Below are 71,634 nucleotides of genomic sequence, written 5' to 3'. Positions count from 1 at the left end.
ATGCAGAGGGAACCAGAACCCTTTCTTTCACCTCTGGCATTGCCACAATGAAATGAATGTATATTATAAATGCCTTTATTTACATAGTCTGAATGTGCAGATTAATTCACAGGGACATTCAGCAGCTGTGACCAGTTCATGGCTGCCAAGGGCAGGGACAGCCCCCTGGGCCTCCCAGGGGGGGCTTGATCTTTGAGCCTCACTGCTGTCAGAGATGTCACCTTGTGCTATCCTGTGGAAACCCAGCCAAACTGGAAGAACACAGAAGATTTTCAGAAACTGCAGTTCACACATGCTTTTTGCAAATTTGTTCAGGTGCTCCAACTATCTAGAGACAATCCACAACTTTCACTCTCATCAGAAGGTACAGGCCTCCTCCCCACAAAGTGACAGAGTCAGGGCCTAGGTTGGGACATGATTCCCCATTCAAACCTTTCTGCCAGTGCAGGGCTGGGAATAAATGTCATCAAAAATTTCCTTAGCATGTACTCCTAGGGGAAGGAGGTAGGCAGAAAAATTTAGAATAGAATAGAACAGAATAGAATAGAATGGAATTAGAATAGAATAGAATAGAATAGAATTAGAGTAGAATAGAACAGAACAGAACAGAACAGAATAGAATAGAATAGAATAGAATAGAATAGAATAGAATAGAATAGAATAGAATAGAATAGAATAGAATAGAATAGAATAGAATAGAATAGAATAGAATAGAATAGAATAGAATAGAATAGAATAGAATAGGGTAGAATAGAGTAGGAATAGAATAGAATAGAGTAGGAATAGAATAGAATAGAGTAGGAATAGAATAGAATAGAGTAGGAATAGAATAGAATAGAGTAGGAATAGAACAGAATAGAATAGAATAGAACAGAATAGAATAGGGTAGAATAGAATAGAATAGAATAGAATAGAATAGAATAGAATAGAATAGAATAGGGTAGAATAGAATAGAATAGAATAGAATAGAATAGAATAGAATAGAATAGAATAGAATAGAATAGAATAGAATAGAATAGAATAGAATAGAATAGGGTAGAATAGAGTAGGAATAGAATAGAATAGAGTAGGAATAGAATAGAATAGAGTAGGAATAGAACAGAATAGAGTAGGAATAGGATAGAACAGAATAGAATAGAATAGAGTTGAGTAGAGTAAAATAGAGTAGAATAGGATAGGGTAGGATAGGATCGGAATAGTTCAGTTGGAAGACACCTACAACGATCATCAAGTCCAGCTGCCTGATCACTGCAGGAGGGCCAGCCAAAAGTTAAAGCATGATATTAAGGGTATTCTCTAAATGCCTCTTAAACACTGACAGGCATGGGGCATCCTTCACCTCTCTAGGAAGCCTGTTCCAGTGGTTGACCAGACTCTTGGTAAAGAAATGCTTCCTAATGTCTAGTCTAAACCTCTCCCAGTGCAGCTTTGAACCATTCTCATGTGTCCTATCTCTGGATCCCAGGGAGAAGGGATCAGCACCTCCCTCTCCACTTCCCCTCCTCAGGAAGCTGTAGGAGCCATGAGGTCACCCCTCATAGGACATTCCTCCCAGCCCTTTCACCAGCTTGGTTGCCCTCCTCTGGACACATTCGAGGACCTTCACATCCTTCTTAAACTGTGGGGCCCAGAACCGCACACAAGACCCCAGGTGAGGCCGCACCAGCGCTGAATACAGCAGGATAGTCACCTCTCTGGACCGGCTGGTTCTGCGGTGTTTGATGCCCCCCAGGGCGCGGGTTGCCCCCCTGGCTGCCAGGGCACGCTGCTGGCTCACACTGAGCCTGCTGCAACCAGCACCCACCCATCCCGCTCTGCAGGGCTGCTCTCCAGCCGCTCCTCTCCCCAGTTATACTTGTGCCCAGTGTTACTCCATCCCAGGTGCAGAATTCAGCATTTCTTCTTGTTAAATTTCATGCCACTGATGATTGCCCAGTGCTTCAATCTATCTAGATCCCTCTGCAAGGCCTCTTGTCCTTTGAAAGAGTCAACAACAACGCCCAGTTTGGTATCATCAGCAAACTTGCAAATGGTGCATTCAACTCCTGCATCCAGATCATTGATAAAAAAGATTGAACAGAGCTGGCCCTAGAACTGAGCCCTGAGGAGCACCGCTGGTGGCTGGTTGCCAGCCAGATGTAGCCCCATTCACTACAACCCTTTGAGCTCTGCCATTCAGCTAGTTCCTCAACCAGCACAACATCTACCTGCTCGCCTCAGAGCTGGACAACAAGTCCAGAAGGATGCTGTGAGGAACAGTACCAAAAGACTTACTAGAACCCAGAAAAACTATATCCACCACCATCCATCCCTTTACTTACTAGGTGGGTGACCGTATCACAGAAAGCTATCAAATCAGTTAAACAGGACTTTCCCTTTGTGAACCCATGTTGACTGTGCCTGATGATCACGGTCTTTAGATGTCTTTCAATAGCACGCAGCATGATCTTCTCCATAGTTTTTCCAGGTACTCAATCAGTTTTGCAGATAGACTTGCACATCAGGTCTACACCTCCATAGTAAAGGAGCTATTATAATGAATTATGTGAGGTCTAATGATCCTACCAGACCCCGCAGATCACTGCACTGTAATTCAGGACTTCGTGTTCAGTAAATTGTTTGCCATCGTTTGAAACAATTGGCCTGAGACTGGGAAACTCTGCAGATAAGCAACCAGCCCATTGTTCTAACTGCAGTATAAAATCCAGCAAAGAAATAGGTCAGTGCAACTCTACAGATGAGGAAATAAAAGGAAAAAGGTACTGCAAAGATACGCCTCAGACACATGTAAAGGTGAATAAAGAGGACTTGCTTCTTTGAGAAATTAGGAATTACAAATTTTAATTTTCAGTATCATTCTTAAGTGATGTCTGTCCTAATAGACTAAGCTGCGAATTCCCAAGTATTCTGTAACTGATGCCAGAAAGTCAGTGCTTTTCTCTTCACTTTATGACATAAAAAAGCTAGTTTAAACTAGATAACTACAGTTAAATCCAAATAAACCAGAGGAAAATACTGAGAAATACATAAATGCACTTCTCAGCTACAGACCACACTAGCACTTACTATTACAGTATTGATTTGTATTATCTTTTGCTGTCCCATGGGGAATAAGAATTTCTCCTTAGTGTACACATGCTATGGTCAGCATCTAAAAACATATCTCATTTTTGTGGACAATCCATTTCAGAAGAAGCTCAGAGAATTATACCAATCAAGATAAACACAGTTATGGAGGCTACTATAAAGGAACCAATAAGTTTTCACAACTTGGACAACATGAGACTGCTAAATGTATATTTTTTTTCTTCCACTGTGTAAAATTCAAAGGCTGCTTGAACTTCTTTCCCCACCTTTCAAAACACCAATCAAAAAGCAGGCAATGAATTCTGACTTTGGTTTTCCCAGAACTGCAAAAGGCTGTGCTAAATGTATTGGGAAGGTTAAGAACTGAAAAGCCATTTGCTCTTTCTGTCATCAAGCACCATGAGTAGCCTGGACAAGATGCAACATTTCTGTTGGACAAAAGTCAGCCGAAACTGTGTGCAGGGAGCACGCTTCCCATCACCGGAGAAATGTTTGTGTCTTTCCAGTGTTAATAATAATAGTATTAATGATCCAGGTGAAGGTGCTTTTGCTTTTATAGAATAATACCTGGTAGTCCTTAGATAAAAAGCAGAACTCGTGGGCTTCCCTTTGAAAGTCTGTTGTTTCTCTTAATTGCCACTGACTCACAGGTGCCATGCCTGTCAGTATTCTGTGCATCACTGCTTAGAAAATGTACGTTACCCCCTCAATTTAGAAAAAAACCTAGTTCAATCTATCTTTTTGAACGAGTTGTTGAGCTGGTTTTACTCCTTCAGGGGTAGCTGAAGATACAGTTGCTAGGTTTAAGCATTTAAACATGTTGTTAGATGTAACACGTAATTAAGATATCTCGTGTGCAGTGGCTTTTATTTCAAATGCTGTGGCTAAACCTACAAGCTCGAAACAAATCGCCGTAGGCAACAGCGGTGGTGATTCAGTAGGTGGCACCCCAGCCTGGGAGTCACGGAGCTGCCTGCACCCAACCCGCCAGCGCACTGGCTGGTGCCTGGGGGGTGATGTTTGTGTTCTCCCACGTAACTGCAAATAGTTCATAGCCAGTGTGCAATGCTGCAATGACGTACCTTCGGACTGCCCCTTTGGGTGCAGTTTACAACCTATCCGAATACAAAGGATCGGGGTCAAATTAACAATGTACTGTTTTTCCACGGTCAGTGCTCCGCAGTGACTTTGCTGCTAACACTCTAGGTGCTGTTTACACAGCACTGTGCACCATCGTTCTGAAATGACCACTATCCTAACCACTAATACTGAATAGATCTTCAGTTACATTGGCCCTCATCTTGGTGGATGACCTTGAAGAGTTGGAAGATGCCACCAGCCTGGCCACTGCGACTTAATGTGGTCAGCGTTGGAGAAGAGCAATCATGAATGCAGCACTTTCCGTACGGCTGTCTCCTTGTGATGCTGTGCTTGGGATGAGCTGGTCCCGAGAACGGAAAGGTGAGCAGCGGCCAAAGAATTTCAGAGGTGAACAGCGGCTTCCCTCGAGATGGCTCCAGGCATTGGCAACTTCCTTGAGGAATCTAATTGTGCTTATTGCTTTCTGGTGACTAATCTATTTGCTGCCAGTAGATCAGCAGTCGGAGCTGCTGTCGTGAAGAACAGAGGATGTTGTGTTCGTTTAGAGGGAATGTGGGCCTGGGGAATAAAGGTTGTAATACAAATCTGTAACATTAACTGCTTAAGTATGGTTCAAGGTTTGAGTAGAGTCTTTGCTTTTCTTTATCCCATGGCAGACATGCAAGATGTATGTTGAGGTTTGCAAATGTATTTTTAGGATGAACAAGGATAAAGTTCAAAAAGTTTAAACTTCAAGTGAATAGATATGTCAGATAACATTAATTAGAATATTAAAATGCCTTACCAAAGATGTGGTAAAGGACTCTCAACCTGCCAATGGTTCTGATGAAAAAGAATAGCTTCTCAGGCTGATTTGGGGACTGTCATGGTTACCTTCCTGCTTGTGATTTCGTGGCTGCTAGTCACACTGGTGATGACATGATGTCCTAAAGATCTGACTTACTGTTTGCTTCCTTGGCTTCCAAATGGTTTTACTGAACACTTGGACAGGAGGCAGAAGCTGTTTAACTTCATACAGGACAGTTGTGGAGTAGCAGTATGGAACAGATGTGGATGACTGGAGACTACCTGTACGTAGCCATGTGGACAGTTTTCTTGTTGTGCACATGTGCAAGAGCAACAGAAGAACCACAGCAAATCCTGGTAAATATACATTTGGGAAACTTCCTCACCAGTTGGAAGTGTTGCCTCTGAAAAATGTGAATATTTCAGATCAGTTAAAAGATTATGCATTGATAAATCGCTGTCTTTCCAAGAAAGTTGTGCTAAAATAGCCCTTGAAGCAGCGCCTGCTGAAATGTTCCTGTTCCTTTTGCAATAACATCGGTAAATGCTGGGCTAGACTCACAGAGCTGACCTGCTGAGGCAAGGCTGAGGATGCACCACTGTGGCTGAAGAAAAACAATGCAAATAAATGAAAGCACTTTATTCATGTGGATAGAATGATTCTAGTGGGGATGTCACGTGGAAAGAACAGACATGGAACAGTTGCATTTCTTTACAAAATTGCAAGAAATGTACATCAATATCATCGCAGGCTTGATTCCTAGTTCCTCATGCTTTCTCATGATGAATATTAAGTGCTTTCAAAATAACAGATGCTGTGTTTTGAAAAAGAGGCGATTTGATTTGATCGGCAGTGTTTGCAAAGGCAAAACTGAAGTTTAAGGCAATACTAAACCTTCAGTTAGTAGAGGACAGTGTACATAAAGCCAACACCACTGGAGCAGATCTCAAAGACACAATTACAAACTTAAGAGGTACTCTCTTTAGTGGAGAACTGAAGTTCAAACAATTGAAGGCCTCCTGCTCTTCCTTCTCATCCTCCTCGTTACTTGCCATCTGAAGCTGCTCAATTACAGCTGCTACAGACTGCTCACTGCCTGTGTCTATTTTGACTATGCACAAAAATGGAACCAATGTCATCTTTTTGTGTCTGACCCAGTCATATCTCACTATTAAGACAACTCAGCAGGCTCTCGCTTAAAATTTGCATGCCTTTTTCCTGTACCTAGTGAGAAATGAAGTTGCTGAGACTGGTCTGAGTGGAGTTCAGAATATCAAGGCCCAGACTGCTGAAGAGATGAAGAACATGTTCTGAAAAGGCAGGTGAGAGTTACAGGTAAGGGGGAGTTGCTTATGTACTCCCTTGAAACCTCAGTTCTAACTGTTCCCCTGATATCACACAACAGATACGTAATCAGTGTAATCAGTCTAACTGCACCAGCAAGCCCAGCTACCACGCTGTCAGTGCACAGGGGCAAAATGCTTTTTAAAATGGTTTTATTTCATTTAAGTAATAAAAAAACTTTCTGAGAAAGTAAATAAATTACTGCAAAAAGGCTTTTGGTGTCTTGCTTAACTGTGCTAATGAAGTGAGGGAGGGCAGCACAGTACAGCATGGAAATACTATTTGAAATCACAGCAAGTGCATGGTAGAGTCCCACGTCACAAACCGAGCTAAGGCAGGTGGCATTACAAACATCCCTATCAATATTGCTATACCAACAAATCCTGAGGTCAGACCAGTGAGTTTTGTCACAATTTAATGACAAAATTCTTAATACTCCTGCCACCGTGGAAGTTACACTAGTATCCGACACCGGTGATGACAAGGTAATTAAAAAATGCACCCAAATGTTTTAGAATTTGTAGTCAGAAAGAGGGAATCAAGCCACAGGAGGAAACTAAAGAGTCACTCAAATGCCTGAAAGCGTGTCTAATTAAGTAACACACATTTCAGATAGTCCCTAGCCTTAGCTTTTTTAGCCATGTAATATAATGAATAAACCTCATATGAAGTCATTAAAGGCAGGCAAAGCAATGAGCTACGCCATAGGGCTTGTCTACCCAGGAAAGAGCTCAGCACAGCCATTGCAGAGTATCTCTTCTGCAACAGCTCCCCCAGGGAATGCTTTTTTGCAATAAATATGAATTTGTGTGGTTTAGCTTAATACACGGGAGAAGTGAACTATGTTAAAAGCAAAGGCATCCATCATGGAGAATAAGAACATCTGCTTGAGGAACTGGTACACCATAGCTGCTGGGCTTTGAATTTTGCACTTCAGATTGTTTCACAGTAACCACCTTCTATAGATCAATCCACTGCTCCTTCATTGTAAATGTACACAATGAAGGAAATGGAACAATAGACTGCATGGTTTCATGATGAGGTAATAGTTAGCCAGAAGCTGCTTGTGGTGCTGAGCTGCAACTCACACATGTAGGCTCACAAAGTCCAGGCAGCCAACTGCAAAGAAGCAACAATGCTCCAGTACCACTCACACCCTACAACGTATTTCTGTGGCCATAAATGGCCTTGCAGATGTTTATGAGACAATGAAGAAGCTGTTTCAAATATACTAGTGCACAGAACCTAACTTACATTGTAACTTCAGATATTACACAGGTGTGACTGCTTATTCCATGTAGACTTCGGAAGGAGTCTGAAAAAAATAGCAGCGTTTCTCTGCTGTAATGCCTTTAAGGTCACAGGTAGGTTCCTCTAAGAGGGACAGAATACATGGGCAACAGGGAGGGCAAAGCCTGTCTGGTGTAGCTGGGCCAGGCAGCAGGAGGTACCTAATCCACTTGACTTAGTGTGGAAAGAACTAAGCAAGTTGCCCTAAAACACAGTGTCAAGAGCGGATTCTGAACACCAGATGGTTTTGCTTGCCCATCTCCTCCATATAACAAGCCAGCTGGTTCAGTAGATTTCATCCACATGTACTTGTAAACTTTATTCACAACAACGAGGTATTGATATAATTAAAAGTGACAGCCGTTGGCATGTTACATGCTGCACTAGAGGTTGTCTGTGTATGGCAGTCATACCGCCGCATGAGAGGAGCACCATTCGAACTACACAGGTGTGTCTTAAAATAATAAAACTTTGTCAAGGAGCTCATTAAATTGGCATTAGAAGGGTATATAGACAGGCTTGTGCCTGTGCTAGGGAAGAGAGTAGGTTATGCTAATGTATGATAGCTTTACATCAGCCTAATACATTAGTACTAGGAATTGTACCAGTATGTTTATGCTGGTAAAAGCATTACCCGCCCTAAACGGCACCTACACCGGCACAAACCCTGGATGTAACCAGGTCACAGGGACAAGGAGGGGATGGCAGGCAAAGCCCTGCAAGGGACCAAGCTCCCTCGTGGGAGCCACCCACCGGCACGACCTCGGAGTGCTGGGAAAGCAAGGTGGTAGCATTTAACTTTGATCGTTCTTGTTTCCTGCTAAATGAGATTGTACGATGTGCCATTTACTGAACCAACAGCAGTGTCGGTGAAACTTGGGTGATGCACGGTAACTTGTTCAGCTGCCACATCTTCGGCACAGGCATGAACCCTAACCCTTTGCTATCAAAGTACTGAGGGGAAATGTTCGTTCAGTGTGGAATTAGAACAAATGCATGCTCTCCAGCTGTTTTAGGCAAAAGGGTCCCTTCCCCAGTAACACCACCCACTGCCAGTAATGCCAGACCCTGTAAATCTTGGTCTTTCCAAAACTGCTTCTCCTAATTGCATCTCTGCTCTTCTTGAGCTTCTAACTCCATTGGTAGCTCACCCTGACGCAGCTTCACTTTTAATACTCACCACCAGTTCGACCCCTCCCATCCAAGCTCATCTCAGACAAAGAGTACAGATCCAAACGCCTTTCAAAATGACTGATTCCTCCCAGCCTCTCCACTGTCCCCACCTGGTTCCCATTGCTGGTACCCTTGTTTCTGCCTGAGGGCGACCAGAAGTTACCTTAGCAGGCTGTTGCACAGTCACTGTCTACAAGTCAACTGCAGAAGTCACCTCATGGGGTCAGACCCACCGGCCCCTTAGGCGTGGGGTACTGTCAGCAGTAGCAGCAAGTGTCTGAGGCTTCGGGAGTGTGAGAACAGCGGGGTCATCTGCCAAAGGGAACAGATGCTCATTTGGAAACACACATGTACAACTTGCTGAAAGCGGTGCTCCCTCTAAAGTGTATAAAGAATGGCTAATTTTTTCATGGTTTGGTTTTTTTTTTCCCAGATGTGGAATAAATGGCACATGAGAATTTATCGTGGGTTTCTTTGCATCAAAAGAAAAAAAAACCAGAAGAGAAATACAGGAAAAGGTATTTACTAATGAGAGTATTTGGACTGAGACTATCACAAACCTCTTCTTATGCCACCTCTTTTTATGAACGTCTCAGGACAGCGGTGGGGAGTAGACAGCAGACTGCCTAGGCACGGCCTTTTGCATGACACGCACATTTTCTGTGCTAACAGAATCACAGCTCACGGCCAAGCCTCTGCAAGAAAAACCTACCATTTCATTGCCAGCCTGACCCGCCTCCTACTTGAAGGTACAGAATTACCCTCGGCCGCCTTCCCAGACACTGGAGGCACAGGTGTGTTCAGAGGACAAATTATATCCTAGGCAATCTGAATTATCTGAAGGAGATGTTTGTTTCTGCGTCGACTACAGAGAGCTGAGGGACAAGTAAGTCTGCCGTGTAGGTAGGGAAAATCGGGCACAGCCAGCTCCCTGGCCTTTGTGCCTTGCGTCCCAGTACAAAGGGCGAGAAATAGGAAGGCAACCAGGAGATACAGAAATAAACACTCAGCTGGAATCTCTTTCAAGAACAATATTGTTCTGGTATAATATTTTACAGAAATCAGCACACGAACAGTAAGAATTGCAGGTGGAAAAACAGTGTCTCAGGCTTTTCCGCTCAACCACTGCTTTATGCTATTATTATCTTCTCAAATTTGAGGGCTGTGTATTTCATTACTTTAACATTTGCCCTGGATGCTGATTCTAATTTGTCAGTCTGGTGGGTCTGTGCAAATAAACATGTTACTCTATGTCATTTTATTAAACCTGACTGAAAGAAACAAAACTAAACGGAACAAGCTGTCTAGGAAAAAAGGAAACAACAAGGACCTTTGAAGAAGCAACATTAGAGGAGAGAAGGGAGAAGAAACTCTGTATTTCTTTGCTTCTACCAAACATGTAAAGGAGGAGTCCCTTTAAAAATATTCCTGTTTGTTTCATCCTTGTTTATTTTTACTGCAGAAAATCATGCAAGTCTTGCAGGTTGGCCAGACAACTCTTTGCAGCGCTGAGTGTGTGGCAGTGGATCATAGCTCCTTCTGATGGTTTTCAGTTTTCAATAAGGCATTGGGCTTCTGCTTGAGTTGAAAAGATGGCATAGAGATTTCATTAATAGTTCTTTTCTTCTTAATTGATCGTTTTCTTCTTTTTCACACTGAAAAAACTGAGGCCTTCCATTTTAGCTTGTCTTCAGATCAGATGTAATACGGGAAACTGGAATTACTTACAGGGAGAAAAGTAAAAAAAAGAAACAAAATAAACAGTCTTTTTTTATATTACATGCAAATCCAAATAATCCTCTCCCTCCCACAGTGTGACCCCATTTTGCTTAGGCAGACTTTGTTTTTCTAAGCCAGGCAACTTTGAGACTGTAGACTTAGGAGATACTACTGAATACGGGAGCACAGCACTTGCAAAATAAAGTTTTAAAGCTACTGTGTTCACAGTGCTACGATGGCAGTGTACTGACAACTCGCCTGTTCTAACCAAATCTCCTCCCTTAGCCACGCTCACACAAACAAATAAACCAAAGCCAAGTTGCATTCCTCCAGCAATTTTAGATAACAGAACATCAATCTGTCCCAGCTGCTTCAGGGAATGCCCTGCTCACAGGTAAGAGAATTTAAATATGTTCAACCCCTTATTGTTACACATACCTGGAAAAGGGATAAAAATTGTTGGCAGGACAGCAGCAAATGCGTTGATTTTGTGCTTTATTGCAAACAAGCTACAACAAAATCACTGCTTGCCAAACGTAATGTGACATCATGGATGAGGGACAACCGTTTTCCACCACAGAGCACAAACCAGCAAGGGGAAATCTTTGCAGTGTTCCTTCCTTTCTTCTCCTTTCTTAATCCTTACACCTTCCACATGAAAGGACCGAGCAACTTTTAGAACTGCAACCAGTGACACGACTCCTGTCACTACTTATTGGTGCTTCCTAAGAGTAATGCCTAAGAATCCCACCACAGCCTAATGCTGCACGATTCCCTCCCCTCTTTAGCTACAAAACCAAACTATAGGAGAGTCTTAAAAAACATATTTCTTTTTATTTGTGTCCATAATATGCCATGTATGATGTTCTTTAACTCTAGTTCTCCCGGTTTGAAGAAGCGTAGCTTGCAAATTTAAGGATCTTCCTTTGTAGCTACAATTTTTCATAATTGTGATCAAGCAATCAGGATCCAGATAGTTGCATTTTCTGGATGCAGAGTTTTATTTCAGTCTAATGAACTAGTTGAAGGATTATAAAAATGTGGTAACAGAACCGGTACTTTAATCACTGTGCGACTTAGGCTATGTCTGTGTTAGCAGGCAGCGGGATGCAACAGGAAAAGCTCTGCAGTGCAAACCAGCTTGCATGGAGGACCCAGCCTTGACCCTCCGCGTGCTCTGGGGGGTTTTGTTCCAGGCTGGCTCCATCAGTGGTTGGAATGCAGCTTTTGGTTACGTTGCAGGTAACTACTAAATTTCTTCTGTGTCTTCTGGAGCTGCTCCACAAACCGAACCGAAGAGCAGGAAGGGAGGGCAACCAGAGGTCTGCTTCAAAAAATACAGATATACATCATCTGAAACAAAAATGCTAAAGTAAATGAAGGCACACTTAAGTTTGCGTTTCTGAGTCAATGGACAGCGACAGGTGTGGGAGATTTGATCTGAACTAGGTCAAACCGATGTCAAGATAGCAGAATAATAATTTATTTCAGTGGAAATTTGAAGAGCGTGTGGAATAGTTGTGTGTCATCCCTGCCCCCCCCCCCTTTTTTTTTTTTGCTAAAACATGGAGAAAATATTTTATAGAGAGTCAATAGCTCCCTGAAATGCAATTAGTTTAACACACCACTGAGATGTAAACTCCTGGAGCAGAGAAAGAAGCTCCCTTAGACCAGCAGGTCAGCTGGTGCCAGCAGCGGGCCCCATCATTCACACCAGCACTACAGCTGCACCCCGAGAAAGGGCCACAAAAAAACCTTCATGCAGAAGCATTCCTGGACATCACGTGTCCTGGTTTTAGCTGGGATAGAGTTAATTTTCTTCTTAGTAGCTGGTGCAGTGCTGTGGTTTGGATTTGGCGTGAGAGCACACTGATGGTGCTGGTTGTTGCCTGCAAATGTTTGTGCCAAGCCAAGGACCTGCCAGCGAATGGGCTGGGGGGGATGACACAACCAGAACAGGTGACCTGAACTAGCCAAAGGGATATTCCATACCACGTGATGTCGTGCTGAGCATATATAAGCTGGGGGAAGAAGCAGCAAGGTGGGGGATGTTCAAAGTTTTTCCTGAGTAACTGCTACATATGATGGAGCCCGGCTTTCCTGGGGGGGGGCTGAGCACCTGCCTGCTGTGGGAAACAGTGAATGAATTCCTTGTCTTGCTTTGCTTGCATGGGTGGCTTTTGCTTTACCTATTAAACTGTCTTTATCTCAACCCCACAGGTTTTCTCACTTTTACTCTTCTATCTCCCCCATCCCACTGTGGGGGGAGCGAGAGAGCGGCTGCGTGGGGCTTAGTCGCCCGCCAGGGTTAAACCACATCATCATGTCAGGACACAATGCTGCTGGTGTGAAAAAAGCTGGACAGAAATAGTATGAGAATTTCACAGAAAATGCACAGGAATTTCCTTTATGCAAATTCTCAACTGGCAACAGAACTGAACTGGCAACACCAGTTTTGTAAAACTCCTTCTCACCTCTGATTTCTAGCGCTTTCCTCAGGATATTAATCCCCTTTTTCCAGTCCTTCGGTCTTTTTTCCCCTCCCTGTTTTTCTTCTGCTTCCTCAGTTTTTTCGGTTGTTTTCCTAGGATGCCATATTTTACATTTTATCATTTAGCAGTGGCAATAATCCTGGATTTTGCTGTTGAGCTGACAGCTATTCCCCCTGCAGCAGGTCTGGTGGTAGATGCTCTGAGCAGTAACCAACAGGTCCCTCTGGATCTCTCACTGAGCAGCGTTATATAGCTCAAGGCAAACCGAGAGTCTGGTTTGCTGGCAAAAGGAAGAAGGAAACAGAGTTAGAGCATACAGTTCCCGTCATCCGTGAATAAATGGAGAGCAGAACATGAAATGGAAAACACCAGTGAAGATGACTGAGACTAGGAAAATTTTGTCTAGGCTAGCAAAAACTGGGTGCATTGACCAAACTAGGCTCCAGAAACAGAAAACCACTCTTTTGAGGAAATTCATCAAGGAGGTCTGGGACAGATCTTCCACTTGTACCGGAAAATGTGGATATTGTGGTGATTGGCCTCTGTTCCTTTTGATGTACGCTTTCGTGTAAAAGTAGGAAGGAAGAAAATTTCTGTAGGAGCATCATTCACATTCTGCTGCTCACCGCAGACAGTCATCTTAGTAAGGTCTGATGTCTTCCAATTTCCATTCTTTCCTGGAATATACCTGCACACCGTGTCCTTACGAAAGGTGGTAATTCAGTATGACACTGAAGTGGGACAGAGCAAAAGAGGTCTGGTAAACGAATTAAGGATTGAAATCCTACAAATAAGCAGTTTGGAAGTTTGAACAGACCTTCTCCAAAAGAAAAACTTGTTCCCTGTTGTAATTGTTCTTTCCTTTTTCATTTAAGAACACTGCCTGTACAGCCTGTTTGTTGAATTTAACTGTATCTAATTATGGTTTTTTGCTGGCAACACTGTGTGGCTTAGAGGTTTGCACTGTTTCACATTGAGCAGAGATAACTAAGATTCACAGATCTCATTGATAACAATTTTTATTATGCTAGATTATAAAAACAAAAATCTGATTTCTGAAATGAGTTTATACTGGCAGTCCCACAGAGAGCTACTTAATTGCCAGTTAGCTTCACTCTTCCTTTCCACTCCCATCTTCTCCTACGCCGGCCTGCCATTGTGGATCCTTTCTCAGACACGACGGCTGCTCAGCACGGCACCGGACAGGAACAGCCAAAAAGGCGATGTCCAGCCTTGGTGTTTCCACCACCTTCCCACCAAAATTGCTTCCACAGGACAAATGCCAGCAGCTGTTTTGAGCCCCCATCTGCGCTCACAGGATCTCCCTGCCAGTGATGTTGAACCACCATCACCAAAAGTGGCAAATATTTGGGGAAAAAAAAAAGTCTGATGTAGACACCTAATGTAGCAGCCCTGTAATTCTCTGTACTTTGTTACAAGGAATCAATAGTTGTTCATATTATTCTCTACCTGTCCCTGTAGTATTTTGCCTAAGAGCTCGTCAGATGAAAGTTTTGGGGCACACAATACAATTAATGACAATTATTTTCTTTCAGAATTTTATCCTAGAGATCCCTTCACATTTTAATATCTTGGGGGAAAAATGAGCCCACAATTTACATAAAAAGACTAAGAAAAGAAAAGCTTCTAGGCTTTTCAGTATTTAGAAATGAAGTAAATATGTGTAATAGCATTGAAATTATTTTTCCTTTTTAAAATAGAAGTTGCTTGGATTATTTGGTGATTCTTTATCAGTATATAAGTTAAGTTCAATCAAGCTCTTCAGAAGCAGCAGCAGCAGCAGAAGCAGAAACTTACTTCTTGTTATAACAGAGAATTTACCATTTCCCTTCCACCCTCGTTAGTGGATATTTCCAAAGGCTCTTTTGTTTATTCCTCTTAAGACAATTTCAGCACACAAGAACAGCCAGAACTGATAACCCCTGAGCTGGTTCAGCTCCTTTTCAGAAGCCAGATTCCAAACCCCAGGAATCTGAGGTTCCAGGGATGTGGCATAACATTTACTGTGCCATTCCCAAGAGGACCCCGGAGCGCGGGCACACAGCATTAATCATGTATTTCAAATCCCTCTTGGAACTTTTAACAACAAAGACGTGATTTAGCTAAAATAGGAAACCAGAACCAAAACCCAACGAAAACCAGTAAGGAAACAAAAAAAATTACAGTATTTTGGGTTCCTGAGAAATATCAAGTAAAGCTGGACATAAACCTTCAGGAGGGGTTTTATTCATTCTTAAACATACATATATATAATAATTAGTTGAATTTATCAATCGTTATTTCTCTCTTTTTCCTTTTTTTTCCCCCTCCTTAACTAGAAGGCTCCTAAAAACAGCTGGCGCCGAGGAGAGCCGCCCGCCGCACCTCCCAGTTTCCCGAATGCAGGTGGCGGACGCGGCGCTCACACAAGACGCAGCCGCCGGCTGAGCCCGGCCCGGCCCGGCCCGCCCCGCCCCCCCTGCCCCCAGCAGCGAGACCCGGGCCGCCCCCCCGCGCTACCGAGTGCCCCGGGGCCGGGGGCGGTGCGGGGGGCGGTGCCGGGGCGGGCGCGGTGTAGGGGCGGTGCAGGGGGCGGTGCCAGGGGCGGGGCTGGAGAGTGCGGCCCCGCCCACTGCTGGTGACGCGCCGGCGCCTGCGGGCCTATGGGTGGCAGCGGGAGCGGCGGGCCGTGCGCGGCGGCGGCGAGCGGTGAGTGGGGCGGCGGCGATGGCGATGCGTCGCGGTGGGCGGCAGCCCCGCCTGCATCCCGGGGGGCGCCGGCCCGGCGGCTCGTGCGGGGTTGCTCGGGCGGTGTGCGTGCGGCCGCCGGCGCGGGGGTGCGAGCCGCCGTCCTCCTCCGGTCCGCGGGTGCCGGCGAGGCGCTACCGGAGCGCGTTAGACTAGCGCGGCGGCGGCTCGGGAAGGCCGGGTACGAGCAGCCAGCGCCGCCGCGGAGCTGCCGGCTGCGAAGGGCTCGGTTCCGCCTGGCCTTTGGGAGCGTGTATTCTCCTCATCCTTGCCGTCGGGCCGCGCTGTGCCGCACGGCGGTGCGAGTGGCTGCGCGTAGTAATGATTAACGCCCGCAGTAACGCCTCGGTTGAGTTACCGCTCCTGCTTTGTGCCGCCGCTTTCCGCTTTGCCGAAGTGACTCCATCACCTTCGGCAGCTATGGTCTTTCCGTAGAAGCACGAAGGCTCTGCGTGTGTGTACATCGTGGTGTTAGCCTGCGTTATATAAGCATGTGCCGTACTGTGGACAATAATATATAGGTATATAATGTACATCATATAGCAACATTATTTTGCGTTAAATACACCGTGTTTGTTGTACCTTTTTGTTAGTCAGGAGGCGGTCTCGTTATTAACTTTAAATTCTGTGTGTTACTCAAATAAGTGGCCTGAGTGCTTTGAGGCGCACATGAAGGAAGGCGATGAAAATGCAGCAGGCGATGGAAGCAAACCAACGGATGGAGCAAAGGGCTGCGGGCAGGTTCTGGGCCAGTCCCGGGCTGGGTCAGGCAGCAGCAGGCGGGAACAGCCCCCACGACGCCCGCGATGCCCACGTTGGCTTGCTGCCTCGCACCCACGTGCTGGGGCTGCCCTGGAGAGACGTGCAGTCACCATCGGATCAGGGCACCGGGGTGTTGTCACAGCCCCTCCGAGGATGGGGCTGTGCGAGAGGAATGTTGCCCAGTCCTGCTAGCGGTGGCAGGAAGGCGAAGGCAGGTGGAGGTGTGGAGCCAAGCTGCTGAGGGTGGCGGTCCGACCCGCTCTGAAGGTCCCACCAGGCACGTGCCCACATCACCCGTCGTCTAGGGAAAAGGGCGCTTGGGTCTTCATTACCTGCTCAGCTTCTCACATTGACAGTAAATAGCTCAAGTGAGGAGAATGCAGCCTTCCCATTGCTGCTAGGGAAAACTGAAACTAAAAGGAACACAAGGCAGAACTTTCCTGGATGATGCAAAACAGGAATTCCTGAATGATGCAAAACTGAAATTCCCTTAGAAAAATGGAAACACCAATGTTTTCTCTGTGTACAAGAGGAAAATAATATTTATGTCTACTTCAGCCTAGGGTATTATTTATAATGCTTGAAATTCAGAAGTCTCTTGTTTATAATTTATATTTTATATTGAAACTAAGAAGTATTTACCTTTTAGTGAATTTCATTGTAAAGATCTTGCATTGGTACACCATGCTTATGTTCATACAAATACTTTTTAGTACCATCTTTATTATACTAAGTTTTATCTGCTAAGTAGTTATATTTAAGTTGGGGGTTTTTTTTTTAGAAAAAGGAGAAAAATGTTCTGAAAATATTACTGCCAAGGTACTAACAACATATTTTCTCCAATGCTATAGTCTAATTAGAAGATACTAGCACCTAAAAACCTCATTCAGTTACTTGGGCCCCATGGTGGGAGCAATGCAAATGCAGACAGAAAGGTCCCAGCAGAGAAGTTAAGAATTAGAAAACATGATGCCATTTCTGACCATAGACAGAAGTAGTTGTTTAGTAAAGTACCTCCAAATGTTCATGCAAGTGGAAAATACATTATAAGTTATATTGGTTTCAAGGTTCCTATTTCATTTATGTCTCTGTACTTAAATGCCATTAACTGTTATCAGCTGAGCTACAGGAATTAAAGTTTTGTACTTCTCTACCACTGTAAAACAGCAGTTGCCAGCTTGCAGATAGTCTTCCCTAAAATTAGCTGTTTTGTGATAGAATCTGCTGCAGGAGTTCTTATATTTGAATAAGATAGTGGTTTATTGAATGGTGCAATTTTTAAAAATGTTTTATTAAGATTTGGTTTTAGTGGTACAGACAGTCAGGGATGTTTATGGTACAGTCAGTCAGGGATAGCCCAGTAGAAAGCTGGAACAGCATCACTTCGCGTGTTACTGTGTTTTGTGAAATATTGCCTAGATCCTATCTTAGCAGACTTCCAGTTTTCTGGTTTGCCCTTGTTCCCTGCCTTGCAGGCAGAGCTAGGTAAACGTTGCCTTTAACCTTCAAGGTGTCTCCCTTTCATCTTTCAATACGCTTGGAAGTTGTTTTCAGCTATGCTTTTTTGTGTTAACTCCTGAAGAGCAACTGTTCTCAAGGCAGCACCTTTAACCACCCCTGGTGTACCTGCTTAAGCTAATAGTATGATCATTGCATGCCCGTAGCACTGCGATGCTTTTGGCGTAGCTGCGGTGTTGGGGTCGGACATGAGTGGTGCCCTGCTGTGCTGCAGGCTCCCAGTATCCTGGGACTTCCCTTCCCCAGCACAGTGCTGTACGGAGCAAAAACCACCGGGGATTTGGGTCAGACCGAGTAATTCTCAGGCATAAGAGGAGGTGGAGCATTAAATCAAGCCAGCACTGGGTAAGCATGTGATGTGACCTCTTGGACTGTCACCGTCGAGCCAGGACCCCGCAATGTGAATGATGCCAGGTAGTAGCACTAAACAGATGAGGACTGGAACACAATAAGGGCGAAAGCTACGTTCCCAGAATTTTTTAGAACTTATGCTGCTGCTGCACGTGGGTCTTTTACAGAATAGGTTTTTTCCATTCAGAAAGGGTCGTGGCAGTCATTGTTCTGAAGATTTCTGCATCCTGTTCCTGCTTAAGCAGCCCTAGAGCACCTTTCCTTGATGCTTCCCTCCTTGCTCCCCCTGTCTAAAGAGCACTGTTGCATTTGGCCCAAGGGGCTGCATTCGCTGGTACCAAATGCACTTGCTTCGGTGTGGTGTTCCCATCTCCCTGCCCTTCTGCTGGTCCTCTGGTCCTGTGGAGTGAAAGATGCTGTGAAGGGTATCCAGGTGAGGTTGGGCTCTTCTGACCATAAAGGGGCCGAATCAGCCTGGTGGCCCCATTTTAGTCAATTTTTCCTCAGTACTTTTCCTAATTGTCGTCATTTCAGACAACTGAAGCTTTCTCTGCTTTTATCACACAATTTTGTAATTTCTCCATATGAAAGAAGGAAACATGTCTCTGGTAGGCCGGTTGGGTTTTTGTGGCTTTTAAAAACAGCAAAACCCACACTAATAAATCCCAAAGTAAAAGGGTAGTGAATGTTTGCTTAGCAGCACGGGCTGCTAGAGGTTTTGCTTGCTTCCTGGGAGCAGGTAGGTAGGATAGGAAACGTGACAAATTGTGTGTGTCATATCTCCACAGTGTATCACATGGATCTTCATTCCATGCATATGTTATCTAGTATGCATAAGCTTTTGGCTTTTGTAAGCAGAGAAGTAAAAGAAATCTGGTTTATTTAGGGTATTCTGATTTTTTTTTTCTTTCATCTTGTTAAACGTTTTGCATCTTTTTATTATCTGAAAAAAATAACTCGGCAAAATTTTTGTTCTGATACTAAACATAGAGGAAAGCACAGCTATGTGTCCTACAAGAATTTCCTTACTACTTGGCAGGATAACTCTTGGGATAGAGAAGCAAATCATGCTACGTAATTATAGGGAACTACACATGCAAGTATGGTGTGTAGTGTTTGGCTCTGGATCTTTGTAGCATTCCTTGCTAAATCTCTACACAGTACTTAACAATACAAACACCTTTCATAAGCATTCTTCCCCAGCTTGGAGAAAAAAAAAAACCCAACAACCAACCCGAAAGAATCCTTGATTAATCAATATGGTTACAAAACATTCATGTTTTGCATGTATATAGACACTGAAGAACAGGGTAGTAAAATTCAAAGCTTGTTGTGTTGCTTTGGCGGCTGCAGGAATGGTCCCTCCACCCCCAGAAAGCAGCCTGCCATCCTGATCTCCTTGTCAGCAGAAGCTCTAACTCAATCACACCCTTGGTCAACAGCTCTCTGTTCTTTTAAAATCTGGGGGAGGGCAAGAACAGAGAGGCTGCAGAGAGAGCTTGGAGCTGAAACCCCTTGCAACAGCCCTGGCACGGGCTGACCCTCATGGTGGGGGATGCTGCGGATGGAGTGGGGTCTCCTGGGCACTGCAGGTAGCGACAGAGTGCTGCCTGTGCAGTGTCCGTCAGCTTGGTCATGGCTCTGCTGCTTGGGTGTGGGTAGCTGGGGCCTTTCATGAGGGTTCTCCAAGAGGACTCAAGACACCTGTATGAGGCTGGCATCCTGACTGGTGACCTACAGCTGATCCACCCTCTTCTTTGGCAGCAGCTGAAGAGTAAGTAGGACACCTGGTGAGCATCCACAAAGACACTGAACATTTCTGTTCAGCTATCGGAATCCTACTTGTCCTGATGTCTGCAGAGCAGCGGGATCAGTGGGACATTTAATGGAACACAATCCAATAACGTAATCGCAAATAGCCCTGCGTTTCCCACAGTGGTGCTCCAGTGATCCTCTTCCAACATGGAGGACTTCTCTTCTCGAGGTCTGTTTAGTGATATGTCTTCATAGAATCCTAAAAAAGCCTCATGGCTTCTGGTCCCAGAAACTAGTTTCCTTTTGGACACGGCTGGGCATGTTTTCCACAGAGTGTGCACTGAAGGAGCTGGTAGCCCACGCTGTCTCCAGCCTCTTTGCTGGCCTGGTACCCACTCCCTGCTACACTCCCTCCTTCAGTGCTTAGAGGACAGTCACGCAAATAATACACAATCTACATCCTTGTTTTCTTCTGTTTTGCTGATAGCCTGCAGTTACACAGGGTGTATCTTGGGATTAGCGCCGTGCAGGTGTTGCTCAGGGGCTCTGCACACCAGCGCTGCACGCTGTCTCACTGGTACCTCAGCATAAGTTATTTCAAAATATTTCCCAGTATGGCAGATAAATTCATCAATAGATGTGAACCTTGCAAAAACCTTTACAACTGAGCATGTCCAAAAGGAAGGACTTGATCAATTTGAAAGGAGTTTCTTTTTGCTCCGGCCTCTTCATGTGGCTGGGGTTACAGATGGCCAGTCTCGTTTAGCGGGATGCATACCGATGAGTTTCATTTGTTTGAGAACAAGTAAACCCACAATGATTTTGTTACGGATCTTCTCTCCAGTCACTCTTGTGCATAAAGAGAGAACGCAATTTACTTGCCATGCCTGCTTTTTTTTTTTTTTTTTGTGGTAGGAAGGATTTTCTGTTTTGTGGTATTTAAAGGATTTGTGGCTTTAGAAAATTACTTCTTCCTCTCCCCTTCTTCACTACCGGAGTTGTCTAGGAGGATGCACTCACTCGCAGGTAAACTACTTTTAAAGCAAAACAGGTATTTTAGTCCTGTAGCAAAGCATGTGTTTCACTATGGAGTTGACAGTAATACACGCTGACCTCTGCGTGTGTGCTGCCAACACATCCTGCAAGTTCCTGTCCCTCCTTTCCCTTAGGGAAGCCCAAACTGCTCGCCTACCTTGCTCCGTGTGTACAGCAACAGTCACCGGGTTATAACGTTGTGCCTTCTAATAGCCTTCATTTTAATTGCATAATGGGGATGTGTGGTTTTAAATTAGTCATAAGGTTGGTACCTGTTTTAATGAGCTCTTCAGCTGTCTTCCCAGAGGGGAAGGCTTTGTTTTCCCAGGAGCGACATGCCTGTTCCCAGAAGAAATGTGTTTCCACTAACGAGGGCATGAAAAGGCAAGGTGGTAAGGGGACTATTGGGAATGGTTAGAGGGAGAAGGGTAAATAGCTGCGAGTCCTTGGTGCTGGAGAGCATTTTGATAATGCCAGAGCCTATGATGTGCCAGGTGTTCACGTGTATAAGCATGGTCACGTCAGCACGTCCTGTCATTGTGATCATGCTTGCTTTGATCACATTGGTGTGATCTAAATGGCATAGCCTCGTCTGTCATGGCATAGAGGAGCACAGCCCAGATACCCTCACGTGTCTTCAGACATACGAAATAACGAGACTGGTGTTTAATGGCTGTGACACCGGTTGGTCTGCTCCCCGAGAATCGATGGCTGTGTTGCATGTTATGTCTGTCTGGTCATGGTGAAGACCGATTGCGGTATGACCGCGTGGCGCTGAGTCAACAGAATTGCTGGGGAGACAGTAAGGCGCATCACTCGTTCCAGATGAGCTAAAGCCTCTTGTTTCCCCCTCTCCAGGCAGCTGAAGGTGGGGATTGCTCTGAACACGGTGGGGAAGTCAGCCAGGTGGCTGGCTTCAACAGTCTCTCCAGCTGCCAGACCACGAAATTGGGTTTGGGCAGTAAGATCCAAGAATGAGAGAAGTTTTATAGCCGAAATACCCCTTTGGGGATTTTAGGAAGTACTGTTTGACACTCATAAATACTTGTGCAGAAGTGAAGCCCTCCTAAACTGCTTGTCCACAGCAAAGCTTTCTGACTGCTGTTTCACTCATCATCGCAGGTAGATTTGGAAGGAAGATCTGTTTGACTTGCTGGCCAGGAAAAGGATGTCTACATTGGGTGTGTAGTCCAAGGCTAAATCTTAGAGTAGAGTTGCAAGTTCCTCTGGCAGCTGAGGTCTTTTTGGTGAGCTTTTCACAGCAGAATAACCGGGGTTTAATGCGGACCCTGGTAAGTAGGTGCTAATAGCTGAGATCAGCTTGCAAAGAAAAAGCATCTTGGCTTTCTCATTGGGAAAACTACCCTTCAGTACATGCGCCGAACCTTGTAACTCATGCAAGATAGCTGTAAAGAATATTTGGAGTACTGTGGACTGACTGCCTTTAAGAAAACATAAAGGCAGTCTTTAGGCTTCAGTCCACAGACAGATTTTGCGTTCTTTTTTGCCATTACATATTCGAGTTTAAATAAAAGGTGTGAAAAAATAATATTAATATGCTGTATTATAGCATATGTGCATAAGCAATGATTTTTTCCAGAAGGATTCTTCCATATTCTCCAGGCTCTCCAGAGCTACAGATCTCTTTGTCCAAGGCAAGTTTCGCGCATTAAATATCTTTTATCAGAGTAATATGTTTGGTCAAAAAAATACGGCTGTGGGATATACAGCCTCTGAAATACTTTAAAGTATACTTCTAATCTCTCACACGAGGCACCATCTCTCCTTATAGCACTGTCTTGCCTATACTCAGACTGTGGCAGCAACAAGCACTAGCGTGTTTCCGAACACTGCGGAATTATTTTGGCCACCTGAGGATGACTAGAGCTTCTATCATTCTGACCTTGACTGGTAATTGGCTTGTGGTGGACAACTGAAATAAAAGTCTGTCGGCAGTGTGAGAAATGATGATTGGGTTCGGTGTATATGATTACCCCTTCACTCTATTTCTGGCAAAGCTTAATTCTAAGGAGTGCCGTCTTTTCGCCATAAGCTGAGCTAAACCAGATGACTTGCAAACCTTGAATTGCCGCCTTCTCTCTTTAATGCAAATGAAATTCTGCATTTGCAGAATTGCAATGCAGTCAGTTAATAGCTAGCTCTTACAGTTGCAAAGGTTGTGTTGTTTTAAGGCTTGATGACGACCATTCTTCTTCCTGTTCTCCTGCTAGATCAATAAAACGGAACCTGTCGAGGACAGCACTATCCTTATAGAGTGCTTTCCAAGTATGTAAAGCACTTGCCTGTATATAAAGTGCTGCAGGATTTGAAACTTGCCTATAAAGCAGAATGCATTGTCAGTAATGGTTATTTCCACATCTGTTGGCCATGGTGACCCGTTTGCATCAGTTCTGCAGAAGAGTTACTGGCAGTGACCGAGTAGGCTGGATACCTGTGGCGAGGCTTTTCTTTATGGGCTTCCAGCCACGGAGGATGTGCGGTAACTGGTACCTTCTCCTCCCACCTCCTCTGGGCCGTTTGTTTCACCAAGTTGCCTTGACTCTTCTGAGATTTCTTTTGTTCTGAGATGCATGTGTAGCCTTGGACTGAAAAGTCATCATCCCCCACAACACCGTTTCTGCAAAACGGTGGAGCTGGAGAGGATCTCTTGGTGGTTGTCCGGTCCCATCAGCCACATGATAGATGTTTATTGCAGATTTGCCTGTACGACCACAAAGCAGGGTTTCTAATATGTCCATACATAATGTGTAGGTTGCAAGTGGTTTAGCGAAAGGTGTGATTACATAAATTGACACTTGTTCTGTCTTAAGAATGGATTGTACTGGTTTTGGCCTGAAGTAAATACATTTAAGTGGACCTGGCATAAGCCTTATTTAAATGACACAAACCTAAACCAGTTTCTTCTTGTTCCATTATTTTCCCACAGGCTTGGAATACAGGCTGAACTGACCAGGTTTAAAATGAATGTAAACATGTGCCTTCTGCTCATTTAAGCAGCACCTGCTCTGCAAGTAGGAAGTCTTTCCTCCTGCTGAAGGCAGAAAAAATCCTTCAGACCACTTAATGGTCTACTTGAATTTGTTGTTGGAAAAGTATCACGTGGGTTTGGGCACCAGGGGCCGTATTTGTCCTGTTTACCTTTGCTCCTCTTGCTGCTTGACCTTGTGCCAGTGTTTGTTCTAGGCTGGCCGGTGACTCCGTTGACTCGGCTGCGATGGCAGAGCAGTCAAACCCAAGCACTGCCTTTCTTCTCTTCCTCCTGTTTCTCCGTTTGTTGTGTCTCCTGCTGTCCTCTCACAACTTCTGAGAGGAGTTTTCTGTACCAGAAATCTGCCTCCTGTGCTGAGAGTTGGCGGAGGGTTGATGCCAGTCTTGCAAAGTCATGGTGTAGCAGTGGGGTCCGTAACTGGGGTGAAAGTAACCCAAATCACATCTTAACGTTTAGTAGGCACTAAAGAAATGAGAAGCAGAAAATCCGAGGATATGGATAAATCACTGATTTGCAGCCTGATTTTCTTGTGGGTCAGTCTCATGAAAAGTTCCTCCTGCAAAATGCTGTTCCGCTCCTCTGAATTACCTGCTTTAGTAATGAGTAACACTATTTAGAAGCTGTTTACTTCCAAAATACTGTTTTCATGCCACTGGCACAGGCTGGCTTAGAAAGAGAACAAAACCCGTTGAACAAGCAAGCTGCCCAGTTGAATTTGCTGCTAATGCAATCTTAAATGGTTAATTTAACTGTTGATCGATCCAGCTCATAAACTAGTGCAATATATGGATGCAGCTACGCAGATGCAATGCCAGTAAGACCCTGCGGTAACGATGGGCAATCTGATGCATCCTCCAGGGGAAGAGAGCCCGAAGAGTGAATTGCTGTTGTGTGAGAGACTGGGTATCTGATCCAGCTGGACCGTTGTAACGATCCCTCTTGGGCTTGGTTGACTTAAAAGTCCCAAGAAACGCAGCATTTTGAACAGAGTTGCCCAAAATGCTGAGCGAGCATGCTGCATTGACTGCAGTATTTCCTGGCTTCCCCGCTGGTTTGAGCTGCAGTTACAGAGACTGCTCAGGACCGATCTGTCTCGGGACGTTACTACTGAACTGTTCACGTCAGTTTTGACTGCATCTGTGCTAGGTCTTTCCCAGCCATCTCCCCAGATGCACATCATGAGACTGAGACTTAGAATTCGGTGGTTACAGTCAAAACTACCGCTTTTGCTTCACTTTCCTCTCTGGGGGCAAGACCAAGCACTTCCTGGATGGGACCAGCTGGCACGTCACAAAAATAGCTGGTTGGGTAGAATAAGGAAATCCGCAGCAGGAAGAAAGCCAAGCTAAAACATGTAGTGATGCAGTGCTAAGTAACAGCAATTCAAGCAGCAGAGAAAAATCATATCATAAATTAAGAGTTTGAAATCAGCAAAAAAAAAAAAAATTTTTGAATCTCATGTGCCAGAAATTTGTCAGTGTTCCAGGGGTGAGTCAGGAAGGAACGGGTCAGGTGATGTCAGCCTCTGCACTTGAGAGACTGAGAGAGAAATGTTGCAATAAGACTGCACGGCATTTGCTGGCTTTTGCTCTGCTTACTCAGCAGCAGAGATACAGCTTCCATCAACCCGTCTTTTCCTGTGATAAGTAAAAATTAGGTATTACAAAGAGCTATCTCGGGGAAGTTAATATTTTGGTGGCAATCTGATTTAATGCAATGACATATTTAAATCCCATAAGAAACATGGAAGCTTTGGAAGAAAGAAAAACATAAGCATTTAAGATTTTTCTTAGGATTTTAACCAGTGTTTGGAAATGCTGATACTTTAGTCTCTATTTACAAATCCCTTCTTTTTGGTTTGTAATCCAGCTCGTAAAAGTATCAGCTGTCTGATGTGTTGTTTGTAACTGGCATCATACAAAAATATCTAGGAGTGGCTTATCTGTCTGTGGATGACTTTTATATTGCTAGTTCTCCCTGGTGTATCTAATATGTGTGGTTTGTATGTGCACAACACGTATGTTTTCACTCATCAGTTTTGTAACCGAACACAACTTTGACTTGGAAAGTACTTGGGTGCTATGTCAGCAAGTGGTTTTAGTCTGGAAATTACTTGCTGCTTTCCCTTTGTTTTCAAAGGTAGCTTTATTGCCTGTGGTATGCCCTATTTATGTCAGTACTGGTGAGAAGTCTAGTGCCTCTCCAGTGTTTTCCACGTTGAGTATGGCTGTAGTTGAAAGATGATTGAATTTGCCAGATCGCCAGTGTTGCTGCTTCTTCTGAAACTGGTTTCCCCTAGTTCAAAGGATTTCAAAACTCTTCTGGGGCAAACATCTTACTGGGACTTTACCTTAGAGGTCACCACTGCTTCCCTTCAAAGACTGCCTTATCTCTTTGTTGGCCTTCTGAAAATGCCCTAGCAGCAAAACCTGCAATTATGTACACTACAAAATCATTCAGTGTAGTTTAAGCTACTTATTATGCACTGTGATATTTGGAAAGAGTAGCAAAGGCAGGCTCACGTGGCAGACCAGCTTGACAGGCTGCCTGGAGAACACAGGAGCCAGAGCTGCGGAAGTGTTTTGAGTGGTCCCCAGGTTGGCTGCAGAAGCTGCAGCAAGCATCAGCCCCGAGTCATAAATAATTACTGTGATGAAGATGGCACATACTGTTCTTTCGGTATCTTGACCCACAAATACCATTCTCTAGCCATTGCCTAAGAGCCCAGGCTGCCAGTGTGAGCATTACTGGTATTTTCTAATGTGAGAAAACCAAAGTAATAGTTGCTTTGGGGTCAGCAACCCACCACAACTGCAGAGTATACATGAAGTCCTTTGGCTGAGCATACGTCTGCAATTTGAGGCTGCCAAAATTAGAGAGGGCGGGGGGGGAAAGGGCAAAGAAACATCTGATCTTTCTTACAATGAACAGATTTCTTAGTACTTCTTCCTTGTTGAAGCTTTTAGAGGCTTCAGAGAGGCTTGGCATGTGAGTCATGCTGCTGTCCAGCAATACGGTATCGACTTGAGGAAATTCAAAGTGTGGTGTAATACCACTGTGACTGGAAATCTGTGACCCATACCTGACACCGTAATCCACGTAACTTTACTTATTTTGGAGGGGAGCGGTAAATCTGTCGTATGTTTGATTAACTCCAATTCTCAGGTTCCTCAGAAATGAATTAAATTTTCTTTGGTAGTTTTTTTCAAATAAACTGAATTCGTTCTCTTCGCCAAGTGGGTCTTAATAGCTAGAAAGATTGCAGCACAAGGGAAGAGATGATCAGGGAGAAATGATAATGTAGTGTTTAAAGAGGAGCTGTCTTGTACCTGGTGGCCACAAGCAAGCATTTAGCAACCAAATGGAGTGGAATCGTGTCCGAAAAGAGTAGTTAACGCAGCATCATGGCAGTGGCGGCCAGAAGTCAGAATTTCAAGTACCACTGCAAAGGCATGACTATCGGCAGTGCGTTTCTACGTAGTGTTGTGGTTGGAGGGAAGGTGCGTGAATTCTCTTAGGGGGTTTGGAAAGCTCTTGTTCTTTTAAAAGCATTTTTAGACAGCGTGCTTGTTTCCTGCTCAGCAACGAAGCGGCTCTGCTGCCACTGTAATGACAACCCTGATGAAATGGGTACCCTGAGCCTGACGAGTGAGATGGGTGTGCTCAAGGGGTGCTTTATTTTATTGATCTCTGCTGTGCAGAGTTTAGGTGAAAATGCTGATGTCTTTCATATTCATTTCACTTCTGATGAACAAACCCTTAGTGATTTGCTTGAGGGTGAGGCGCATAAGCGGCAGGGTGGAAGAAAGAAGGAAGGATGCTTTGTGGTCTGCACAGTCTGGAGTTACAGTCCTCACCTGGACAGTGAAGGGCTGAAGGGAACTCAGGACTCCTGTGATGAGCACACTCGGGTTGACCCCAGGTGTTAAACTGGACCTGGTGAAGTAGAAGGCGTCGACTGACACTGAGGGTGAGTTACTCTGGATTAACTGAAAGTCCCCGCTCAGGGAGAAGCATTTGAATAAGACGTTTCCCATCAACAGGAGCAGTAGCTCTGTGATGGCCATGTACCTGATTCCTGCAAATGCCAGGCTATGCTATGAAGTGGTCAGTTTGGTGTTACAGAACGGTACATTTTATGTGTGTAAATGTATTTATAGTTTTCACTATATACCTATTTGTAGTTTTCACATTACTTTTCTTAAAATAAAACTGGGGAATATAAGCACTCAAAATTTTACTTGGTTTTCATACACTGGGCTCCCAGTACAAGTCATGATTTAAGTCACTGTTGGATTAGATGGACCTTTCCATTGATAGATGCAGTATGGCTGGCCTTATGACCCAGGCAGTTTTGTTCCATAAACAAGTTAATATTGCTTTCTTCCCCTTGTTATCCTTTCATCTGAAGCCTCTAAGATTTCATCTGTGTTTCTGACTAGCTATGAATTAGTACTAAGTGGGGATTTAGCTCCTCCATCTCACGCTTCTCCATCTCCTACTCCCTTGCAACAGCAGCGGAGCAGGCACCCTTCAGGTCCTCTGCTCTGTGCAGCAGTTGAGGAGATGCTCTTTCCCCAGCAGTGACTCTCCCTGCCGGTGACTGACCTTTCAGAGAACATGACGCTTCTGCAAATAAAATAAACACACCTCAAGAAACATTCTCCTATCCTGAATTTAAGTACTACTTTAGTTTTAGCATGGGATTGAGTTTATTATAGTCTTTTTTTTTTTTTTTGAACTTTCCAGAGCTAGCATCTTCTTTTATTACAGCTCTGTCCTTCATACCCTCCCCCTCCCACCATCACCCCCAGCACATGTATTTTCCTTACAGATCCGTATGGATGACTTGCCTTTTGGGAGCACAGTGTCGTTGAGTGCACGCAGGCATCTTCTGTGATCGTGAACTGCACGTACAGATGCAGCTGAACTTTCTACAGGCTGTAGATTAAAATTCTTATGACTTTTTTTTTTTTTTAATGAATGTTAATGTAAGCAAAACAGAAAATGCAGGGAAGGTCTTTAGAGGTTTAATTGTGGGCGCGCTCTCTCTCAGTCACATTGAAGCCCTGAACGAAAGTTTCATTTGATACTGGTGATGGGAACAACCTTGAAAGTGTGGCTGAGGACTGGTCTTGTGGCTCGATGGGACTTTCAATCATCCCCAGGGTCTACAAATAAATCACTCTTCCTCATCAAAGCTTGAAGGTGGTCGTTTAGTTACGCATTTAGAAATACCCAGAGGTGGGTGGATGGATAATTCTTGAGCTGAAGATCAACGTTTGTTGCTGGAGGGGAAGCACTGGCCGCATGGAAACTGCAGGCGCTCCCGGCGCAGACAAGAACGTTACAGTGGCCACTGGCCAGCAGTGGGTGAAATCATGAAATTTCAGTGCAACTAAACACAGAACTAGTGAGGCAGCTGGGAGGGCTCACATTTTTTTTTTTTTGGCGCTGTTCTAATATCAAGTTGTCATGGTTTTTGTCTGTGGTATTGCTTGAATTTTCATCTTTTAGTTTGGGATTGTAGGGAAGTTACTTCCATTAAGAGCAATCCACTTACATGATAAAATGGTATTCCCCTAGAAATACTAAATAATCGGTTTTAGTTTAGATTTTGAAATATAAAATCAATTGTAAAATAGGAAATAAAATATAATACTTTGTAGTATTTATCTATTCTCTTTAAAAGCAGCACTGCAGTTTATCTGTTATCCCTAGGAAAAGCACTGCAGTACTTGGGTTGGGGGTGTGTGTGTGTGTTTCCCCCCCCCCCCCCCCTTTTTTTTTTTTTAAGGCTACAATAAGTGTGACAAGTCATCCTATGTAATCTTTTTGCTTTTGGGTGGTGGTTGTTCCCTGGTGGTTTTGTTCGTTACGCAATTAATAAGATCAAAAATACGTGCTGCAAGGAGCTGGTGTTATATTAAGTATATGAAACTAATTTAAAAAAAGCACCTTCAGACTCATAATAGATCAGAAGCAGAATGTGAACTTACTTAAAGCAATGGGTTTTTTTCCCCAGTCACAGCAGAAATTATTTTCTAAAAACTACAGATCTACCACTACCTTTTTTGATTCTTTTTCCCAGCACTGGTTCATTTCAGTTGATTTTTTTTTTTTTTTTTTTTTTTTTTTTAATTAGTAAAAGGACCAGCAACCTTCTGTTTGCCTTCTGAAGCCTGCTTCTCTCTGTCACTGGTATTTTGGGTAGGGTTTTTCTAAAGATAAAAAGATACGTTCTTAAGCAGATAGTTGAGCTGTAGCTTCTGCATGTGTTAAAAGTCCCAAAATATGTGTCTTGCTACCAGTCAGAATACTGCATTCAGTATGTTTGCAAGTGGCTGCAGCGTGGCTGGGGTGACCTCAGGTTTAATGCTGGTGGAAAAGGCAGCTTTGGGAGGCATTCATCCTCTTATTTTATTATTTCTTCAAATTACTTGATGAAAAAATGATGTATTTTAAATATTTTAGGAAGGGTTTTGGTACTGAAATATTAACTTTAGGCATAAAATATTTAAAAATGTGATGGCTGTTTGGAGTTTAAACTGTTCGTTCTAACCTGCACCAGCACAGAACTTGGTCATTAGAAAAACAGGTGACAAAATGAAATGTGTTATTTCAGCCCTGTCATTCACTAACAGCGTCAGGAATGAGACATTTTGGGCTGGCTTACTCAAATTTCTTACTCAAAACAGTTAAGAGACAGGAGAGAAAGAGGCTGCAGAATCTGATAGAGTAAAGATGTATAACTGGAAACAAAAATGTGTTTTTTGAAAAAAATGGCAATTCAACAACACATTCAATCAGAGCAGAAAGGGTGTGTGGGGGGGGGAGCCCAACCCAGAACTATATAGGTTTGCAGCTGCGCCCGTGGGGAGAGACAGCAGACAGAATCTTCGTCTTAACAGCCTGAGCCGTGTGGGGGTTTTGGTGGTGTGGGCTTGCGCTCTTCTCTCCTGAGATGTAAAAACCACGTATCTCCACCAAAAGGAAAGCTCCTAACATACTTCCATATTAACAGCAGCTGTAGCTGATGAACCAAATTGTTGCCCCTGCCTTGCAGAGCTGCTTGGCACCGCTGAGCCTGTGCGGCACAAAGTGTCCAAGTGCTCTTCTACGCCTTCAGCCTGGAGCGTATATGCCAGTTAGGCATAAATACGTCGAGTAAAAAAAGAAAATTTATTGGGAGTGTGTTTTCAACATTCCTTTGTGCTTTTATCAGCACCATCCTAGCTGCAGAAGTGAAATGGTGGTTGTACCTTTATGGAGATGGGAACCATGCTGATGGCACCATGAGGATATCTAAGTCCTGCATACAGGCATTTGTATTTGGAGACAGAATATCCTATTTTGATATAATTGATCCTGTAGAAATTTGGCAAAGAAGTGTTTGTTCTGAAATAATTTCCTGGTTAAAGAAATATACGTGTGCTTATCTGTGTGCTCTGTTTTATGAAAACAGGTGGAATCGTGTCATGAAAGTTAGGTGTATTTGTAAGAGGCATTGGGCAGAAGTGGGGTGTCCAGGCTTGACCAAAATATATAGTTGTATAATAACAAGAGCAGCTCCAAGCTCTGTATTGTTGAACCTTTGCAAAGCACCTTCAAAAATATAGCCATGTGCCTTCCCTAGCCACGTACTAACTGTTTTCCAGCTGGCTGACAACAGCTGCTATTGCCTAAGCCATAAATTCACCTTTTCCAGGGGCAAGGTACCTGCCTGGAGGGATGTGTGGGAAGATTTCACTCAGCTGCTCCTGCTCGGTGGCATTCATCCTGACCACGGTGCCAGTGTAGGGAGCTGCACTCGCATCCCCTCTGGTTGGAGAGAAGAGGATGACTTTGAACAGCTGAGGAGGCACTAGGATGTTTTTGTAGCTGGGGGGTCAGTGTAGGTGTCAGCTGGCAGTGGCTAATGGCACCTGGGAGAGGTAAAGGGGAAATGCAAATTGCAGATCCTTTTCCTGTGGCAGTTGATTTGGGCAGGTGGGGGGGGTGTAAGCAAGCAAGTGAATAAAGCTGCCTCGCTTCCGCTGTGCGGATACCTGTCCTGAGCAAACTGGGTGGTTTACAGGACTGCAAACATTTATTGCATTTCCAGTGAAAGAGTAGATTAAAAATACAAGTTAATGATTTTTTTTTTATTTGGTCTAATTACGTACTTCCCTACATGAAGGGTTTAAACCCACAGACGCCGTGAGATTTAGCCTGAGTTCTAGCAATCCTGCAGGATCCAAACAGATTGTCTCTGCTTATCTCCCTTTCAGAGAGGCAGCTGAGAGGCGCTTTTGATTCTGCTGACTCAGGTGTTTTAGTGTTTCTGAACCTCAGCCGCAGTCGTGCAGAGCCGTGCTTGGGTGCAAGGGGCCGGCAGCACGTGTGGGGTGCACTGGGGGTGCTGGCGGTGTGGGGGCTGTTGGCAGGGGGGTGCGAGGGTGAGCCCTGGGGCGGCTCTTGGAGCAATGAAGAAAAGCGCTGACTTCCAGAGATGGATAGGCATCACTGGACTGTCATGTATGACAAATACCCGTTGAAGGGGACTAAACCAGTGCTTCTGAAATGGGAAATTTTTTAAATGAATGAATTTTTAGGTATACTTAATGCAGACACATGTTTTGGTAAAGATGTTGTTGACCCTGGATCTTTCCACCATCTAATGTCTAGAAAAAGTGATAATGACCTTCAAGTAATTACTAAATGCTAATCTGATGTCTTTTTTGTGTTTTTTTAGGTTGATTTTTATTTTAATACAAACCAGTGAAGATGACACCAAAACACGAAAAGCAAGTAAGTGACATATGAGCCCTAATAAAAAAGGATTCTAGTCTAGTTGTTGTGGGTTGAATCTCATAAAGGGCTGCGTGAACCAGGAAGGATTGGTTATGCTTTTCATGCTTCTAATTGCCAGGCTACAGAATATTCTGGAGTGATGCAGTACCAGTTCTTTCTGTTACAGTTTGGTAGCAGAGAGAATCAAATATTCATTGGATCAGAGAGGAGGAGAGTCGTTGACTCTGTGCATAAGGGGCTCAGACACTGACACAGGAGGGAAGGACTTGGATTTTAGTCTTCTCTCCATCAGTCTTCAGGTATTCTTTTGGGGGCTAGGTCTGAGCTCTGATTACCAGATGCATGGACCACAAGAATCACACGTGCACGCTTTCTTTCACTCGGTCCCGATGACCACTAAAAGCTTCAACAAATTATTTTGTCTCAGCTGTTAGTCTCTTATCAGCCTTACTGCTCAGCACACAGGGAGTGAAAATGCCAACGCTTCCAGTGTGAAAAGCCCCATGTCCTTTGCAGTTGATTCTTTTACTAATAGGCAACCTGATGGGAACCTATTTTTCTTGGAAGCTTTGTGGAAAATGGCTCTCTGGGAGTTGTTGACTAATCAGATGTGTAACAGTGGCATCATGGAGCACGAGGTTATCACCTGATACAGTCCTGAGCACAGAGATTTGAATTAAAATGCAGCTGGAATGATTAATGCAAATAATCATCCAATGTGAGATTATTTTTACTCCTCTTCCATGTGGTAGATTTCCCCCCCCCCGGTATTAAAAATAAATGTTTCCATGTCAGATTTCCTATTTTCCTATTTTCCTAATAGGAAAATTTTAAGAAGAGGCTTCTCAGAAACATGATTTTTATGGTCAAATTTGATGTAGTAGAGCTTCTGGCTTATCCTTGTCTCTGAGCAACCCATTGCGTTGTGCAGAAAAAGACTTCTTGTGTTCGCTTCAGCTCCTTTGGTGGTGTAGTCTTCCTTTTGAGACAAATCCAAATGGGAATACTTCAGTTTTCAGTGCTTGTGTCTACATGACCTCGGTGCTGCCTGTTGCCTCTGCTGTCAGCACTCGTGCTTTTGCATAGGACTGTAACCATGGGGAAGGGGACGTAAACCAGGCTTGGGGGTCACTTTAGCCATTCTGCATTTGTGTGACCCTAAGTACCTGGACTGCTCCAGGCCTTGAGGACAGGGCGGTGAAATGCCACCAGTGCCATGCCTAAACTGGCTGGTTTAGCGAGATATTTAAAGTTACATCTCGCCAGGAAAGCTGCTCTGCTGATTCCTGCTTCTTAAGTAGGTATGGCTGCTTTTTGTAGTAGTTACGACTGCTTTGGGGGCAGATTTGAAGCTCTTCATGAGGATGCTTGGCCCAGCATGGCTGCTGGGATCCATGTCAGAGCTATAGCACTGGTAGTTTAGGTCGGAAATGTTTTACTTATGATTTTAGCAGGTTCCAGGGAGAAGGAATAAATGGATGTAACGCTTCTTCCAGTAGCTTTCTGTTGAGCCTATACTGTTCCTGGTGCAATAAGCCTCCATGACCAAGCTTGGACACTTTGAACTGTCAGCAGCAAGTTCTGATTTGGGGAGAATTGTTACACTTCAGTGTTACAGGACACATACCATTCTTGAATGCATGATAGATATGCACGTATTGTGCCCCTCAATTAAAAAGAAACAAAACAACTCACCCCCCCCCACCCCCCCAAAAAAAAATCCCAACAAAACACAACACAAAACCCCAACCAAACGAAAAACACCCCCACACCCCCCAAAAAAACAGAAAAAATATATAATGTGGCATAATAACTAGATCTGCAGTTCTGGAAAAAAAACCAAACCAAAACAAAAACCAAGCAGAACTAGGGGGGGAAGCAGACACCTTGGTAAGGATTGCAGCTGATGAAAGCAAAAAGTCCCTGCAGCCTTGGCTGTCCTGGGGCTTCGTGTCCCAGTTGTGTGGCTGGACTGCAGTGCGATCTCCTGACAAAAGATGAAATTAAGTCTTCTTGTGGGCTGTGGGAGGAAGACCTCAGCCTCACCTCCCCTAGGTGAACCGTGTATTCTTGAAGACAGACGTGCCTATTGAGAGCATCCTAATTTTTATGGCAGGTTGGGGAGGGAAGGGAGTATATAAAGCAGAGAAAGGCAAATATTATCCAAAAGTCCTGTAATCTGGTGACAGTTTGTGACCAGTGAATGCAAGATGGATCGAACATGCAAGAGCAATATCCCAGAGGAATATTCTGCCACCTATATCTGCTTGGACAGTAACGTAGCCTATATGCGAACATTAGCCTTTACAAGCCTACTTGTATAGGGACCGGGAGGCATAAGCACCTTTCGTGGCAGTGTATCTGCATCTATACTGGGCAGTTAAGGCTGCATTGATTAAATCAGTTTTGTTGTCCCAGTGGGGTCTTTTATCCTGGAGAAAGCTTAAAGGTCAAAAGAGAAGGGATAGCCTACATGTGGAATGCCACCGTTTCAGAGCAGCAGAAAATGTAACTGAAATCAGGATAAACACTTCCTGGATTCAAGATGTTTATAGGGGAAGTAACCATAAATCTTGAGAAAGGCTGTACATTTTTGGTTTTGTTTTGTAGTTGCTTAATGTCTATCTTGCTTCATTCTGAACTCGGTATTCTTTGGTAAATAAAGCGGGGGGGTGGGGGTGGGGAAGAGAAACACCCAGTCTTCTGCTGAAATCTCCTGGTGTTTCAAATCAGAGCTGACACTGACTGTGTGTGTGGGCTGAGGTGCTCTGCCGTGCTGCAGATCGTTTTTACTCTTGGCTCAGTGATGTACTGCCTAGACACATGCCAGCCACAGCGTGTACAGCAGGTCTCCTTTCTTCTGCAGGTGGAGTCTGAAGGGTGCTTGACTTCACCAGTATTGAAACTTGCTGACTACTTAATTGGAAATTGAAAGTATACAGAGGGTTGGTTGTTGGTTGGTTGTTTTGGGTTTTTTTTGTGTGCAAATCATGTGGTCTGGAATGATTTGCAAGGTAACGTGTAGCTAACCCACAGCATATCCGATCTTCTAATCGTAATACTTCGATATAATAGAGGTTGAAGGGAGCATTTTACTTCTAAGATTGTTTTGATCCTGTACAAGGGAGAGGCTTATAGACAGCTGCTTGGAAATAAAGTCGTTTGGGGAACCTGGACAAGAGGAAGGGCAGTGAGAAGCCGGTTTGGTGGATGACGGGAGGAAGGGGACTGAGGTCAGGTTGGGAGCAGGCTGCCTGCAGTGGTGGCTACTGGGCAGCCGAAGGGAATAGGAGAGCAGGGTCCTGTCGGAGGCCTCCTGGCGTAATTCCTCTCCTTCCACTTGCAGGGCTGATGCCTGCAGTGCTCAGGAAAGAAAGTGTGTTTAGGAGAAGTGGCTGCAGCTCTGGGGAGGAGTGAGTCACGGGGAAATAGGAGGCTGGGGAAGACAAAAGCTTGGGAGAACATAAGACTATGGATATAAAAAGATGTTACTGTGGGTCCAAAAATACGCTGTGTCTATATATGTATGCTAGCTATGACAGACAGTGAGGCCTGTGGGGAAAAAAAACAACCAGAAAATGGTTTCCTCTCTGTTGTTCAGCACATTGCTCGGGAGGGGGAATAACCTCCTCCTGTCTCCCACTAGCATCTTTGTAGAAGTAAAGGTGTGACCCTCAGCTGGCAGAAGTGGTTGCAGCTCGGTTCATTTGTTCCTCTTGTGCCGTGTTGGCATGGGGTTAAAAAGCTGCCGAGGAGGATCGGACCCCCAGTGCCCTTCAGCAAGGGAAGAAGCAGCAGAGGTGACGGGAGCCTTTCAAACAGCTTTCTGTGGCAAGGGGTTCGTCACACGCGCCAGGGGGGTACCCAGCAGCAATGCAGAAAAAAACCCTGTAACTAGAAGCTGGGCTAAGTGGGGTAAAACTGGGGGCTGTGTCCAGCATCGGGCCATAGGCTCCACATCCGTGGGGTGGTACGGGCTGGAAATCAGAGCAGCAGATGATTTAATCCAGATGATGAACACCTCCCTGCCATGTACAGAGTGCAGGGACGGTTCAGGAAAAAACACATCTCTTTCCTTTCAAGGTTGTCCCTGTTCCCTTGTCAGCCCGCTGAAGGCTGCTGGTGGCACGCTGGTGTGCGGTGCAGGGGGAAGGCCTGACTAAGAGTAAAGGTTTTATTTCTGACATCTGTGGCTTGGGCATGGAGAGACATATTCTGAGAGCTTTCTAGTTCAAGATTTCTTGATTCGTGCAAAGACATACTAAAAAAGCGTGTTATTTACCAGAGACACTGTCGTTCCTCCCACAGCCGATTCACAGCACGATGCGCAGTGCCTTTCTCTCAGGGGGAATGCATCTATAGCTTAAAATGATACACTTTTTTCTTTAACTGAGTCATTGTTTGCGCGGCTGGCTTAGCTCTTTGGGTGAATAGCTTATTTAAGCAGCTGAAGTAGGGCAGCCTCTTCATTTGCTCGGGAAATAGCCGGTAGGTAGGCACGCTTTCAACCTTTGTATTTTGAAGAAACCTTTTCCCACCTTCGTGTGAACGTACAAATTTAGCAGGCTTTTTGGTTTGTTGGGTTTTGGTTGGTTTTTTTTTTTTTTTTTTAAATGCAGTACACATTTTCATGTGGTCATTAGTTGAAGACACTCAGAAGCATTTAATTCTCAACCTCTTTCAGTTCCTATTAGTGATGCCCAGTTACAGTAATGCCCACAGGCCTTTCTCACTCCTTTGGGATCCCTCTAAATTATTATATAAATGTAGGAACGACAAGGAAATTGTTGTAGAAGTTGTCACATCTAACCTAATACGGTATATCATCCCTCCAAAACTGGGGGTTATGCTCTGCGGTGCAGCTGTGCTGCTTCCCTGGGTCGGTTGATGGGCAAACTGGGACAGAAGTGCCCAGGTCCTGCATCCCCAGCTGTACTCCAGGGCTTGGGTTCCTGGTGTATCGGGAAGGATATGTGGCAGAGGGGGAGGATTCATCTCCTTCCACGCAGTATCTGGGACATGGGGCTTGAGACCTTGGTTCTCTTAAGTCAGATCTGTGTCTCCAGGGCAATTAATAGTAGTCTGTCCTTTTCTGCTGGGCTGGAGCAAGTCATTTGGGGCATAGGAAAAAAGCGGTTCTTCAGCTCCTTGTGGAGATGCCAAGCTCCCCAAAATCAATGGTATAAATACTTGATTTAAGAAAAAAAATTGATAAAATGACAAAAGTAAATTTAGTAGCAAATAAAAATATGTAAGTATTGGGTACATGGAGCAGGTTTGTAACACTTTCTTTGTGAACGCTGATGACAAGTGTGCAAAAAAAGCCTGAAATACCCACCTAGTTCTCTTAAATGTGTGACTTTCAGTGGTAGGTTTTTTGTTTGTAGCTACTGAGATCACCAAATCTCCCATGCATGAAACATGTTTGACTTTTCACAGTATTACTTAATCTGAAATAGTCCTTTTCAGCTAGCAATTTGATAAGGAATTTCCCAAACATGTGGTGTAGCTCAGATGATTCATTGCTTTTTGCTTCTCCTTTTAGAGGGTTGCAAAACTCAATAAAACAGCAGTTCAGCTTTTAATCTGAGCACAGTAGTTTGTGGAACAGCAGAGCAATCAAGAGTCTTTCAAGCTGCCTTTGTCTTCCAAAATTAATTGCTTGATTTTTATTATGCACTTGCAGGAATTTGTAACTGTCTTGGTGCGAGACCCCAGGACACAGAAAGAAGATTCATGGCATTCTTACATAGACTATGAAATATTTATTCATGTAAGTATAAAAATATTGGCACAGATTCTTTGGGCTGTTATTGCTGCTTCTGTCCAAGCCAGGGTTCTCCTTGGGGTACTAATGGAATTTCTTGACACCACTTCTGGGAGGCTGGAGATGCAGTGGAACAGGTAAGGAGGGTTGGCCAAAGGCTGTGTAAGTCTGGCAGAGCTCGGAGTTGAACCTGGTGTCGTGTTGACATGTGCACTCCACAATGTCTTGCAACAGAGACTATTCTTAGCTTTACTTATCAGCTAGGAGACTGTCATGGTCAGCGATGTCTTACCCATTACAGAAAAATTTTGATGCTCAGGTATTCATGGGAAACCAACTTTCTTCTCAAGTAATTATCTGCTTATTTGTACTTAAAATTCTTGGTTTGTTTTATTATTTGCTTTCTGCAGTGTGGTTTCCAGTGTATCTTGACGTTCATATTATGCTAGTTTAGTAGTGCTTGGGTATGTCAAGTAACTACATTTGGGCTTGTGATTGTAGTCTACCATATATTAATGGGAATGCACTTAGAATTACAGTTCTGTTTAGATTTCTGTCTGTAATTCTAAGTCTGTCCTATGCATTATTTTGATTTGTTGATTATTCTGCTTTGGTGGATGACATATGGAAAAAGTTTCCCAAGTCTAGATCCAGGGATTTAATTGCAATGAAAAAATATTTTTGTGAAGTGTATCTGCTATCAGGTGAAGAATTTGAGAACACAGAGTTACACGGTTAACTGGGCACAAGGCTGAAAGCGTTCCTTGCTGTGTGGGAGAGTTAAGTGTTCAGTGTAATGAGAGCAAGCAGTCAAATGATGGCTTATTGAATGTCCAGCGTGCCAAGAACTTCTCTCCTGTGTGGCAATCAGAGCTGTGAAACTTCTCACGTTTTGCAGTGCAATTTAAGTACTGGTCCCAAAGCAATTCTATTTTTGACTTCTGTTAAATAGAGTTTCTGTTCATTTGGCGGGGCAGGTGCTGTATTACTGTTTCGCAGGCATTGGTGCCTCTGGCTAGAAGTATATTACTGGCTATCTCTGTGACTGCTAAGTTGGGGTGATGTTATTTAGACCCAGTGTGCTGCAGTTTAACCCCCGCCGGCAACTGAGCACCACACAACCACTTGCTCACTGTCCCCCACTCCCGAGCAGGATGGGGAGGAAGAGAATTGGAAGGGTAAAAGTGAGAAAACTTGTGGGTTGAGATAAGAACAGTTTAATAATTTAAATAAATTTAATTAAAATCAAAATAACAGAAATAAAAGCCAAGAGAAACAAGTGATGCAAATGGAAACAATTGCTCACCACTGACTGACTGATGCCCAGCCACTCTCTGAGCAGCGGCCCCCCAGCCAACATTCCCCCGGCTTTATATGCTGAGCAAGATGCCATATGGTATGGAATGTCCCTTTGGTCAGTTGGGGTCTGCTGTCCCAGCTGTGTCCCCTCCCAGCTTCTTGTGCACCCCCAGCCTGCTCACTGCTGGGGTGGGCTGAGGAGCAGAAAAGCCCTTGGCTCTGCCTAAGAACTGCTCAGCAGTAACTAAAACATCCCTGTGTTACCAGCACTGTTTCCAGCACAAATCCACAACATAGTCCCGTACTGGCTACTGGGAAGAACATTAACACTACCCCAGCCAAACCCAGCATGCAGTATTAACGTGATTCAGCACTGGGCATCTCTGAAGCTGATAAGCATCTGCTCAGCTTCCTACCAGCCAGAGACCAAGTCTCTAAGTCAGTCCTACCATCCAGGCTTCTCAATAGATTCAAAATCTTGGGTCTGCTAGGCTCTTGAACCAGCTGGGTTCCCCTTCTGCCCAGCTCCTAGAGCATCTGGCTTCTTAAACCGTGAGGTATCCCATGTACTTGTCCCAGAAAGTTGCATCTTTGAGCCCTCTGCAACCTGCATCTTGTGGCTGCCCGGGAGTCGGGGCTCCTGCCAGGTTGAGGGAGGTTGGACTGCAGGCAGATTTGTAACGGAGAACTGCCTGGTTAGGTGGGATTTCATCTAAGTGTATGCTCCACAGGACAATTTGGCAAAAGTATTTTAATTTCCGTGAATTGTTTCTCTTCTGATGAATTAGCACTTTTCTAGTGGACTAATAGTGTTCCGTGGGAAAATTTCTAACTGCTGCTACTTGTGGAGAGCCGTCACATTGGTTTCTTTGATTTGATTTAAGTAGGTTTGCATACTGGAAGAACTCTATGTAGCTAACTTTTCAGGATTGTACTAGTATCGTTAAACATGATTTTTCTCACTGCAAGGATTGGCATTATCTGCTGGAACTTTGCTCTGAGGTCTTTTTTCCCATTACTGCAAGTTGTACCGTAATTCAGGTCTTTTGCTTTTAAGAAGAAGAAAAAGTGATGAAAAATATTTCCCTGAGAAGCAGTAAAAGCTGTCACCAGTCCTGCCTGAGGTGAAGCGCAGTCCTTAACCTAAACTGAATTAATGTCAAGCTTTCCATTGGTGTTTCAGGGATTAGCATCTTGGATGTGTTTTTAATACCATGCCTGCACTTAAGCTGATTTACAAAGTAAAATGTTTTTTTTATTTCCTAACAGACAAACAGTATGTGCTTTACAAGGAAAACATCCTGTGTTAGACGACGCTTTCGAGAATTTGTTTGGCTTCGGCAGAGGCTTCAGAGCAACGCAGCACTTATGTGAGCAACTTCATATACGGCTATTTAATAATCTGTCAGTCATGGAAGAGGAGGATTGTTTCATCTTAACTATGAAAATTACAAAAATCAGAGCTGGAAAGTGTCCTGTGTTTCTTACTAGCACAGTTTTATTCTGTACAAGGGATTTTCTCTGCTTTAAATCTGGAAGAATGTTGTTTGTACTGATAGCCTTTGTTTGGTGAGCCCCCCTCTAATTTGTAACAGATTTGATCTGTGTTTCCTTTGCTATGCACAGGCAGCAGAAGTAGCAATCTAATGTAGGTGTGTGCCCTACATTATGTATGTACATTCTTATTATGTACATTATGTACAAATGTAGGTGTGTGTGTGCTTCTAGGATGGGCTTAAGTTTTGCAAGGACCGTGAGAGACCCAGCCAAACATGCATGCAGGCTTAACAACTGGACCAGAAAACTCAGATTAAATTATTTTTGTCTTTGAGGTGTGTGAAAAGCCTTCCAGTTTCGCAGTCTTGTGTTCCCAAATTCAATTTCGTGAGCTTCTGGAACATGACCTGCAATTTTTCACGTGCTCGGGGTTGGCATTTGCTTATTGCATTTCTCTCCACTGTTTCAGATTTGGTTTTAACTCTGTATTTGCTTTTTCTTTTATAAAGACAGCTACCTGAACTGCCGTCTAAAACTCCCTTTTTCAATATGAACAATCCTCACCACGTGGACCACCGCCGGCAGGGTCTGCAAGAATTCCTGGAAAAGTAAGTACAGCCCATCCTAGAGATGTTGGCATTTTTATGATGTCATCAATTGCTGGTTTAAAATAGCTCATCCCTGGTACTTGAGAGCCACCGTGTGGTCATCTGTACGCTTACACATTTGGTTTTATTTTATTTGCACAGTCGTATTTCATACACGTGACTTCAGCTCTACTGATTACAAGGAAACCTCAGCCGGGGCTTTTCCGTTGTGTTTAACTGCACCGGTTATAGATAATCGTTTATGCATCTCTCTTACTTTCCAATTGTGTACTAAGGTTGGGAGGCCTTCCACCGTGATGTCTCTTTCAGCTTTCAAGAATGAGCAAGATATGCTCATACAAAGAAACGGTCTCAGTCTTTATCTTCATGAAAAAAATCAGTGTCTCTGTGGGCTAAACTCCTGGGAAAATTCTGTAGTGAGATCTCCTAACACAGATATCTCCTATAATGCCAGTTCCTTTGTTTACCGCTCCCGCTCACATAAATAAGCTCTAGCAGCTGTGACCATTTCCAGTACAGCTGTGATCTGTATAAAATCATTCCTCAGACTTAGCTAGAGCCTGACCTGTGTTACAAGGGAGTGCTGTGTGAGCTTCGGTACTGCATCCCTCTGGCCCACAGCTGTAACCACATCACCTTCTGCAGTGACGGAGACCTTGTTGGTATAATTTTCTGCTTTCTCTGCCATTCTTGTAGTACCCTGGCACTGCGGGTGTGAGAGCAGGCTGCTCACAGCTGCTGGGGCAGGAACTGTGCCTACGTTTGCAGGCTGCCTTTAGCTCCTACTTGGGGTAAGGGCATGGTAAAACACGACGAATAGAGACTATGCATCATCATCTTTCAGTATCAATGTTTCCATTAATCAGAACTCCATAAGCAAAGGGCAAAAGCAAATCAGTTAAGTAGGCTTTAAGCCTTGCGGTCAGTGGGTGGAAGAAATGCTAGACTCGCTGTTTTTCCAGTCATCGTATTATAGCTATAAGCCTCCCTAACAGACAACAAATCATTGGTCCTGAGGTGTATTTGTTAAGCTTAACAGCTTGAAGACAGGGTGAGCCAACTGCTGCAGGAATAATGTTCTGTATACAGTTATATAGGATCTGTGGCCAAAAGGATAGCCAATAAATACTGGTTGAAGGCATGTGAGACAGGGAAGGGAAAGCAGGAAAAGATCAGAGGTTTTTTTCTGTGTCTCAGAGATGAAGGACAGTGAAATAGAGCGACTGTGCTTCTAGAGGCAGTAATATTAATGGTCACATGAAGGGTGTGATAGTTCAGGTCCCTGGATCTGAGCAGTTCTAGCTTAGCTGTGTGCCTGATGCAGTAGTGCATTTCCAAAGTCACTTTCACTTCAAAATGGCGAAGAGGCCAGTCTGGTAACAAGGTACAGTTTTTCAGCATGAAAAATATTTACAACCACAGTTTGTGCTTCAGAAGGCGAAGGAGGGAGGTCGCTTCTTTTAAAACACATCCACACTCTCCAGTTTTTGGGAAGTCTGTAGTTTAAATGGGTACTGACGGCACGTGGGGCGTTTTACTTTGATGCCGTTAGTCCAGCGGTTACCTGTTGTGATTTAAATGTTTGAACTTGGATGGTGTTTAGAAAGGTGTCAGCTTGCTGTCAGCCCTGGGGAACAGCTGGGAGGCATTTTAGGGAGAGAATTGTGCTGTGATGAGTTGGCTTGGCAGTACGTGCTGTATCATTGCCCTCTGCTGGCTGGCACCTCTGCGCTGCTGCTGCTGCTTTGTACTGGCTCAGACTGCCATGGTGCTTCCCCCCACCTTTTTTTGAGTCTGAATGGAAGGTTATGATTTCTTCCTCTGAAATTGGATTTGTGGGACTCTTTTTAACAAGTGTGTGTGTGTGTATATATACATATATAAAAAAATATGTATATACACCCCCTTGAATTTATAAAGTTCTAGGTCTAGGTGCTGCGTGTTCTGTAGCGCAGCAGTGCTAGGGCAAGCGGGACCTTCCTGGTATATTAGAAGCGGGGTGGGAAGGGGCCCAGCAAGGACCCGCATCGGGCGCTGTAACCCAGAACTGCAAAGCTGAGTGCTCCGTTTGCCCCCGCAGCAGCGGCAGTCGCCGCGCACACGCTCACAGCCCCGCTGGTGTTTCTTTGTGGCAGTGGGAAGCAACGGGATTCGAGCCTAGATGGGCTTGTCAAGGGATGGGTTCGCAGGCAACACCTTTCAAATGCCTGCATGTGATGCAGGAACCTTAGCTCCTTGCTGCACTCCGTGTCTTGTGAGGTTATCAGGATCCAGGGTATCTCTGAAACAGAGCTCAGACCCTTCGCAGTCCCTGCTCGTGCCCTGTGCCCATTGCTGCGTGAGCAGCTTGCTGGAGTGTCTGCCTGGGCAGGAGCCACGTGCCCAGGAGGAGTACGGATCGAGCAGCTGGAGGCTCTCCGGTGCTCAGCTTCTGGCCCCGGGAGCATCCCCACACTGTCTATATGCGGATGGCCATGAAGTTCTGTCCTCCTCCTTCACGTGTCGCTCCGGAACGAGTCAGCACGTGGCAAGGTGTGTGCTTACACAGAGCCTTGGTGAAGCCCCTCTGCGCTGAGCCCAGTAGTGACAGAATTAGGCCAGCAGCTGGAAAGCTATAGCAAAGTGCTAGAGTTTGGTGGTATCTGGAAATGGGTGTCCCATTTTGCTTTGGCTTTGCGGCACAAACGCAGGGCGAGACCTGCTTGTCTTATAGGTTATTATCTCCGAGTGATGAAGAGCTGTAAAGCTCACTTCTTGTCTGGGCATAATTTAATATTTCAAGAGGCCATTTGCGTTAACGGAAGTCAGCTAGTCCCTTTTCAATTATGAATTACTTAGTAAGAATAAGGAAAATTATGTGTTTTGTCCTGGTAAGTATCCTCATCCTTTGAGGATGTCTGTAAATTCACATGAAAAGCTTTATTCTTAAATTAGAGGTCTAAATTAAAACCACTGTCTTATAATATTAGGTTCTGTAAGATCATTGCTTTCATCATTGTTTCATCCCTTTGTAGGTGCATGGGTTTAATTTCAGGATTTAGATTACCTTCACAGAGATCATTTGAGTTTGCTTATGAGAAAACTAACAAAACCATTTTAAATGAGGCTGGGTTAAATTTTAATTGAATACAGCTGGATCCCCAGAATTTTGTGGTTTAGGAAAAAGGATGGTTTTCAAACACGCGGTTTATGATGGGGTGGAAGGTATACTAGGGGTTCTGAGAAATGCAACACTTAGATGCACAGGAGATGAAGGGCAGGTGGCGTTGCTGGTCCGGCTCGCTGTGTGTTGGGCGCTCTCAGTGCTGGAGCGAGCGAGCCACCCTCAACTTGGCTGCCTAAGGCAGAGCTGTTCTCTGGAGGTGGCTGAGGGTTTGCCCTCCTCCTCACACCTCCTTACCGTCCCCACCACCGTCCCACAAGCAGGAGCTGGCGCGGGCTCAGAGGACCCTCCCAGAGGTGTCCCCACCAGGTGTTCTCTCAGGGATGTGGAAGGTGGGAGACTGGCTCCAAAAGGGATGGATGCCAGCTTGCTGGGGCTCAGTTGGAAGCATTGGTGACGGTGGGGCAGGTGGGATCTCCTTGGGTAAGTAGTGGTTGCCTCTTTCCAGTGGAGCCTTGCTAATATTTCCTATCCGGCGAGCGAAGCGAGCAATGCCGAGCAGGCGTGTGTCGCTTAATCCTTTCCTACGTGTACACATTATCGGATGCCCAGCAGTTGCTTCGCAGTTGCTTGCTGTCAGGAACGCTTCCCCCTTCTAAAAAATGAAGGAGGAAAGAGAGTTGGCTTTTTGTAAGAGGCAGCTGGGGGCTTTGTTTGCTGGGGGCTGGGGCTGAGGGCTGGCTGCTCAACAGAGGGCACCACAGCACCGGCTGTCACCGCCGCCTCCCAGCTCCTGGCTTTTTCCCTTGCTCTCCTGATAGGATGTAAATGGGCAGAGTAAATTTGTCGAAAACAAAATCGGAGTGTTAACCTTCCACACGCATGCAAGCGTGCATCTGTCATTGTATTAGGTTACAGTAGATACAGGAAATCTTTAGTTAGGATTAAGTTGTACTGTTCAGCCATATGTTGTTCTCCTCCAGCACAACAGTGTATAATATACCTAATAAAATCATGTTGAAGAAAACCAGATTTTGGATCTTGTCCAAATAAGACAAAACACATGTTTTGTCTTTTGCAAATGTTCTTGCTATAACACGGGAAGGAGAAATACTCCTCATACAGTATCCAGCTTTTCCTCAAAAATGACATTATTTCCTCTGGTTGTGAAGTGACATTTTTTTCGGCCCTGCTTCTTTAAAGGTCTGTAGATCACAAGCATTTACTGAAAGCTTACAAATAAAGATTCACATGGCTGTGAATAAAAAATGATTTTATTATCTCTAATTCAAATGTAGAGCCTTATCCTGCAGCCCCCTTAATCACGTAAGCAGTCATTATGCATGTGAGCAATCTGGCGGAGAGGAGTGAGATCTCTGACAAGTAATGACCACTGATGGAATCAAGACTTGCAGGGTTTAGCCTTTCATTCTTATTCCAGGCGTGCATAGAAAGTCTGTTGTTCTCTTAAGTATGCTCAGTCAGTTTATAGGAATTATCACTGTGAGCTGTGACTCTTCCATTAGCGCGGCAGCAGCGAGAACTGATTTACATCGCTGTAACCCCAGCTTTGCACTGGCGCTGGCTGCAATAAAACTGCTGGAGGAGCACTGGGAGTGCTACTGGTTGTGTTGAAACTGCGCACGCGTTCAGCCTCTGCGAAGACATCAGTATATTAATATTACGACGCTCCGCCTTTCCTCTTGCCTTTTTAATTTGTTAGGTGGTGGTTTGTAATTTTGGTATTTTTTTTTTTAGAGTCCTTGGAGCCAAATATATTTTTTAGATATACAGCCCTGCACATGGTGAGTCCCCAGGACAGCGAAAGCCCTGGAGAGTGACTGCTGTACCAGCACTTAATACCAGTAGTACCATCTGGTGACAAATGTAACGGTTATTTCCTTGAAGGAGTATTTTGAACAGGAAAACATAACGCTTACGGATAGCACAGAATTTATTTTTCATTTTGATTGCTTGAAGAATGCAATTAAAAAGCAATCTAACCTGTTGGTTCAGAGGGGGCGGGAAAAGCAGAAGTTATTTTTTAATTAACAAAGAAGAAATGCTTCAAGGGTATGAATGGGTGAAAGGTGATCTTATATTTACTTTCAGGATGGTTTTAAATGGTTTGCAAAAATGCAGAGTGTTTGGTCCCTAGCCCCCCCCCCCCTTGTGAACATAGATATCCATACTATATATACACATCTGTGTGTATGTATGTGTGCTTAGCTTTATGAACATCTTTCCATTTTTTCGCCTTGGTTTCTCTGCGCTCCTTTTGCCTCCAGATGGCACTATGAAGCAGAAAAGAAAATTACTGTGAAATAATGAGTCCAATGTAAAGTAAAATTGGAAATTGAATTATAGCTGCAGAGAAAGGACAGTAGCCTTGAGGTCCTGATCAGTCTGTACTCTTATCACTTTTGTTTGCTGTTCCATGTGTTAGGTTACTGCCGAGTTAATAACAGTGCTTTAGCAGTTCAAGGCTGAGCAGAATTGTACTGGACACGAAATAAAGCTAAAATGAATTTGTGTCCAATATCATTGACATTAGTGCTCATTACTTCTCTGGTGTAATGCCTCAAACCATCTAAAATCAATTTTAAAGATTACCCATTATTTTATAAAGAAAATAAAATACATTTCAAACAGCAACAGAGCTGTAAGTGTAGCATAATCTCATGAAGAGTTAGTTACTTGTGTTTTTGCTGGTTGGCAGGAAACTTTTGAAGGTACAGCAAGAGGAAAATCTGTGAAACTAAATGCCATACACAGAATTTAATGTCTTGGCTTTTTGCTGGGTTACTTGGTATTAGACACGCAAATGTTAGAATTGCAGAAATGTGCGTCCCCTCATTGTGCTCGTAAGCCTGCGAAAAACAGTAACTCCAGTTACTCTACTGTAAACTCCAGCATGTTATTTTATTTTTTTTCTTAGGGGTGGGTGGGTGCTGGTTTTTGTTTGTTTTGTTTTGTTTTGTTTTTTTGTGGTTAAGAGGAAGAAAATAGGAAGGAGAATATTTACTCCCACAGTTACATAAACTATAAACGTGGATTTATTGTATGGAATGATACTTTTTCTTTACTTTTGTTGCAATGTTTGCCTTTGTTTGGAATGTATGTTTATCAAGAGTCAAGGCTGAAGTCCTCTTTTAGTGGCTGCTGAATGATGGCTTTTCAAACTGTATTCATGAAGCTGTTGCTGTAAAGGTGTGTAGACCTGTAAATTCTGTGTTTTAAATCATTTTTACACAGCACTTGCTGGCTTCTTTTAGACTACGAAGTTTTTCTGTATATTAATACACTGTGGGCATTGATTTTTTTTTTACAGATGTCTATTTGCTGTGTTTGTTTTATGGTAAAATTGTGAGAATTTAGATTGGATTAAAAAGGCTTTCTCTGGGTATGAAAGTGTGCTTATTTTGAACTTCAACAAAGTCTGGTCCAAGACTGAATTTCAATGCACCTGGTAGATCACTGGGGTCATTGCAGACATTTCCTCATTGGAAGGTGTCAAAGTTTGAGTTATTTGGTTGAGTCTGTGTGTGTGTTTACATAGGCAAATGAAATGTGCATGTACACAAATATCTCACGCTTTCAGTTAGGTATCTCTTATTACTTATTTTGATTGGAGAGTTTTTTATAGGATTAGATGAAGCTGGAAATCCTTTTGTGTATTTCTTAAAGGTTATTGTAATGTTGGCTGCTTTAGAGAACAGTTTTCTGAATGTATCTGTGTTTTAAAACGTTACAGTCCAAACACACCATTAATTTTAATTGAGAGAAGGAACCAATCAGTTATGCCTTTCATTTTAGTCAGAGTACCAATAGAATGCAGTATTTCTATCTGCTTTTGGTAGTTATTATAATAACGTCATTTCTTGTTTCCTATTGCATAGCAATTATTTTTTTTTGGTAATGAATGTAATCTAAATGGGAAGAAAGAGATAAATATTTACTCTTAATAGTTTTGATTTGTTTAAAGATACTTGAATAATTTTCGGTGGAGCAGTACTGTTTGGCATGGTCATAGGCTCTGATGACTTTATTACATGAGTAAAATTGCATGTACATATTGAAAAGCGTGTGCCTGGTTGTTCTAGGATTTGTGTATTAAAGAATTCCTTCTATAGAGAAATGTTGCAGCAAAGTTCCTTTCCCCCCTCCCAAAATAGCCACGATCTTCAATTCTCAGTCCTTGTAAAAGTATCTGTACAACTTTCTGTGTTACTGGAATGTATTGTATTATGTTTACTCTCACTTGATGTAGGTAAATACTATGTGCTAAATTTATTCGAACTCTTAATTTATAATTCGTATAAACCAAATTTTAAAATGGACTTTTGAAAAGAATGGCTGGAATGAACTTGTACTTAAGACTCCCTGAAAACTGTTTGCAAGTAAATTTAAATCAGCATTCAGTATTAGCATTTTCATTCTAGCTTAAATGTACACATATTTGTGAAAGTGTAAATGATCTCGGCTGGTGTTGGCTCTGTCATTTACAGGTATTTCAAAGTCCTGACACTGCGTGTGTATGAAGTCCTCTGTGTCTGTACACACTTCTTTCCCCACCAAAGAAACTCGTGACACGTTGTAACGTCTAGAAAAGCTTAGCTATTAAAAAAACCTCCCCAAAACAGAGCTCTCAAATGGAGACCAAATTTTCAAAAGAGTATATGCCTCTAACTGCCTAAAAATCATTAATTGATCCATGTGGTAATAACAGATGGTTAAATTGAAGAAATGTCCTTGAAGTTATTCTAATAGCAGATGTGCCTAACTATTAGCTTCGTGGTTTTACTTGCCTGAAATTCCAAATAATGTAATAAGAAAGTAACACACACCTAATCATTTTAATATGTTCATTACCTTCTGTTACTGATTTGGGATTCATCTGAAAACTTAAAAAGCAGGACATGATTTAGAATTTGTTCTGGTAGAAGACTTTACATAGATGCACATGCGGACGTAGATTCTAAAAACATTTGTCCTTTTTTCTTCTTCCAGGGTCCTACAAGACGCATTATTGCTTTCAGACAGTAGGCTTCACCTCTTCTTACAGACTCAGCTGAGCCCAGAAGACATGGAGGCTTGTGTGTCGGGACAGACCAAGTACTCCGTGGCTGATGCGATTCATAAGTTTGCCTCTTTGAACAGACGTTTTCCTGTAGAAGATGAAGAGAGAAAAAAAGGAAGAAACGATGCAGACTCTGATTCAGAGAGGTGATTTCTGTATATCCTTACTTTCTGAGATTATATATACATACATACACACGCGCATGCTTCACTTTTTTTGTTGATGTAATACTAAGATAATGAAAAAATTAATTGACTGAGATTTTATTGAGCTGTGACAGCTCATCATAGAAGTCTTCACACACACCTCCACACTGAATTAATGAATGCAGTAGAAATTCAATTATCTGCATTCTGATTATGTGAATTTCATTTAGTCAGACTTGAATTATTCGCGTTTAAATTATCTTGCTAAAAAAATATCCAACTGCACTCCAAATGGCTAATTAAAAGTCCAAATTTCCTGTCTCTCTTTGTGACTGGAGATAATTAAAGTTCTCCTCTGTTACTCAGGCTTTGAGTGTGTTGTGAAAACCAATTTCCTCCTTTTATTTTTTTTTATTTTTTTTTCCCCCCCTCTCCCCTTTTCTGCAGTTCATCCTCCGGGCTCGGACCTAGTGGTGACAGTATTTCATGTGGATGTAAAGCAAGGCCAGCTTCTGAGGAATCATGAAAAATCATTCCTGTGTTGCGATCTTAAGGACAGCACAGAGCAGTTTCTGCCCCGTTTACTGGTTACGTTTACCATGTAAACGTGGCTGGCTGGTAAAGCGTACCTAAAAGACGCGTTGTCAATACGACCATATGTCCTTACAAAATTTTCAAAACAGACCTTGATACTATTGCTTTGTTGATTTATTATGTATGTTGAGTCAGATCTACATGCTACCTATTACATTTCATTTTTGGGGACTATTAAAATCTCAGTATTGAGTAAGTCATGCTCTGCTGACATACGTGGCAGTTAAAATATTTTCCCCTAGTGAGTGCATGTCTCACTAAAATAAAGATAACTTAATTCCTCAGCTTAAAAGTTGGTGTATCATATCGAATATATTCAAAGCATCTTTTTGCAATTTGCATCAGAGAAGTTTCATCTGTAGAAGTCATTTGACATTGGTGATGAAATTACATACCCCACAAGGTATTCACTTTTTAAAGTAGCTCAGCGACATCAGCAAAACAACACTTGTACAAACTATATGCTGCTGACAATTTGAGATATAAATATATCTTCCCCTGGTCTTTCTGTAGGGTTTATGGAAAGCTTGGTTTTATCATGCATAAGAACCGAAGGCCAAAATTCTTGAGCATGGTGGCTTAGAATGTAGAAATATTAATAAAAATGACATCACTTCTAGGCTCGCTGGAGATTCTCAGTTCCCAGGGAATTATGGACCCTCATTCCCAGTGACAATCCTGGATGCAGTCCATTGAAACCAGTGGCCGAATTTTGCATCGACCTTGGTAGGGCCAGGATTTCCCCCAGCACGTTTAGCTTGAGGCATCTATGTTTGAAGATGCCGGGAGAGATCTTTTAGTTTAGCAGCTGGAACAAGGGAGTCTCTCCCTCTCTGAAACGAGAGTCACGTAGCTCTGACACCGTACGGACGTGGACCTCTTCACTCTTCGGGAGTAACAGGAGCTGCTGGTTGCATTGTGGCCGGAGTTAACGCCTTGGAATAGCTTCGTTCACAAACAAAAGGCAGGCTTGAACACAACTTCATAACCACCACCACTTATTTTGATTAAACGTCCGTTTTGCTCTTCATTGTTAACAGCAGCTGCGTAGTGTCTTGTCCCAGATTCTGTCAAAGGAATATATTTCACTGGGGTGTTGTATTTATATTTGACATTTAACTGCTATTAAAAAGAGCTAGGGGGTCTGATCACCCTAGCAAAGCTCCCATTAACTTCAGTGCTGTAGTTACCGATCTAGAAATGTGTATATATTTTTTTATTATTATTTTTTTTACAAGTTCTGTGGATACTTGCAAAGAAGGAGCATTTTAAACCCATGAATTACGGAAACAATAGATTATTAAATGTCCAGTTAATAAAGGGTAGCATTGTGGGCATGCTTTTTTAAGACATCCAGCTGGGAATCTGTATAATTTTAAAAACATGTTTTATTAACCCAATAATAACATCTCTTAGGTAACAATTTAAGCCACTGTATTTAGTTGATGGGTAGCGCTTTTGTAAGATAAATATCCTTGTTTCTTTTTGCTTGGTCTTACTGAATTGCACAAATGTATCTATTCACTTTCTCAGCTTGTGTGTGAGTCAGCAACACTATTTTAATGTAAAAGTAGTAACAATTAAAGCAACAAATAACCACTAAAAATAGGTTAAAAAATAGCTGTTATTGCCAGGCAGAGATTTTGATTACTTGACACTTTTTTTTTTATCCCACACTAAAATGGCACATTACAAGAAAATATGGTTTAACACATTTATTTAAAAGATGGGGAAAATATAACCCCAAAACCTGGAATAATGCCTGACAAAGATATTAATGTTTTTATTTAATGCAATGCCAGGGTAGTGGCATTTTATTTTGTTTTAAAATATTGAGCTAAACTGTTGAAGCACTTTACAATTCTGGCCTACTAACACCTCCTCAATATCTGACAAAAATTACAGAAATACAAGGCTGGGAGAGTCTTTGTGGCTATTTTTTATTTTCTAATTCTGGAGCATATCTGTGTGCCAGTGAGTGTTTTCCAAATGAAGATGTTTCAGAAATACTTGTTTTCTAATCGTTCTATTTTGTTCTGTTATTTACTTTGTCACCCTGTCCAAAAATTCTAAGACTAATACAGCAGAACTTTCTTCCCAGTTTTGACAGAAATTTGTAATTTGTTTAAATATTTTTGATTGTTGTTTGTGTAGCTAGTGTTACTGGAATTTTTCTTACTAAAAGGGAAGGAAGATATATTTCGTGCTTTCTAGTATGTCTTTTGCATCAGCTGTATGTAACTGCACTTAAATGCTTTAAGACATTTTGTCTAATTTGGAACATTAAATGTTGCTGTTGCAAATTTAAATGTAAAAAAAAATATTTTTGATGTCTTTTGTGACATCAATGATTTGGTGATTTATTTTTTTTTTATACACTATGTCATATGTTTTGATCAGTTGATCACTGGTATTTTGAGTCTCATTTTTTTGTTTTGAATAACGCTGGTATTTCCGGCTTTTTTTTTTTTAACAGGCTAATATCTAGTTTATGATATCTAATTATTACTGCTAATTTAGATCTAATTGCAGTAATTCTGCACTGAAAAGCTTCGCTTTATCTTTTGCTTAAACTTTATATTCTCCTTTTTATGATGATTTCTTAAAAGCTTTTGTCATTAAATAAAACAAGTTACAACTGTCTTGTGTTTAAATCTGCCAGTAACGTTTCCTTTATTTCAATATCAGTATCCTAATCACTTCATGACTTACCATGTGTAATTGCTCTTTAACTATTTTTGTAGAGATGGAGAGTGTGTGTGTGCATACACACACATGCTCTTGTGTTTGGGGTTGTGGTTGATTTTGTAGAAAAAGTAAAAAAAGTGGAAAAAAAAAATCCAGGAAGATAAGAAAGATTGTCTTTTGGAATTTAAATTACAGTTTTAATAGCAATGTAGTTTTATAAGCATTGAGAAAACGTTGACTTTTAAAATGCCCTGTCATGTAACACTGCAAAATTCTGTGTCCGTGGTTGTTTTTGGTGGGGGGTTTTTCAGTTGTTTTTGGTTTTTGTGGTTTTTAGGTTTGTTTGGGTTTGTTTTTTTTTTTTTTTTGTCATGTGCTGTTGACATTTTTTCCGGAGCCCTCTGTTCTGTACAGGGGTGGCTGGCTGGGACTGGCCCTGTTGTCCAGTGCAACGTGCGTTCGGCCGCGGGAAGAACGGCGGCCCTCGCGTGTCCCGCTGCGGGTCCCGCTGCGGCCGGTCCCCCCGGGCCTGCCGGCGAGTACGTTTCTCCTCCAGCCTTTTTTTTTTTTTTTTTTTTTTTAACAAATGTTGTAAAAATGTAAACCGTGATGGCCGGGCTCGGGCTGCCTCTTGTCGGGAAAGGCCTAGAACGTTCAGGAAAGATGCGATCCTTCCCCTCTCCGCCGTTCCAAGTGCTCTGTAGGGAGCGGAGCTGCTCCGCTGCCGTGGGCCGTCGGACCCCCGCAGGAGCCCATTCGCGTCACCTTTGAGAGCGGCCACGGCCCCCCCCCCCCCGCCCCTCCTCCCCCCGCCCCTCCTCCCCCCGCCCCTCCTCCCCCCGCCCCTCCTCCCCCCGCCCCTCTCCCCCCGCCCCTCCTCCCCCCGCCCCTCCTCCCCCCGCCCCTCCTCCCCCCGCCCCTCCTCCCCCGGCTACCGGCCCCCCCCCCCCCCGGGCTTCGGCGCCCCCTGGGTCAATGTGCGAGGCGCTGTCACGCAGCGGGGGCGGCGGTGCCGGGGGGGAGCTCCGCGTACGAGCGGCGAGTGCGGGGAAGGGGGAGGGCTTAACAGAAATGGGGGGGGGCTGGAGAACAAGCAAAGGAACGGGCTGCAGCAGGGAGCGTCCGCGGGGCGCCGGGAGGCAGGAGCGCCGCTCTCCGCCACCGCGCCCCGGCCCTGCCCCGGGGCCGCCCGGAGCGGAGCGGAGCGGGGGCAGAGCCTTACCTGGGCCCGCCCCGCCCCCCCCCGCCCCGGGGCGCAGGGCTGGGAGCGCGCCCGCGCGCGCGGCGGCCGGCGGCTGCGTGGGCGCCCGCGCGTGCCCGCGGTCGCGGCGGCGGGGGGAGGCGGGGGGCGGCTGTCAGGCAGCGGAGCCGCCGGGCCTTGATCCGGTAACTCGTGGCAACCGCAGCCCATGGCAACGGCGGGGGGAGGGGGGGGGGAGCGGGCCGGGGCGGGGGCGGAGGGGCCCGCACGCACGCACGCACGCACGCACTCCCGCAGCGCCGCCTCCCCAGCCCCGCACCCACGCGCGGCCGCGGGAGTCGCCCGGTTCTCCCCGCGGGGGGCGGCGCGGAGACCGGAGCTGCGCGCCCCCCCCCCCCCCCCGCCCCCCCCCGCAGCCCGTCGCTGCGCCCCGCCGCGGGCTCCTTCCTGCCCCCCGCGCCGGCCGCCGCCGTGGTGCCGCCAGGGGGCGCTGTGGGGCAGCGAGAGGCGCGGGGCGGCGACCCCCGGGCTGGCAGCGCCCCTCATGCCTGCGGCGGCGGGGGGCTCTAACGTCGCTTCCGTTTATTTTTCGGTTTTGCCGCTCCCCCCGCCATCCCCGAGCGCCCCCCGCTGCCGCGCGGCTTCGCTTCCCGGCAGCACGGGGAGGCGCCCACCGCGCTGGGACGGGGCTCAGCCGGGGGGGGGGGGCGGGGGCTGCACCTGCCTCCCTGGGGCAGCCCACCTGCCCCCCGCGCACCGGGCCCCGCGGGGTTTTCTTTTTGTGTTGGTTCTGGGTTGGGTTGGGTTGGTTTTTTTCTTTTTGTCTTTTTCCTTTTTTTTTTTTTTCCCCCGTTTTTTTTTCCTTTTTTTTCCCTTTTTTTTCCCCTCTTATCTTTTTTTTTTTTTTTTCTTTTAATATCTTTTACACAAAAGCAATTAGGGGCCAGTGCAAAGCCGAGGCGTGACATTTCGCAGCCCGGTGGCAGGCGGGCGGCACTTAAGCGGAGCCCTTTCTGCGGAACAACAGGAGCCAAAAGGCCCTGTGTCACCCGGTTATGTAAGACACAATCTTGCCTGAAAATGCACAATGAATCGGGAAGGATTTATATAATTAATTGACCAGTCTTAACCTGTTATCGTGATGTAAGGAATTTGGAACTCATTAATTTGAGCCCTGACAGATTTCATATTAGAGCTGGCAAATATGGATTGAGCCTCTTATTCTTGTAGCAGCTGGAATTTCCATGACAGTGAGGATTAGTGAAGAAGACCTATTGCTGGAGTCAAACTGCCTCTTTTGTAATCAGCAGCCCTGCTCTGCATTAAAGGGGTAATGGGAAAGAGAAAAAAAATAAATACCAAAAGAAAAAAAAAATAAAAAGGAAATGTATTCATGTGTGGAGCAGAGCAGGGGAGGGAGAGGAGGGATGTATCCTGGAGTGCGGAGGCACAGTGCAGGGCTGTCCCGGTCCTGTGGCAAGGAAAACACCCCGAGGGCAACCCTTTCAGGGCAGAAAGTGCCAGTGGCCAAAGGACAGGTCGGCAGCACCAGCGTGAGGCTTGCAGCCCCTCGCCAGGCCTCTAGATCGAGCCTCCTGCGAGCCACAGAGCACTCGGGGCCGCAGCGTCAGAGGTGCTGGGCACCGGCTCTGGGCTGCCAAGAGCCAGAGGGATTTAAGGATAGAGAGGTTTGGGTGGTGATCCTGGGGAAGTGGGGACCAGGGGGTACCTGTCTTCCAGCCTGGACCAGGATGCCCTCCCCGGCAGGGAAAAGGATGCTGAGGGTGGGTAAGGACCAGATCTGGTATGAGGATGAGCCTCCATGCCACTGTGGCAGGGGTGACCTCCGCACCTGATATGCCTCAACTTCCCACACACAAAGACAAGAGTAAGAGAACTCCCTTTGTCTGCTGGTTCACGATAACCTTTCAGAATGGTTTTTCATGGTGCCTGGCCGGGGGGGGCCCTCATCCCATTATCATTTCTAGGCATTGATGTAATAGTAATAACATAGAATGCAGGCTGCATGGAAGCAGGCTAGGAGCTTTTATTTTCTCTCCTGGCAACCTGTTAATGACTGCTCTGGTAGTGAATGCAGTTGTTAGAAATTACTTTAAAAGGTTCCATGAGGCATCATCGTCTTTCTCCCTGCAAAGTGTTTACCTACTCTTGCGACAAATGCCGTGCAAAGGTGGAGGGGTATTTTTCCTATTCTCATCGTTTCTTTGCTTTATGCTTTTCGGTAGTTGAACATTTTCCCTCCACGATTGCTTAGATACACCGTTTGCTCCTGTGGATCACTTCTGTATAATGACTGGGAGAAGGGAAAAGATGTAAAACTGGGGTATGGACAGTAAACCCATGATTGTTTGCAAAGGCTGTAGTGGCAAATGCAGATTAAAAATAAAATGCAGCCAATAAGGCCTCTGTGGCTCAAATCCTCTGGACAACTTTGTTCGTGTGCGTATTGGCTTTGTCTCCCATCGGCGCGTTGGGGTGAATCCTGCTACCAGAACTGGAGCATTTAGTCCTACATCTAGGACTTGCCATGGGACTGAGCACTTGGTGCTGGAGACGTGCCCTTCCCAAACTGCAAAGTCTTTGGGGAAGGACTACCATGCCTTACTTGGAGGGTTAGGTCTAGCTCTGTGGTAGCCTTTGCATTGCTCTCCTAGTTGTCAACTAATAATCCAGATAGTAGCTTTAATCTCCTTGATTTTAAACAAAAAAAAAAACCCCACCCCAACAGATTACAACTGGATTGTGCTCCTTCAAAGAATATCTTTTGTCTGACTGTCTCCTGATAAATTGAAACATCTTCACACATGTCAACTAGCTCAGATTTCCCCCAGAGGTAGGGAATAATTTATCTTTTATGGTGGTACACAGCCCCGACTCCACCATTGTCTCACCGAGTATTTCTGCTGCTTTTTAGCAATCGGGAGTGGCAAACCCCTCGGTACTACTGCAGCTATAGGTTTCACTCAAATGTTCCTCTTGTTAACATGTTGATCAGGTACAGCTAATTTCCATCTTAAATGTGCCGGCATATGCCAGAGCTTAGAATTATTTCAAACAGCAAAACAAAGCATTTTAAAGTTTAAATGGATATTGTAATTATATGTATTTGCACTTCCGCTGATTCCTTCCCGTGGATATATTTAACATGTGCTTGAGTTGTAAAGTTTCCTGTGACACCCGTGATTTTGGGTACCTGCAAAATTAAATTCAGTATTTATTACTGGTAGTGTCTTCCCCTCTTTTTTTTTTTTTTTTTTTTTTTTTCTTGTAGGTAAGTCATCAGCTGAGATTAGGTATTTTGTCAGATTCTTACACTATTTTTATTTTTGGATGGTTGGTCAGAAAGCAAAGCAAACACTTGATATAGAAAACTGAATGAAGAAAAAACCCCACAGCTAAACCTTCTGAACATAAATACATTTGCTTTAGGTATTTTGCAATTTACACCAATACCAAAGGCCTGTTTTAGTTTCTGTGCAGATATGAAATGCTAATTTCACAGTGGAAGTGGTTAAGAAATATCAAACACTGGTTCAGCTGAAGTCAGTGGAAAAAACTTGGTGCTGCATATGCTGAAGGTGAAAAAATTCTGATGGCACTCGGATTAAAAATGACATTCTTGTTTGAACCAATAGGTGGCCTTTTTGAATGTGCTATGGTTAATTTTTTTCCTGAAAACAGGAAAATGTCTGCTTTGAAGTAGAGAACATTTTCACACAGTAATTTTCAAATACGGTGAAAATGTTTTTTTTGTTTCTGAAAGGCAATAGGTAGTAAATGAAGTTCTGGATTTATTTCCTAGTATTCTAGAAGTTTTTGGAACACTTAACATTTATCTTAAGTCCTGAGTCTTCAATGCATGGTAATAATAGATAATAGCAATGATAAAGTGGACTACTTTATTTTTTGTGTGTTCGTGCTCTCAAAATGCTATATATTTCCAGTTTCTAAGACCTCTCATAGGTTCTTATTTCCTGTTGTTTACACAGGTACTTAAAACAGGTTTAAAAGAACAGTATCTTCTTGTGCTTCGGAAAAGGAGCACTTGTGATTTGTCAGAAGTCACACCTCTGAGCCAAGCATCAGCAATCTTTATTCTATTTTATTTCCTATATAAGCAATACATCTTAAAAGGGTTTTTGCAAGAAAGAAGCAGCCAGCAGCCATGGGTGGCCAAGCTCTCTTAAAAGCCTGGGTCAGGTGGGGGTGTTAAACACTTGAAAATGGAGACCTGAGTTCTTCAGAACATCCCTCCCTTGGGCCTTGACCCCCTGAGATATTTTAGCAGCTCAATCCCCGAGTTGTGTTTTTCTGGATACATGACTATTTATTTTGTTGGGGTTTTTTTTGCCAGAATTTAGGCTTGTGCTTTTGTCCCTGTGAAGCCAGTGTGAGGCTGAGAGCTGGGCAGGTATCCCAGGAGGGAGGCATCACCTTATTCCTGTCCTGCCCTTGTGGTCTTCTCTTGGCACTTCCTGGTGACCTCTGTCCAAGAGCAGATTCAGAATCACAAGGACTGCTGGTCTGACCCAGTTCTTACGTTCCTTGAAGGCAATAGCTGTCAGGTAGAAATATAGCCTGCGCCCAGCGTTCTCACCGTGAATTTGGCCTTTAATTAGAGACCTCAGTGTGGGACAGTAGTTCACCAATGAAGTCCAGTGCACCCGTGTTCCCATTTGTGTCCGCACACCGTCTTTTACTTCCAAGGTTCATTTGAAGGTTCTGTGTGTTGAGTTATGAGACTGAAGAACCTAAGATGTAGGGAGAGTTTTTCTCAAAAGCTAATGTGAGCCCAAGGAGGCTGGTTCCTAAACAAATTTAGTTGCTCTGACTCATCCCCTGAAGGAGCCCTTCACTCCCTTGGGTGTGTGAGAGCCTTGGGAGACCCAGTCCTACGAGAGAAAAGTAACCCAATGGATGCCCACCTTGGGACACTAGTACTTAGCGCCAGAGAATAAAATTGTTGGAAAAGTAACCTGTATCTAGCAGTAGGATAGCTTCTTACTATATGGCAAGAAACACCTTGTAAGTGCCGTTTATATCAATCTTGTCTTTTATTACTATTTTCTGCTCTATAGGTGACCCACAACTCTTGCTACTTCTAATCATCTAAGACACTGGGAGGGGAGGTGGGATATGAATGTCTATCCATCGAAACGTTGATTTGATCACACAAAAAAGGAAGTCTTAAAGCAAGTTTGGCTCCTCGATGGTTTGAATTTTGCTGGGAAGTCAAAGTTCCCCTTGGCACCAGAGTCAGCACATCACTGGCGGGACATAGGAAGTTAATAATTTGTCTGTGTTTATGATAAAGCTTTCCTACCAGAATCTCAAAGCCTTTTGTGATGAGGGATTAATTCAGCCTTACAATAAACAGGATCTACTATTTTACAGCTGGGGAAACTGAGGAAGACTGAGGAGATGCACAGGGATATACGGGGCGTCTGTTGCAGATAAGGGAGAACCGGTGATCCTCCCGCTGCTGGGCTCCACCACCGCTTTACCTGCTGGCAGGGACAAAGTGCCGTGCTGCTTGTGAAAATCTCACCCCAGCTATCAGCACAAAGTGTTCCTAAGAGGTAGCAGAGAGGCCCCAGTTTTTTATGTTTGTCTTGAAACACTTGAAAAGGACTTACTTTTTGCTTCCAAGTGCTGTGCACTCTGGCACTTCGAAACCAAACTCCCTCCGGCACCTGTTGCCTCTGAAAATTTTGGGCTGATTATCCTTTGGGCTGCAGCATTCAGAACAGAGATTTATGTCTATTTTGGAAAAAGGAGGTTACTCACTCCCCTTGCTAATAAAAAAACAGGAGGTGAGAAGAGAGAAGCAATTAGGGCACCTTGTTTAGTTTAGTTAAATAAGCAGCACTAACAGGATTTTCTCTGAGGGACACTTGCAGAAGTGCTGCGGTCTTGATATCAGATAGTGTTATTGGAAGCGGACTGAAGGGAGCAGGGCTGATGTTGACTACAAACTATAGGAAAGATTGATTTCTGCCAGATCTTTCAGTCTTTACTCATCCATCCATGATGGTACTTATAAAAATAGTTTGGGACTACTCGCGTGAGTAAAGACTGTTTGTGTGAACAAGCACTGCAAACCTGGGCTTTAAACTTCCCGAACTGAAGTTGTGTTGCCTGTTCAGCTGATTCCAGCAGACCTCCTCACACCACGGAAATTTGTTTCGCCAATGGGATGTGTGATCTGGCCTTCTGTACTACCAATAAAAAAAAAAAAGTCTCAAAAATTGACTTCAAATGCAAGCATTATTGGTAAATATAGTTTTCTGGACTGCAACATCCCATTTGATTCAATCCAAGTAGAATCCCTTCAGGTTCATATTTTGCTTTCTGACCAGGTCTTCTTCTTGAGGCAGTGGCTGAGACACTTCCCCAGAAGTCTGTGAGCTTATCCTTGGTTCTGCATTGTTTGTACAAAGCAACGATCACTTCTGAGCAGGAGATGAAGACTGTGCCAAGGACAGGGCATTGTGCTGTGCCTGGAGCTTTACTGGCTTTTTCCCTCCTGCTCTGTTTCTTGCTAATCACAATGGCTTCCTACAGTGCATTTATCAGCACAGGGCACTGCCTGTAAATAAAACAGTTCTTGTCCTTTCCAAAAGCCAGAAGTACAATGTTATCTTTCCTCTTTCCCACAGAAGAGAGCCATTAGGAAGTTCCTTGGTTTAGTTTGTCCCTCCTTGTTCCTGGATGATGTTTGAGCCATTGTAAAAAGACAAGGCTTGTGTTTCCTTCTGAAGATGGCAAACTCATTGATGCATTGGATTGATGAGCTGGATGTGCACTGATGTGTTGCATCCTGTCAGGCGAGGAGCATTCTGGGCTACTTCAGGGCTCCGGAGTCCACAAAGCATTTTGCTGGTCTGGGAATTGCGTAGTTGGGATTTTTCTGGGTGAAACACAAGGAAGTATAGACCTGAACATTAAATTTAGTGAAAAACGATTTGGGGAGTCAGTTCATGGCAAGGGTGGTGATATGCTTGCACTCATTCATGACCGTCACCCTTAGCACCCCCTGAAATTTGAAGGCAGTGCCCTAATTCCCATGTGAGCATAAATTGGGAAGGAGACTTCAAAGATTTGGCTTTATAAAGTGAAATGCAGCTCCTGCAGAAGGATCCTCTGGAGGTTCTGCCATAGCAGGGAGGACAAGGAGGGGCCCCTGGCTCAAGCTCTCCTGCCCCAACCGAGGGGGACCGCTTTGGCTGCAGATGGTGTCAGGGATGTCACCAGCAGGAGGGTCACCTGCTCTTGCTCATGCAGCGTTTGCACCCCTTGCCGTGGTTTTGCTCAGCCCAGCTTCCCCCCTAGGTAACGGTACTTTGGGGCTCGTTAAGAGATGCTTGCCGAATTCTGCCACTTGAATGCATGGTGCTTTGCTGCTCCCCTGATAGATCTGCGGAGTTCAAGCTCCCCTCTCGGTTAGGCAGCTGTTAATACTGTGCACATGCAGAAACTCTACAGGCAGAGAAAGGATTTTACTTTTTGCGGGGCAGAGATTAACAACCAAACCATCCTCGCTTACAGGAGTCATCCCCTGGGGTCAGAAGAACCATTTGTGTTAGCAAGAGAGCCGAGACCTCCCGAGATGCACCAAAATGATCGTGAGATGAAATTGCTCTGATCTTCCCGGGAGGGCCTGCAGCATCTCACAGGGTCGGCTGCATAAATTGTAAGTTCTTCAGGGCAAGGACCTTGCCCCCTGATTTGTCTGGGCAGCACACGTTTGGTGCTCTGTACCGCAAATAATAAATAACCACTTCAGCTGATGGCTGGGCTTGGGATTACGAGTCAGTTCTCCCTCCTGATTCATTTCTTGTTCCGAGATGCCAGCGATGCACTTTTACTGGAGTATGTCAGTGCTGGTGTTAGCCCCCTGCTCTTCCCTTGCTCACGGTAAGGCAACTGTCATCTCCTGTCTACAGCATACTTTACAGCACTGAGGAAGAATATCAGTAAGACTTCCAAAGGGCTTGCTGCCACTTTTGGTGGAAAGGCTTCCTACAAAGGATGTGCAGCAAAACTCCCAGGAGACAGATGGTGAAAACCCTCCCACCAAGAAGAGCTGCTGTCATCCTGTTTCATTGTCTGTGTCACCGTAACACCCCTGTGACTCTGACACGCTGCTCTGTGCTGCTCTAGCTTGTGCTGCTCGATGTGATTTCCTCGGCTGAACATCTTTATTTCAGATTTGTAACAAGGTATTAACTAGTTTCCCTGTGCCTGTTAGCTGTTTGTGGTTTAAGGAACAGTCTCCTTCCTGTTAAGGTCAGCTAGACTTTTGCTTTTCCTACTTTTTTTTTTTTTTCATCACACACATTTTAAAAAAACTGAACTCTTACATGCCATATTTTTGTCCCAGTTAAGGGCTCAGGATCACAGCAGTGCATGTGACAAGGAAACCAGAAATGCACTTTGTCAGTGAATAACAAACATGTTTAGCCCAGCAGCCAAGAAAAGAAGAAGGTAGATGTGGAGAATCCAAATGTTAGGCTACGAAGCCTGCAGTTTACTAGATGTGCTTCTCCTGGGTGAGCTGGCAGAGTCAGTGTTCCTGTGAAACTACTAGGAGTGCCCTTTGAAAAGCACTGGGCAGCCCCATTGTGGTTTCTTAGATGTGTCTCCCTACCGCTGCACCTAAGCCCGCCCTTGATGGTCCTAGGGGGTGGCCGCCCCTGCCCTGCTCTGGCAGGACACCCTGTACTCCCACCACCCCTTGCCAGGGGAGACCCTTCCTCTGCGCAAGCGGCTCCAGCGGGGTGCAGCTCTGCCACAGGCACCTTGTCAGGACGTGCCTGGCATCAGTGGTTGGGAGACAAACCGTCTTTTACAGGTCTGCTCCTGAGGACGCCCCTTAAATGGGGCATCCTCGGTAAGTCTGTGAACGTAATCTAAACAAAGAGCAAAGTGCAATGGAAGAAGGCTTTTAAAGCAGAAACCCCCATAAAGCTAATTGTCAAAGAGCTCCCGTCAGATGTTAGGCAACCTCAAGCCAATGCAGCAGCTGCCTTTGCAGATCTTGACCTTTGTTATTTTTATCTTCTTTGGGTTCAGGGAGACAACTCTTAAATGGAATTAGGAGTCTGTGAGCTGGCTCTGTGTTTGTAAGCAGATGCTCATGAAGCAACTGCAGGGCTGACCAACAGATTGCAATACCTTTTATTGCTCATTCATGCTTCATATCTATATTTTTTCTATAGTTGAATAAGTGTAATACTTTAAAAAGTTTGACTAATGTATCAGTTGCATCATCCAGGCATAACTTTTAATATTGAACAGTGATGTTGCTTGGTGTATTCAGATAATAAATCCCTAACTCCTGTGTAAGGCATATTATATTTTTGTTTTGGTTTGTTTTCAGATTGAAACCGGGAAGCTGATGTACATGAGTTGGCCTGTTCTGAATTTTTGTCATCTTAGACAGCCCTGCTTATTGTCAGCTCATTTCACAGAGATCTATTTCAAATCAACTCATAAATTATTAATAGTACATGTGTAGGTCAGAGAGACACTAACCCTGACAATCACGCCCTAATATTCTCTCTTTAGCATCAGAAATAAGAAAGGAGATGTGAATAATCAATATTCAACAACCGAGGTACATCTTACACAGATATGGTATATGCACTTAGAAAAAAAGAGCCCCTGTCTTTGCAAAACCTGTCAGGCTGGCATTAATCTTGCATGATGAATAATGTGGCAATCTATGAATTTTTAACACCTTTAAAATGATAAAATTGTAGGATGTGATATCCAAAAGTAAATTTGTTCAAATTGGAGAATATTTTTGATCAAATGGAGATATTGAATAATGTGTATAAAAATATTTAAACATCAATTTCAGTGGCACAACAGGCAAGAGGGTTTGTACAGGTTTGTGACCGGGAGCAGCTTTTCATCACAAATAATTTGCCTGAAGATTTAATTATAACTCAAAGCTTAAGCAATAGCTGTTCTGAGAAGAGACCTAACCCTGGAGGTCCCCAGCGGCTCCTGGGACTGGCAGGGCAGCTCTTGCCTCCCAGTCACCCCAGCACAGGAGGGGCTGCACCGACCTGGCAGAGTCCTGGGCCAGAGAGGGTTGCCTTGCCTGGTTCCTGCTGTGCAACACCCTCTGCAGAAAACCCCACCGAAACCAGAGTGGGATGCCTCCAGAGAAAACCCCACCGAAACCAGAGTGGGATGCCTCCAGAGAAAACCCCACCGAAACCAGAGTGGGATGCCTCCAGAGAAAACCCCACCGAAACCAGAGTGGGATGCTTCCAGAGAAAACCCCACCGAAACCAGAGTGGGATGCCTCCAGAGAAAACCCCACCGAAACCAGAGTGGGATGCCTCCAGAGAAAACCCCACCGAAACCAGAGTGGGATGCTTCCAGAGAAAACCCCACCGAAACCAGAGTGGGATGCCTCCAGAGAAAACCCCACCGAAACCAGAGTGGGATGCTTCCAGAGAAAACCCCACCGAAACCAGAGTGGGATGCTTCCAGAGAAAACCCCACCGAAACCAGAGTGGGATGCTTCCAGAGAAAACCCCACCGAAACCAGAGTGGGATGCCTCCAGAGAAAACCCCACCGAAACCAGAGTGGGATGCTTCCAGAGAAAACCCCACCAAAACCAGAGTGGGATGCTTCCAGAGAAAACCCCACCAAAACCAGAGTGGGATGCTTCCAGAGAAAACCCCACCGAAACCAGAGTGGGATGCTTCCAGAGAAAACCCCACCGAAACCAGAGTGGGATGCTTCCAGAGAAAACCCCACCAAAACCAGAGTGGGATGCTTCCAGAGAAAACCCCACCGAAACCAGAGTGGGATGCTTCCAGAGAAAACCCCACCGAAACCAGAGTGGGATGCTTCCAGAGAGGACGTACCACAGTGGCAGAAAGGGGCAGGAGCAGGATTTCACCTTTTGTTCTCAGTGGGGCTGAACCCTGGAGGTGTTGCACACAGAGGTCTCTTGGCTACCCCCGGGCACTGCCAGTGCTCACAGTGAGCAGGATCAGCCCTTGTTCAGCCGATTGTGCCTGGGGGAAGGGGGCAAATTTGGGGGTTTAGGTTGGAAAAAGAAATGAATTGCTTGTGTATAGGAGATAATGGGATGGCTGCCATCCAGCTGAATCAGTATGAATTTGTGGTTGACATTCGTGGGGACAGGATCAGACTTTACATTTGAAGTCGCCTCCCTTTGAGATTGCCTGACAAACACTAAACCAAAATGTTTCATTTAGAAACTGTCAAAAAGGAATTACTAACCTTTTATACTTATTAAAATTGCTATATGTGTTCCTGTAAAGGGACTAGAGAGCAGCTGGACATTTTAATTTTCACTCTATGCAAAATAAAAATGACACTCAAGAACTTTACCTATTTTTTAACTCCTTCTAATGAAAGCATTTTATTCGATTTTTATTGAACAGAAAATAAAATGTGTTTGTTTCCCCTGATTTGAGGAGAATTAACGTGTATCTGATTGTTAATATTTGATCCTTCTTTAATTATTTATGGTATCAAGGAATGAATCTGTCAAGTAAATAATGAAATGCGTACATGCAGCATATGTAATTAGGTTAGGTGCATAAATCCAAAGTGTTCACTTTATAGTTGTCAGTGCAAAATTTATTAATAATGAGAAATGCTAAGTGAAGAAAATCCCTAACAGTCTACTCATTAGTGTAGGTTAGAACAGTTGCTGAAAAGGAAAGTTATCATTCCTCTCTTACTGTATTTCATCATTTAGAGAATGTTAGTCAATCGCTATACATTTTCCTCATCTCTTCTTTAAATCTGTAATAAGAGAAGTCTTCAAGTTGTGCTGGGAAGGTGCACTTTATCATTGCTCTGCCAACAGACAGCTATCAAAGCAGAGGTTTTCTGCAGCTTTGTGTACTTGAAAGTCAATCTTGCACCTTGGTCTTGCTTTCCTTAGGACACAGGAGTTCCTATAGATTTAAAAGGGAAATGCATTGTATTTATCTCCTGGTATTTTAGGACTGAAGTTGATGAATGAATGCTTATACACAAGAGCAAATGTGACGGCACATTTGTCGGGGGGGTAGGACACAGGCAGTACATGATGGTGGGTGACACACGTGTACCTTTACTTGTGTGGTGTGCCATCTCCTGCTTTAGCACAGGTCACGTAGCCACAGTCTTCACACAATGTGTGTCTTCCTATAACATACACGCAGCAGAAAAGCTCAACACTTAGAGGTCCAAGTCTGTAACGATCATGACACCATCATTTTGAGTGGAGTGGAGCATCTGAATATTTCTTGGGCCATGGGTGATTTGGTCCACGCAATCAGAAACCTTAATGTATTGCCAAGGGCAGGTGACCTGGGTGAGGAGCTGTGTGGCTGTGCCCGGATCCAGGAACAGATGAGCCAAACTAATTGGCTTTAACAGTGGGGTACGGCCCATGTCACCCTTACCACCCCTTCACCTTAGCTTGCCATCAAGTTGTTTCTGCTTTTTGCAGATTAAGGAAAAAATGGTTCTAGTTAATAAAAAACAAAACAAAATTAATCTGTGAGTTTATGCCCCTTGGGGCCTGAGAAAAATGTGAGAAAGAGATGAAACACCTGTTTGAGACAGAGAACTGTCATTGCGGGAGCACAAAGAACATTCCTCTATCCCAAAAGGTATTTTTCAGAGCTCCCTCTCCGAAAGAAGATTTGATTGCTAAATGTATATTTAAAACAATATTTCAAGATCATTTTGAGTCTTATCATTAGCACAAGCACTTCATGGACCAATTCTCTATATCCAAGGATAGGCATTCAACCCAGCTCACTTTCACTGTGGAAAATTAGATATCTAGTCTGAATGAGTCACCTGGGCTCCCTCCACAATCATTGAGATTCATCCCAGCCTGAAGCTGGTGCTTGAGGCTAAGCCTGAGATACAGGAGGTGAATCACCCTCTGGAGACACCCACTCTCTTCTTGGGCTGCAGAAACTCCGGCTGGAAGCCTGACTTTGAGGCTGCTAAATGTGTTGAGCTGAATCCCGTGCTACGAATCTGTGCTGGATCCGACTTCCACTGGGGAACTTAGAGGCAAGGTCATCACACGATGGCCCTAAGGTAGCTAAAGCTCTTGGAGACTGACCGCGCAATCACAGCAAAGTGCTTATACTGGCTCTGCCTTATTTTTTCAAAGCATTAAAATAAGGAGTGCTGGATTTGCTGATCAGCAGAAGCTGGCTTAAGTCTGGGATGTCACTGAAAGCCCCCAACCTGAAGCTGCATATCCGTATCCCTCACTTCTGCTGGCCTCAGCATCCACCCAGCGCAGCAGGCAGATTCTTTGGGAGCTGATTTGGCTGAGCACTACAATTTGGGAGGTGTTGCAAGGTAACTTCATTTTTAGAGGTCTAGCTGACCGTGCAGCCCCACAGTTGCTAGTGCTGGCACAAGGGAGAAGGTGGGGAGGCAGCGGTTGCCGGCATTGTGAGGTGGCAGGGTTGCTGCTGCTGGTAGCAGTGCAAAATTAAACGGCTTGTGAAATCGAACCCTGAGCAAAAGGATGCTGACAGCCATTCATTAAATTTTGCATCACACTGTTAGATTTTAATCACAATGTTTTGGATCAGAATCACAAATCCTCTTATCTGCCGTAAGAGCTTCTTTCAAGCTTAACATTTTTATGCCCCATATAGGATGCAACAATATTCATCTCTGCTAGTCAAGCTTGGAAATGCATTAAACTGCCCAACCAGAAAATCAGGAACAGGCATTTAGTGATGCAAAATGGTCATTCTGCAACCTAATGCCTAAGGGACAAATCAGTCATCACAGACTCCCACTTCTGCCTGAAAAGACCAATTAGGTGACTCTGCCTATTCAACTATCAATACAGGATTGCTCCCAACAGGATATTCCCCTGTGCTTTACCCACTCTAATTTTAAATTACTCAAGTGCCGAGGCTTCTATCACTTCCCTGGGGTGACCATTACACAATTGAAGTCCTCACTGTGAGGAAATGTTTCCTGATATTCTGTCACAATTTTCCTATGCTTAGACTCATCCCATTTTGCCTAGTTACATGTTCAGGAACGGGTCTACCTTCTTCATAGCTGTGTCGTTGCAAAATATGGGAGCTAGCACTGCCCCCCCCCCCCCCCCCCTTTTTTTTTGTGTGTGTGTGTAATCATTCCTGCTAGGCATTAAACACATAAAGTCGGTTATTTCAACCACTGGTATCTTTATTGGTGTCGTTCCAGTGCTGAGGTGCTCTGATCATACAGCATCGAACAAAGTTTCTTTTTTGATGAAGAGGAACAGTTTTCTGTGCACATCCTTTGATGAAGGATGATAAGGGCTGAACAGAGGGAAGTCTAGAAAAAACCAGCCTGCTTCAGGTGGTGTGTACTACTGTGGAAAGCGGTGTTCGCTGCTCACACATGGGAGTCCCCTAACAACGAATAATTAAGATTAAACTCCTCACAAGAAGAGCTTAAGGCTTACTCTGTACTTCCAGGTTTTGATAGGTAGGTAAATGCCAGAGCCCATTGGGTTGTGACTGGTTTGGGGAAGAGGCAGCAGACCCGTGCCACAGCCTAGTGCTCTCAGGCGCTCTCAGTGCCCTTGCTCCAAGGAATAAGGCTTGGGTGCACCTTGTATAGCAGGAAAGGACTTGTCTTCAAACATCTTGGGCCAATGAAGGGCAGGCCTCCTCCTCACCAGTCTTTTTATGCTCAATAAAGGGGCAATGGTATTATGTTCCTGCTCCTTTCGTCTGAATCAACAGCACCCTGAATTTTGGGTCAGGTGCATTCAGGAAAAGCTTTCCCAAAGTCATTGCAGGACCTTTCAGCCTGCTTTAGGTAGAATTTCTTTTTGCATTTTTCCCCCACACAGTGAGTGTCGTATAGTCAAACCTTTCTTCTGTTTTATCAGACAAGCAGAACTGGGAGTCTGATATCTTTTAAAAAAAGATACAGTTCTCTGATTAACTGAAGAGTAATAGCATGAAATTCTAGTCTCCAATAAGTAACATATTGATGCTTATGTCTAATTTAATCAGCATCAGGGGGGACGGGGGTGCCCATTCCTTCACCATCAGTTATGCAGCAGTTCAAGGTGATAAATCCTATCTGCAGAATGATATTCCGTCGACATTTCTATAATATTAATTAGATCACCGTGTCAGGCTGTAGGAAATTTGCTTAACATTCATTAGAAATTTCTTATAGATAGATAGGCATCCCTCCCTCCTTCTCCCCCTGCTTTCTTTCTCCGGTGATTGACAGATGAGGTCAAGCCGGAGACAGACCCCCCCCTCTCTCCCCGTGCCTTAAGAGCCAGGTCACCGGACTCCATAATGCATGGGGAGTGGGAAGGAAGGATTATGCCTTGAAGAGATATCCTATTAAATTGGACAAAAGCTTGTCTGCCTCCAGGCTCCATTGCCAGGTCTCCTCGGCCTGCAGCCGGCACGCAGAACACAGGCGAGTGTACGACGCAAAAGCCATTTGCATTACCCTGCAGTCATTTTTATATGTGGAGGTAATGAAGTTGTCAGTGGAGCCCCGAGTGTGGCAGAGCCTGATATTCAAATAGACCTGCCAGCTCTCCCCCCCCCCCTCACTGCCACCCTCCGCTCCTCGCTCTCCTTCCATACCCACAGCTGATCTACTGACTCCCTGGATTACTGCTTCGCTGGCTCCCCGGCTCTGACTGTGCTTGCACTCTTGCCCCTGTCAAGTGCCTTTGTTTCCAAGTCAGGGAACAGGCAGCTGCGGCTGCTCGTGCACTGCTGCCCGCACTGCCGGGCTGGCCCAAGCGCACCCACACTGCCTGCACACACTGGGCGTCACGGGCTGACTGCTGACTGCTAAGGAGTGGCAAGTCTGGATGGTCACTCCACGGCCCTGCTCGCAGCAGCAGCAGTCCTGCTAAATTTGAAGGCAGAGCTCCCCCAGGCACCAAGTTCATCCCAGGTTGAACATCCGGGGCATTTTGTTGCGGTCAAGTGGAGGAGAAAGGCTTCAAATTCAGGTAGATTTTCTAAGCAAGGTGGAGGTAAAAATGGCCTGTCCGTGTTTTGCATTTCTGCTGTACCTTTTTGCTGAGGAACAGCAAAGCACGGTGCAAACTGTGTGTGCAGCTGGGAGGGAGGCAGCAGCCAAGTGGTACCCAGCCCTCATGCTTACCAGTGTCGAGGAGGTGTTGGCAAAGGGCATCACAGGCATATCTTGTCCTCATAAAACAAACCCCAGGATCATAAATAACAAGGCAGTCAGAACTGGCCTTTGGTAATTTTAAAGTCCATTTTTGGGAAAAAAAATAAAAATAAAAAATTAATTCCCTGTGGCAAAGTTGCCTGGTAAGCAAAAGGTCTGAATCAACCCCATTAGGCTAGGAAACTAGCTTTTACTAAATATGGGGCTAGACTGTCAGCTGGTGTTAATTGGCGTAAACCCACTGAAGTCAATGGAATGACAGTGATTTATACCAGGATGAAGACTTGGGGGATGGATATTTAAAAGGAGACTGTCTTTTCTCTGCTTTCACTAACTGGACCCACTTGTGGTTAGAACCCTGTAGGAGCAAATGATAGCTTTTAGGCTTGATGGGCAGTTGTCACTAGGTAGCTAGGCATCCGCAGGTTGTCAAATGTGTGATGAGAAACTGAAGTCCACTT

At 44.4% G+C, this 71,634-nt stretch overlaps 1 protein-coding gene and 1 long non-coding RNA gene across 2 annotated transcripts; both read left to right on the top strand.

The window, feature by feature from the left end:
- The first annotated feature begins 1,549 nt into the window (after positions 1 to 1,549).
- Positions 1,550 to 9,267, top strand: LOC119147815. The gene is made up of 2 exons (XR_005104161.1): positions 1,550 to 6,310; positions 9,216 to 9,267. It is a non-coding gene; the product is annotated as an uncharacterized LOC119147815 (long non-coding RNA).
- Positions 9,268 to 15,646: 6,379 nt separating this feature from the next.
- On the top strand, positions 15,647 to 53,713 carry SNX10 (sorting nexin 10). Its single transcript, XM_037386235.1, has 7 exons — positions 15,647 to 15,702; positions 32,907 to 32,962; positions 38,652 to 38,738; positions 41,301 to 41,401; positions 42,038 to 42,136; positions 50,250 to 50,465; positions 50,913 to 53,713. Exons 2-7 carry the CDS (start codon positions 32,939 to 32,941, stop codon positions 50,989 to 50,991), a joined length of 606 nt encoding a protein of 201 aa, XP_037242132.1. The 5' UTR covers positions 15,647 to 15,702; positions 32,907 to 32,938; the 3' UTR covers positions 50,992 to 53,713.
- Positions 53,714 to 71,634: the final 17,921 nt, after the last annotated feature.

The sequence above is a fragment of the Falco rusticolus genome, chromosome 4 (genome assembly GCF_015220075.1).
Source record: "Falco rusticolus isolate bFalRus1 chromosome 4, bFalRus1.pri, whole genome shotgun sequence".
NCBI classification, from domain to species: Eukaryota; Metazoa; Chordata; class Aves; order Falconiformes; family Falconidae; genus Falco; species Falco rusticolus.
This window is presented reverse-complemented; position numbering and strand designations above follow the sequence as displayed.

Excerpts from the sequence above, each read along its gene's own strand:
- SNX10 (XM_037386235.1), top strand. The coding sequence starts at position 32,939 with ATGACACCAAAACACGAAAAGCAA. Across the intron at positions 41,402-42,037 it reads CAGAGCAACGCAGCACTTAT|ACAGCTACCTGAACTGCCGT; the intron begins GTGAGCAACTTC and ends TCTTTTATAAAG. Across the intron at positions 50,466-50,912 it reads GCAGACTCTGATTCAGAGAG|TTCATCCTCCGGGCTCGGAC; the intron begins GTGATTTCTGTA and ends CCTTTTCTGCAG.